The sequence below is a fragment of the Triticum urartu genome, chromosome 3A, assembly GCF_056163025.1.
Source record: "Triticum urartu cultivar PI428250 chromosome 3A, HENAU_Tu73, whole genome shotgun sequence".
Classification (NCBI taxonomy): domain Eukaryota; kingdom Viridiplantae; phylum Streptophyta; class Magnoliopsida; order Poales; family Poaceae; genus Triticum; species Triticum urartu.
Window position 1 is genome coordinate 298,634,879 of NC_141875.1, and position 72,089 is coordinate 298,706,967.

Below are 72,089 nucleotides of genomic sequence, written 5' to 3' on the forward strand. Positions count from 1 at the left end.
ATGGGCCGGCCCAGCTAAAGGCCCACGAGATTTCACCAACATTAATGGGCCGGCCCAGCTGTAGGCCCACAAGATTTTGAGGACCCTAGTAGGTCGGCCCATTAACTGGCTGCCATGTTTTGGGCCAAATGCCGGCCCATATTTGATCCGGACCATTAATGGCCTGCCACGCTCCGGGCCTAATAGTGGCCCATATGAGATCCGGCCCGTTAAAAGCCTACCATGTTCCGGGCCAAATTACGGCCTAGATCAGGTCCGGACCTTTAAGAGGCTTTGGGCTCAATTATGGCCCATATCAGATTCGGCCCGTCAACTGAACACTATGCTTTTGGGCCCACTTGCTAAAGGCCCACTTAGTAATTCGGCCTGATATTAGTTTTGGCCTGTTAAGGGCCTATTTAACATTTCGGCCCTATATTAATTTCGGCCTGTTAAAAGCCCGTCATATAGTTGGGCCTAACTACGGCCCAGTTTGCATCCGGCCTGCTCACAGCCGATATCTGATTGGGCCAAACAAGGACCGAGACAATTTTGGCATGTTAAAAGCCCGTGATTTGATCCGCACAATCATGGGCCGGGGTTCATTTCGGGCTGCTGCCGGCCTGTGAGTTATTCGACACGTTTCAGGCCCAACCTACATCGTGATTGCATGACGGCCCGATTATGTACCGTAATTTTATGGTTTGGCCGGTTTACTGTGAAGACAGGATATATGTACAGTAAAATAACTACAGCATTGTGAATAAGAAAAAACCTAGACTATGCAATAAAGAAATTACAGCATATTACATCCACTGGGCGTCAAAGTTCGCCACTATGATAATAAAGCACAAGCAGACAGCAGATTACATACACGGGGCATCAAAGATCGCCACCAGTGCAAATAAACACGTCGACAAAATAATATACAAAACCGACATCACTTCAATAGAGTTCAAGAAAGGTTAGCCCTTCTAGGGAGCTGCAGCGCAAGCAGCTGAGCAAGATGATGAGACTGCACTTGTTCAACACTTATATCTTCCTCACTCTGAAAGATAAACAAGCAGACAGATGGCAGGTTTTGCACATAAAAGTATCCGTGTTGACAATTCATCACATTTGTTATTGACGAATAAAGTGACATAGTTTAAAATTGCATTAACACAATATGGTATTGTTCAGGTCAAGACATGGCAGGAAATGACATTGTGAAGGAGTTGGCAGCTTCACGACACCACTGGATTACAGATCAAGAACTCATAAGTATCAATGGTTAGTGTGCTGTCAATTTATACCATTTCAGATTGGCAAATAAAGAAACGGTTTAAATAATAGTAGAATGATATGACATTGTTCATAGTTAAGACATTGCAGAATATGACATTGTGCTGTAGTGGGTAGGTTCACCACACCACTGGATTACGGATGAAGAACAGAAGCATACATGCAGTGTAAAAGAAGATCACTTGCTCTATATAGTTTAATTTACATGGTATGAAGAAGGAACTTGGTTGTATAACCGAAAGCTTAAATTGAGAAAGGACAAACTTTTGTTTATGAACTACATAATAAACTTTAAACAAGCAATTTGATGCAAACACCAAAAATAAACAGTTGTTGCAGTCATGCCTAACCAAATATATACAACAAAGTTTGAAGGCTTGAGATGGACAAACTTACATTATTGGTGAAGACAAGCTCTATAAAGGCCTTGTCCATGCTGATGGGGGGCAATTCAAGAGGTTTATCATAGAATCTTCTTCAAAAGCATTGCCTTTATTCTACATTTTGTTAAGAGTAAATATAGACGTGATAATATACGAAAAAATGGAGAATATTTAAGAGAAGATGAAGAGTGATGCTACATAACCAAGTAGCTATAAATGTAAGTGCAGCGATACAGACAAGAGGTACAACCAAGAGCAATGCACAGCAAACTTCTTCAGTACCAACCTTATGGTAAGAGTAAATATAGATCTGATGTGTCGAAAATGGAGTGCAAAGGAAAATAAGCTGCAGAGTGATGGTACATGAACAACTACATGTCATTATAAGTACACTGATAAAGGACAGCATGTACATACAAGAACAATGCGGAGCTAAAAAAACATTGGCATTGGATATATTCTACACTAATGTAACCATTCATACAGATCAGGTAATTTTGAGCAAACAATTGATAAGCAAGCTATCATGCATAATGCTGTCACATAATGAACCAGGTATGTATGCAAGTACAGTGATACAGGACAACAGGTACTAACAAGAGCAAAGCAGTAGGAAGCATATTTGCGATATCCTGTCGTTCTTGTCAAACCGGAATTCTTCTTCGAGCAGATTTCCTACAAAAAAGATCCGTAAGGCACATGCGGAAAAGTAGAAGTTCAAATTGTCATGTGATTTCATAGACAGTACCTCATCCTGGGAACGAGACCAGTGCATAACAAGGTTTTTCCATTCAATGTCTTCTAAGTTTAGCACAGGAGACTTCACCGGAAATTCGTTTATAGACTTGCCATCAAAGTGTGATTTCCTCAGGTAACACCGATACTGCTGCAATGCTTCCTTGAAAAGCACAAGCAAGCTTTGCTCGTCATGACTATCCAGATTGACCCTCGCCTAGTTACAACAATGTAATGTAAATCATTGATGTGTTCAATCAGCAGAAAACAGGAAAATAATAACCATGAATAATAGCACTTACACAAAGGTTGGATAGGAAGATGTGAAAATGGTGTTTGTCTTCACAATAATCTTCCCATGATAGGAATATATGCACGTAGTCCCTAAAAACATTGAAAGCATTGTCTTTTAAACTGGGAATAAATGGAATGGGGTTCCAATCTGTAGGAATTGGCCGTCTCTGCAGTTGGGATAGGTCTTCGGCCGGTGGACTTGCTGTACTTTTTGCTGGAGTGGGATTTTTCTGTGGTACGGCTGGTGCTATGGCAAATGAAATCAGTATACCTTTTGGTGGAATGTAGGTCCTGTGTGGTGGGGCTAGTGGTGTGGCCAGTGAAGTATGGGTACAGTCTGCTGGAGTCGGTCCTACGTTTTGTGTCACTGGTTGTACAACTAATAAAAGTGGGGTGCTGTTTGATTTCTCCGGCACCACCACGTTTTTCAAGGACTTTGCTGGTGCTCCTTCAGGTTCGGCAATCACCCTCTTCCTTTTTCATGTCTGATGCACAAGAACAACATTTGAGTGGAAAACATGGTATGATGACACATGGAATATGTATTGATAATGGATGGGCATGGCATCTCGACATATATGATGAGTAAACTAAGAAGATGGCGGTGCAACAATGTAGAAGAAATGCAAGACAACATATGCAAGATACCCGCAATCAATAAAACATTGCAAAATTAAAACAGGCACCTTGATGGGTGAACAGGACAGGTCATCTGCCTTTGACTCCTCGAAGTTAGAATAGTCATTAGGATCATATTCTGAACAAGAATCAACAGGTGGGGAGCGTATGTGTTTCATTGCATCCAGAATGACACTCAATGCCTTGGTGCCAATTTGTAAGTCATTGCAGTGTTTAACTTCAAGAGTGGACTGTTGCTAGTGCGACACAAAGCAGCTACACAGATCATAGTGTAGATATAACGGGAAAACCTTAAGCATCAGAGTAAAATCAGCAAAGTGGAACCTGCTGGAATATATGTGCTAGTATTGCCGGTACGTCTAGAAAGTCTTCGGATACCAGCTCTCTTCAATTGAAGGTGCGGTACTATTAATATCAGTGTAACTCTCAAAGGTGACACAGCTCCCCGCATTTCCTTGCTATTCTTATAGGATTCAAGTGGGCAGGCCACTACAAATCCTATTCCTATGTTTACAAGATCCTACGAATCAAAGAGGCTCAAAGTGTCCATCACAACCGACCGTATAGACCTCTACACTGCAAATGTCCCTGCTCATTTCAGTACAAGGAACATACTGTACTACTATCATACTCCCTCCGTTCCAAAATATAAGTCTTGGTAGAGATTTCCACTATGGATCACATACAGATGTATCCAGATACATTTTAGAGTGTAGATTCACTCATTTTGCTCCATATGTAGTCCATGGTGGAATCTATACAAAGACTTGTATTTAGGAACGGAGAGAGTACATGTTAAAGAAGAACGGAAGAGGAACATGGTAAAGAAGAAGAAGCAGATTTTGGATAATAAAATGTTGGTTGCGTAGTGCCCACACGTGATGAACCAGAGCGCATTAAGAATGCAACTCCCAACTGTCTCTCAACCATTTCAGGCGATTGGATGAAGATCCTACGTCTCCTAACCCTTCTTCTTCCTCGTCTCTGATTCTTCCCATACAGAACACCGCACGGGCCGCCAGCCGGACCACCGGCCCCCACCGCATGTGTTCCTCTGCCACCCCCACCCCCACCCCCGCCCCAACCCCACCCGCGTCGAATTTTCTTTGTTCGGTGAGGCCCCACAACCACCCGAGCCCCTTCAATCACACCGGCGAACTCCGGCGAGCTCTGAAAAATCGACTGACCCACTTTTGAAATTTAGTCTACTGTGATTTAACTAGTGTGGAATATAAAAGGGGAAAACCATAAGCATTGGGAGTATAGTGTTGAGCGTTCCATGGCGGATCTGAAGGTGCAAATTGGACAAAGGCAACTTCGCAACCAAGACAAGAAATCAGAGTAAAGCAGTGGCGATCTATTTTCTTGCTGCGATAAATAAGTTGAGCAGATACGAAAGAGTACCACCTCTGGTGCGGTGCCGTGTACACATCTGCTGAGAATTTGATGGTGCTGCGGTAGCGATGGCTGTCGGCAGCGTGGAAGCAGATCTAGGAGGGTAGATGGTGGCGGCGGGGCGCGGTGGACGAGACGGTCGTAGGAGCGGCGCCGGCAAGGTGGACGACGATGGGGATGAAGCGAGAGGACGGGATGCAAGGATCCCGGTCCGAAGCCATGGATGAGAGAGGTCGATCTCTTGTAATGGACGGCGGCATTGGGGTATCAGCTCCGGCATGGTGGAGGAGGACGGCGGTGGATGGGGTGGCGGACGGCGGCGGACGGAGGAGGGTGGGGTGGAGAGGGTGTTTTGGTGCCCACGGAGTACGAATGGGGAAAAGGGAGGGAGAGAGGAAGGGGGGAACCATGTATTCAGGGCGCGCTTGTCTCAAATGCGAGGAAATTTACAAACTTAGCCCCCGTTTCAAATTTCTACTACATCACAACAACATTAGTCGGTTGGGGATAGGACGGTAATCTCGCATACACTGAATATTTGCCGACAAGAGTTTGTTTTTGGCGCCCACCGTGTATGAATATGAATCGGTGAGGGAGTCGATTTCGGCCGAGGACACACTGTGTTTTCGCGCCCACCGTGTATGAATCCGGGTGAGAGGCGGATACGTCACATTTGGGTGAAATTACAAACCTACCCCTATCGAAACCTATAGAAATCCAGCATATAGGCTTTGCGTGGTAGGGATAGGCAGTAGTGATTTCCATCTCGCAGATTTTGGTTTTGGGCGGTTATTGCGACTTCCCCCGCTTCGTTCAAATTTTGCATAGTGCACGTTTACCGTGCCAACTCAATTTGAATCCTGTTTGTATTCTTTTTTTCGGGCGGGATCCATTTTCAATTGGAATTACATTCTATATACATCATTTTTTATATATATACTTTCAAAAGCACAACAAATAATTCTGCTCCTTTATATGTATAATATGATTTACAAATACAACGATCTCGAAATCTTGAGGTTGAATTCAAAAAAATTTAACCAAATTATGTTCTACTAAAATGTATGGTTCAGTAATATCTACATATTAAATAACATAAATGTGCGTGAATTCATATGAGTATGCATGTTTGATAGATCAATTTTGGTTCGAGTATGGATTACATGTATCATCATCTCGAATTCAAATATTTTAATCCCTTTTTTGTTCACTCCTTTCACGCCCATCTCTCTCGCATGCATGCTTCTTCAGGTAGCTATCACTCTCTTTTCTCCAGCTCACCCGCACGCTCACTTCATGTTTCTCCTATCCTCGCAAACATGGTCTCTCGACGTCTCCCTTGAGAAGTCTCACACTCTCCCTATCATTATACATTACACGGTTTTCATTATCTCTCACATCTCTACTGTTCTCTGGTATCACTCGGTACCTAAGCTTTCTTTTTCACCGCCACACACACAGTCTCCACTTGTATTTCACTTTTTCTTTCTCTCTACGGATTCTCTCACACACCCTATATGTCTCTAAATATGACTCATACCACTAATATTACTCTCTCTCTCTCTCTCTCGTGTAGACACAACATTGGTTGCGGTCTCCCTTTCGTCTCCATCCCAGACTGACATTATTCATTTGTATACCAATCAGACAACCCCGACAACCTTCTCCTCTCTCTCACACAGACACACACACAACTCCTGCTTCCACTCCCCTTCCCGACTATTGTCTCTCTCTCACACACACAAAACTCTCGCTTTCGCACCCCGACTCGTATTTCTCTCACAAACATTTATCGACTAGCTAGCCTCTAGATAGGTTTATACACCCGCACACTCGTGCTTCCACCATCGCATACATGTCTCTCTCCCGCTCCTTGTATCTATGTAGATTTTTCTTCCCTTCTTGAGACACGCCCTCTCGATCGTGCACACACACACTATTGCCTCATTTTAAGCTGATACCTATCGCACACACACTCCTTGTGTCTTTGTCACAGATGCACTCCGTCCTCCTCCACTCTCCCCCTCTCTCACACACACATGGGCTTTTTGCAACAACTAGCAAGATGCCCATGCGTTGCACGGAACATCAAGATGCATTTGTATGAGTAGTTTATCTTGTGGGGGAAAAGGATGAACGACGGAAGGCTTATTTGCAAATGTGGAGAGGGGTGTGGGTATCTTTTTACAAAATTGCCATAGTTTCCTTCCTATCCGTCAGATATAGATTGGACGGCCTATATTGCAGGATGGCAGGCACACAATCATCATCGATAATGCTTTTTATAAGAGTAGGGATAAAAAATAGAGTTGGTGATGATGGTGGGCCTGCCATCCTGCAATGTAGGTCATCCAATTTATATCTGACGGATAGGAAGGAAAATATGGCAATTTACCCACACTCTTCACCACATTTTCATATAAGGCCTTCCCTCGTTCATCCTTTTCTCCCACAAGATCTTGATGTTCCATGTAACGCACGGGCATCTTGCTAGTAAGAGTAGAAATTAGACATATACCACTTCTCGAATCTTGAAACCAACAACATTCCTCCCTTATCTCATCAAAACCGCCAAAGGAATATATTTTGACTGGAACATAACATATTTTTAGTGATATACGTATTTCAAAACTAGACTTTTTTTTCTATCAAATCGGTGAATATGTATTAATCTACGTTGATCGTGTGGCAACGCATTGGCACATTGCTAGTAGTTATTATAATTTTTTGGACACTAGACAAACGGTGGAGTCCATATACGAAGAGAAGAGGCGCACGCACGCAGTCGACCTCTCGCTGTCTCGCACAGATGAGTGTTATGTAAAGGCGACGTTAACAAATAAACCCTAAAACCCTAGGTGCACGATTGCTGCATTCACGGGTACCGGATACGTGGTGGAGCACCTTTGTAGGAATAGACAGCTGAGCACGCCTCCTCGCCGCGTAATTGCTCTGACACGGACGCGACCTCTCATAGCGCAGGCATTGAACCGGCGCGCCGGCCAAGAGGGTCGCACTCGCTGCAGGCCCGGCTGAGCACGCCTCCTCGCCGCGTGCAACCAGCTTAGGACTACCCCGCCTGCCTTCATTGAATCCGCGCGTGTGCCGGCAACACGTCCTTCCGCGAGCCGGCAGGCATTTTAGAACACAAAAAATGACTAAAATATAAATAATTTACGCATGGCCTTGACTTGTTGTGCTCGCACTGGTAGCAGCAACTAGTAGATGATTTTCTTTATTTATAACTCTCATCACATTTTTTTGGCTTTGAAGTGAATCATGGTTGTGGACATTATGTATGAATGTGCAGATATCTGTGAACATGAGTTTGATGTGGAAGTTGAACTTGGAATGTCGGGCTTGCGCGTGAACTATACCATGTCCAATGCTTCGTCTGTTATTGTTTGGAAAGTAATTGATGTTATTACATGACCCGAAAAAATTCATTTTGTGCCAGATCAGTAGATGCATGGACATCACAACAGGCATGCTGACTGGATAAACATTTGAACCTAGCTATTATAAAGGAAATTTTGTATTGACAAAAGTTTTAGATAGCAGGAGACGCCTAGCCTGCTCTACCTCTGCTAGCTTATTTCTGGCTTCTTCCATCTCTTCTTTGGCTTGGGTGAAGAGAGCATCTGATTGCTCTTGTCGCTTCTTCAGGAACTCAGCTACATTCTCAAGGGCTGCTGCATGCTTTCTTTCAGCCTTTACTAATGCCACGTGGACAGGAACAGCTGACGACTCCACCTGGCTTGTGTGTAATCCAGCATCATCTGGGAATTTGCACCTTGTGTCTAATCCATCATAATTAGGGAACTGGCACCTTGTGTATAATCCAGCATCATTTTGGAAACATGATCTCGAGGTTGACCATACTTCCCTCCTCGCAGGAACTGCATCCTGACATGAAGTTACTTCTTTTTTAGATCAATACTCAGAGCAACCCAGATCCATTTAGTAGAGGCCAGATAAACAGAACTCAGAGAAGTGAATTCAAAAGGAAAAAAAAATAAAACAGACTACAAGGTGAGAACACCCACTTCCTACATCAAGCTAAAAACGAAAGCATTAGGATGATTAAGACTCTTCTTATTACACATCGAAGAACACCACGCTTAAGAGAAACATAAACTACAACATATACACATCAAAGAACACGAGGCTACACGAAAGTAATTGAAAGGGTGTTACTTACCAAAGCTCATTTTACAGGTTCGGTCCAGCTCCTCTTTAACTTGCCACGCTCCTTGAAGATGTCCCGAATATCCCGTGTTTGGTCTTCATTGCTCCTCTGCATGTTCGCACTCGTGGTTTTAAAATCTCAACGTGGCAAGAAAAATATACTACTAGTAATACTCGCGCATCTTGTGGGCAACATTAAAGCACTCGTCTGCCATGTTAGAGCATCTCCAACAGAATCGCAACGCGCGACGCTTTAAAAATCACAACATGCTATCTCTACTCTCTTCTATATTGTTATATTTATTTTATATTTAATGTTTAATATTTATCTCTACTTCCTTTACTGTCTACTTTTTTTTCTCTATACTTTTTTCTTGCAATATAGGCTGTCTGATTTATATCTGACAGATAGGAAGGAAACAGATGGGAATTTTGCAAAAAGATACCCATACCCCTCTCCAGATTTGCAAATAAGGCCTTCCCTCATTCATCCTTTTCTCCCACAAGATAAACTACTCATACAAATGCATCTTGATGCGTGCAACACATGGGCATCTTGCTAGTTCTAAAAACCATTCCATCATTTTCCACACTACTGGTTGCAGATGAAAAACCTACCCAAGCACAACATGATACAGGAACGACGCACAATTACAAGCTGATATTCTGTTGGACAATGGAGGCTATAACCAATTACTTTTACGGGAACAATAGCACCCAGGAAATTTGAAGGGTAGGTATGAACAAAATTGGAACTGCACATGTACTGCTAAGTGATTCAATACACACATTACCAATCGAGGAGGAGAACGATGGTCGCGGCGGCCTCTGTGAGTCATGGTCGACAACGGCAGTCAGTTCATTGTCCACGACGGTGGTACTTTTGCGCTTGGCGTCGGCTTCTGGGAAGCAGATCCGAGACCATGGAAGACGATGCCAGGGAAGAGGCTCCGTGTACGACGACGACGGTGGACCGGCTCCAGTGTGGCGTACAAGGTCGTCGATGAGGCAGATGCGCTGTGGTGGACGAGTGCGCCGATGTAAAGGGGAGGAGCACGAAGGCTGCGGTGCCGTGGAGAAGTCTATTTTGCGGTGGGGATAGAAAATGGGGAGTATTCAGGTGTACTATGCTACCTTATGAGCACTGCGTTGGATTTCCTCGAAGAGGAGAGAATGATGCAGCAAAGTAGCGTAAGTATTTCCCTCAGTTTTTGAGAACCAAGGTATCAATCCAGTAGGAGGCCACACACAAGTCCCTCGTACCTACACAAAAACAATAGCTCAACGCAACCAACGCGCTTAGGGGTTGTCAATCCCTTCACGGTCACTTATGAAAGTGAGATCTGATAGAGATGATAAATAATATTTTTGGTATTTTTGGTATAGAGATGCATAGTAAAAAGCAAAAGCAAAGCAATAATAAACTGATGGAGATTGATATGATGAGAAAGAGACCCCGGGGCCATAGGTTTCACTAGTGGCTTCTCTCAAGAGCATAAGTATTCTACGGTGGCTGAACAAATTACTGTTGAGCAATTGACAGAATTGAGCATAGTTATGAGAATATCTAGGTATGATCATGTATATAGGCATCACGTCCGAGACAAGTAGACCAACTCCTGCCTGCATCTACTACTATTACTCCACTCATCGACCACTATCTAGCATGCATCTAGAGTATTAAGATAAAAACAAAGTAACGCCTTAAGCAAGATGACATGATGTAGAGGGATAGTTTCATGCAATATGATAAAAACCCATCTTGTTATCCTCGATGGAAATGATACAATACGTGCCTTGCTGCCCCTTTTGTCACTGGGAAAGGACACCGCAAGATCGAACCCAAAGCTAAGCATTTCTCCCATGGCAAGAACAACCAATCTAGTAGGCCAAACCAAACTGATAATTCAAAGAGACTTGCAAAGATAACGAATCATACATAAAAGAATTCAGAGAAGATTCAAATCTTATTCATAGATAGATTTGATCATAAACCCACAATTCATCGATCTCAACAAACACACCGCAAAAACAAGATTACATCAAATAGATCTCCACGAGAGAAGGGAACATTGTATTGAGATCCAAAAAGAGAGAAGAAGCCATCTAGCTACTAACTATGGACCTGTAGGTCTGAAGTAAACTACTCACACTTCATCGGAGAGGCTTGGATGATGATGTAGAAGCCCTCCGTGATTGATGCCCCCTCCGGCGGAGCTCTGGAATAGACCCCAAGATGGGATCCCGTGGATACAGAAAGTTGCGGCGGTGGAATTAGGTTTTTGGCTCCGTATCTGATTGTTTGGGGGTACATGGGTATATATAGGAGGAAGAAGTACGTCGGTGGAGCAACAGGGGGCCCACGAGGGTGGGGGCGCGCCTGGTAGGGTAGGGCGCGCCCCCCTACCTCGTGGCCTCCTGTTACATGCCTTGATGTAGGGTCCAAGTCTCTTGAGTTGTATTCGGTGAGAAAATCACGTTCCCGAAGGTTTCATTCCGTTTGGACTCCATTTGATATTCCTGTTCTTCGAAACCCTAAAACAGGCAAAAAACAACAATTCTGGGCTGGGCCTCCGGTTAATAGGTTAGTCCCAAAAATAATATAAAAGTGGATAATAAAGCCCAATATAGTCCAAAACAGTAGATAATATAGCATGGAGCAATCAAAAATTATAGATACGTTGGAGATGTATCAAGCATCCCCAAGCTTAATTCCTGCTAGTCCTCGAGTAGGTAAATGATAAAAACAGAATTTTTGATGCGGAGTGCTACTTGGCATAATTTCAATGTAAATCTTCTTAATTGTGGTATAAATATTCAGATTCAAAAGATTCAAGACAAAAGTTCATGTTGACATAAAAATAATAATACTTCAAGCATACTAACAAAGCAATTATGTCTTCTCAAAATAACATGGCCAAAGAAAGCTATCCCTACAAAATCATATAGTCTGGCTATGCTCTATCTTCACCACACAAAGTATTTAAATCATGCACAACCCCGATGACAACCCAAGCAATTGTTTCATACTTTTGACATTTTCAAAACTTTTTCGATTTTCACGCAATACATGAGCGTGAGCCATGGATATAGCACTATATGTGGAATAGAATGGTGGTTGTGGAGAAGACAAAAAGAGGGGAAGATAGTCTCACAACAACTAGGCGTATTAGCGGGCTATGGAGATGCCCATCAATAGATATCAATGTGAGTGAGTAGGGATTGCCATGCAACGGATGCACTAGAGCTATAAGTATATGAAAGCTCAACAAAAGAAACTAAGTGGGTGTGCATCCAACTCGCTTGCTCACGAAGACCTAGGGCATTTTGAGGAAGCCCATCATTGGAATATACAAGCCAAGTTCTATAATGAAAAATTCCCACTAGTATATGAAAGTGACAAAATGAGAGACTCTCTACAATGAAGATCAGGGTGCTACTTTGAAGCACAAGTGTGGTAAAAGGATAGTAACATTGTCCCTTCTCTATTTTCCTCTCATTTTTTTGTTTGGGCCTTCTCTTTTTATTATGGCCTCTTTTTTTTCATCCGGAGTCTCATCCCGACTTGTGGGGGAATCATAGTCTCCATCATCCTTTCCTCACTTGGGACAATGCTCTAAATGATGATCATCACACTTTTTTTCTCACAACTCAACAATTACAACTCAATACTTAGAACAAAATATGACTCTATATGAATGCCTCCGGCTGTGTACCGGGATATGCAATGAATCAAGAGTGACATGTATGAAAGAATTATGAACGGTGGCTTTGCCACAAATACGATGTCAACTACATGATCATGCTAGCAATATGACAATGATGGAGTGTGTCATAAGGAACGGAACGGTGGAAAGTTGCATGGCAATATATCTCGGAATGGCTATGGAAATGCCATGATAGGTAGGTAAGGTGGCTGTTTTGAGGAAGGTATTTGGTGGGTGTATGATACCGGCGAAAAGTGCGCAGTATTAGAGAGGCTAGCAATGGTGGAAGGAAGGAAAGTGCGTATAATCCATGGACTCAACATTAGTCATAAAGAACTCATATACTTATTGCAAAAATCTAGAAGTTATCAAAGCAAAGTATTACGCGCATGCTCCTAGGGGGATAGATTGGTAGGAAAAGACCATCGCTTGTCCCCGACCGCCACTCATAAGGAAGACAATCAATAAATAAATCATGCTCCGACTTCATCACATAACGGTTCACCATACGTGCATGCTACGGGAATCACAAACTTTAACACAAGCATTTCTTAAATTCACAACTACTCAACTAGCATGACTCTAATATCACCATCCTCATATCTCAAAACAATTATGAAGCATCAATTTTTTTCTTAGTATTCAACACACTCAAAAGAAAGTTTTATAAATCTTGAATACCAAGCATATTATTATTAAGCAAATTACCATGCTATTAAGACTCTCAAAATAATCTAACTGAAGCATGAGAGACTTGCAAAGATAACCAATCATACATAAAAGAATTAAGAGAAGATTCAAATATTATTCATAGATAGACTTGATCATAAACCCACAATTCATCAGTCTCAACAAACACACCGCAAAAAGAAGATTACATCGAATAGATCTCCACGAGAGAGGGGGAGAACATTGTATTGAGATCCAAAAAGTGAGAAGAAGGCATCTAGCTACTAACTATGGACATGTAGGTCTGAAGTAAACTACTCACACTTCATTGGAGAGGCTTGGATGATGATGTAGAAGCCCTCCGTGATCGATGCCCCCTCCGGCGAAGCTCCGGAACAACCCCCAAGATGGGATCTCGTGGATATAGAAAGTTGCGGCGGTGGAATTAGGTTTTTGGCTCCGTATCTGATAGTTTGGGGGTATGTGGGTATATATAGGAGGAAGAAGTACGTCGGTGGAGCAACAGGGGGGCCACGAGGGTGGGGGCGCGCCTGGTAGGGTAGGGCGCGCCCCCCTACCTCGTGGCCTCCTGTTACGTGCCTTGACGTAGGGTCCAAGTCTCCTGAGTTGTATTCGGTGAGAAAATCACGTTCCCGAAGGTTTCATTCCGTTTGGACTCCGTTTGATATTCCTTTTCTTCGAAACCCTAAAACAGGCAAAAAATAGCAATTCTGAGCTGGGCCTCCGGTTAATAGGTTAGTCCCAAAAATAATATAAAAGTGGATAATAAAGCACAATAGTCTCCAAAACAGTAGATAACATAGCGTGGAGCAATCAAAAATTATAGATACGTTGGAGACGTATCATACTACTCTGGGTGCCGGGGTGGGGTTGGCTGGGTAGGGTGAACCTGAAGTTACGAAAACAGCCCCCTACCAAGCGTCATCCGTAGGCCTGTTCCGAAGGCTATGATGGTAACTTACCACTGCTCGAATCAGGGTCGTGGGAGATTTTCCCGCCGACCTCAAAATTTTGTGACACTAGACTCCCCGTGTGGCATGTGGAGTGATTTGGCTAAGCAACTAGCGAGTAGTAGTAGTAAACTCTGCATATTTGGTTTGACCAAAGTCAAACTTCCTAAAGTTTGACCAGGTTTATAGAAAAATATAAACATTTACCATAACAAATATGTATGATGTGAAAGTACATTCAATAATGAATCTAATGGTATTTATTTGTTAATGTATATGTTAATATTTTTTATTATAAGCTTTCTGAGAGTTTACAAAACTTGACTTTGACCAATGCTAATACGCGGACTTAAATAAAAACGGAGGTAGTACACATTTGTTTTCTTAGTTTGTAGTGAACTAATCATTTGTTGAAATTGTGAAATAAATATATTATGCTATTGACTTCGAATGTAATGGTCTATACAATTCAATAGTTACAATCATTGTTGTCATAGCCCTAAAATAATGCTTGTAATTAGTGGCATTGCATCCATTCATCATGTCTAATTTCTGAAAGGTGAACTCAGGAAATTTGAAAGCCTCAAAATTTAATTAAAAGAAGGGTAAATAACCCTTGAAAAAGCATCCAATGTTCCCAAAATGCTCTTCATTGATGTTTGATATTTTTGGCAATGGTCTTGATCCAAACCAAAAATAATGAACATTTTTAAAGAATAATTTTGGGCACTGAAATTAAATCATATTGTATTTGAATTTGAATTTATATTCCTAATATATAGAATATATTTTCAAATGTATCAGAAATATTTGTGGTCACTTGGAAAAGCCCATATAAGCCACATAGGTATTTACAGAAAGTTTTGGCACTGATTTGAATTTGTTTTGAGTTTAAACAGTGGCAAAACAAAACAAAACAGAAAAACGGAATAGAAAAACAGAAACAAAAGAAAAATGAAAGGCCACCGGGCCTCTTACCCGCACCCACCTGGCGGCCCACTTACCTGGCCCAGCTCCTCCAGCCGGCCCAGCCCACCTGGCTATTGCCAGTCATCTTCAACCTCTGCCAGTAGGCAAAGGCGAAGGCGGGCACGACGCGCGCTGAGGCCGCCACCTCCTCCCTGCCTGCCTCACGCCCCCGAGGCTCTCTCCCAGCGCCACGGAGACGGCCACGGACCCCCCCTCTTTCTCTGGGTCTCTCTCCCTCTCGCTCCCTCACTGTCCCTCATGGCCGAAGCCGCCATGGCCACACCGCCGAGAACCACCGCGGCCAGCCACTCCCTCACTCCATCTCCGCGTCCCCGAGCTCCGCCACGACCCCGTGGAGCTACACACCCGACGCACGCGACCGCAGGAGCCCTGCAACATCGTCCCCGCCATCATCATCGCCGCCCCAGTCCGGTGATCGCCGTCGTTCGATTCATGCCGTCCAGGGCTTCCCCAGCCTCGACCTCGACTATGTTCGACCCCTCTGTGTGCCTCCGTCGTTTCCCCCTTGTTTCCCCTCTCCAACCCTTCCTCTAGTCGTGCTTTTCGCCGGGGCCGAGAGCTCACGCCCGTCGGCCATGTCACCGTCGCGTCTACAGATGGCGTAGATTGCGCCTGGGCGCGTCATGTCCACCGGAACAACGAACCCGTGCATGTCCGAACTCCGCCCGCCGCCCAAACACTCGCTGGCGTCATTCCCGGCCACCGCGCGCTCAACCACCTGCACCGTTGGACGCGACACTCCTCCAGCTGGCCGTAGGACCTAGCCATGCGCCCAGCCGACGCCTATGGCACCGTTCCGAGCGCCTCCGCCGCTCTGTTTGGTAGTCGGCGACTAACCCCGGCGGCCGCTGACGTGGACCCGTCATTAGCACTAATGACGGGGCTAACTAACCCACTAGTTCACTGACGTATGGGCCCCACGCACTAATTAACCCCGGGTTATTCCTGCTTAGATTTAAATTAATCACGATGGCCCCACATGTCAGCTTTGACTTTGGTCAAGTCAACGTTGACCGGTCCCACCTGTCATCCAGCCAAATCAGCTTGAGACACTGATGTATGGGTCCCACAGGTCAGGTTTGACCTGGCCGACCCAGTTGACCAGCTGACATCACAGTGATGCAGTGCTGACGCAATAACTCATATTCTGGATTTAACTTAATTCAGGAAATTCCAGAAAATGCCCAAAACTTCTAAAATTCATAGAAAATCAACCGTAGCTCCAAATCAAATAATTTATATATGAAAAATGATCAGAATAATCCAAAGAATCTGACTATGGCATTATCATGCATGTTTGAACAACTTATGCCTGCTGATCAGGTCAAACAAAAATAAGTGGCATTTAAATAATCACATATGGAGTTGAATTTGAATCTTTGGTTCAAACCAACTTCATTTAATCTGGTTTTAATTGCATTAGCTCAAATCACAGCATATTGACATGTCATGATCATGCATCATAATGTGCATTGCATTGATTGTATTCTTTCTGTGTTTGCCGGTGATTGTCCCCCCCCTCGGTAGACGTATGTTTTGATGACGTGTTCGATGACATCGACGAAGAGCTATATCATCTTCAGAAGTGTCCGGCAAGCAAAAGCCCCTTGCTCATTCCGATACAATCCCACTCTCTTGCTCTTGCTCTCTTTTACTGCATTAGGACAACAACGATTCATCTGTTACTTGCTGCGGTAGTTGAACCCCTTATCTTCTGCATGACCTGTCATTGCCACAGTAAATAAATGAAACCCACTACCATGAGTAGGAGTTATTTGAGCCCTGATGTGCCTACTCATTCATGCTTGTTTGTCATGCCTGCTATTGCATAGAATTGTGTCAGGCCATGTAGGAGTACATGGTGGGTTGTTTCATTGAAGCCGTCCTTAGGAACTGAGTTCTGTGTTTGTGATCCATGAAACAACTACTACCACACATTGGGCCCTGAAATATGACCCCACTCGACTTACTGACCCCTCTCGTCCTCTGTCCAGGAGTTGCAACTAGTTTCTGGTGTTTATAGGATATGTGTTGGCGGCCGTGCGTAGCGCTGACCCTAGGGGTGGGATATGATGCGGTAGATACACTGTGGCACGGTGTACCGGGCGCCCGTTTGGTGTCTCGGGAACCCTGCACACATCGTTTGGGGCTGTGAGCGAAACTCTGGCCGGATCACCTCGCGGATGGAACCCGAATAGGCGATAAACCTGGACTAGAGACTTGTGCGGTTAGTCAGGTCATGGTCTACACCACGTCGGCTTTCGCTTGAAGTCTGCCAAGCACATGTTGTGTGCAGACGCTAAGTGGTGGAAACATGTGTGACGAAGTACACCCCTGCAGGGTATAAAACTATTTGAATAGCCGCGTCCGCGGTAAAGGACTTCTGGGTTGCCTATAACAGTTCATAGACAAGTGAAAGTGGATACTCTAAAATGCGCAAGATAAGCGTGAGTGCTATGGATGGCGTTCTCGTAGGGAGACGGGAGCGGATCCATAGTGGTGTATTGATATGGTGAATATGTGGACTCATGTGCGCCACCTCAAAAGAGTTACTTGCAGTCGTAGTTTAAGATAGCCACTGAGTCAAAGCTGGCTTGCTGCAGTTAAACTCCACCACCACCCCTGTTGATACCGATGCATATGTAGCTAGTTCTGATGTAAGTCTTGCTGAGTACTTTTGTACTCACGTTTGCTTAATTTATGTTTTGCAGAGAGACTTCAGTCTCGCTAGTAGTTTCGCGTGGACTACGACGTTTAGCTTGATGCCTCAGCTACGATCTTGTGCCCTCGGCAAGATCTGGTAGATAGTCAGGCTTCTTAGCCTTTTTCATTTGTAGATGTCTGTACTCAGACATGTTAAGCTTCCGCATGTGCTTTAATTTGTTTGCTATAATTGTTGGGTCATGAGACCCATGTTTGTAATATCTCGCTCCTCGGAGCCTAATGAGTAAATATTTGAGTCGTAGAGTTATGTTGTGATGCCATGTTGTATTTACACATATCGGGCATATTGTGTCTATGATTGAAATGCTTGGTATGTGTGGGACCCGACAATCTAGTTGTTTATCCTTGGCAGCCTCTCTTATGGGGAAATGTAGTCTAGTGTTTCCATGAGCCATAGTAGTCCGCTACAGCCCGGTTCACCGGAGTCCTGCTAGCCCAGCACTACTGCTCAGGACACTTGACCGGCCGGCATGTGTTTCACTTGGTTCCTATGTCTGTCCCTTCGGGGAAATGTCACGCGGTGACATCCGGAGTCCTGCCTAGCCTGCTACAGCCCGGGTTCCCGGAGTCCTATTAGCCCAGTGCTACAGCCCGGATTCAAATGCTGCTGACCGACATGCTCGATGTGATTCATGTATGCCTGTCCCCATAGGTTGGTGCCGCTTTGGTTTGACGACTAGCCATGTCGACCCGGGTTCTCTGTCATATGGATGCTACCGACACTATCGTATACGTGAGCGAAAAGGCGCAAACGGTTCCGGGCCATGGTAAGGCGACACCCATGGGAATACCGTGCGTGAGGCCACAAAGTGATATGAGGTGTTACCGGCTTGATTGATGTAACTTGGAATCGGGGTCCTGACAGCTTTTGGTATCAGAGCCTGACTGCCTATAGGATTACCAAGCGAAACTGGTCGAAGTCGTGTCTAGAAATGCTTTAGCTATATACGGGAATTGATTGTGGAAGGGAACATAAGGCTCTTTTTATTCCTTTACCTCATGCCCTTCTCATCCGAGTCATCCTATCTTTCTTATGGGGTTAAGGAAACTAGGCTTTCTATTCTTTCTATCAGGTTCACGTGTTGCTAATCCGCAGACTCTTATAGTATTGATAGTTTCAAGCCTCAGTTCAGTTCCTACTACTTCCGTATGTCATAGCTGGCCTCAGAACTTTCATATTGTGATGTTGAGTGGTTATGCCACCATTTTGCAGGATGTATCAAATCATTTTGAGCATTTACAGCCGTTATGCTGTCCGAGTCATCCTAGGTTTCTAAATAGTCTGATGCACTTGCAAATCTTTCCTCCATGTTCCCGTTGTATTTTTGGGCGAGATTAAGCACACTAATCTGTGTGTTGAGGTACTCCATTGCCTTGACGTGTATGTTGGAGTTATTATTATGACCCTAGGTGTTTCAGGGAGTCACCTAGTGATCTAGCCATGTTTTGTATCCCCAGTGTGTGATTCTGGCCATTATTCTCGAAAGCATCCCGTGATGCCATGTAGTGGTAGGTATTCTATTCATGGGTTATTGAACCCGAGATTCACCCTACTTACCTCATGTTGATAGTGTTTGATAGTTCCTTTAGGATATTAGTAACCTTTGCGATAGTCCTCGAGGTCCGTGGTACAACGTTCTTCCAATAACATGAACCAATATGGCAGGAGTTCTCTTGAACCAAAATATCACAATCAGAGTACTCTTGAGGAGTTCTCCATTCTATATTGTGACTCTGCCAGTTCAACATTTCTGCATGGGTTATCCAGAAGAAATAACATGCTAATCCATGCATCCATAACTTATAAAATTATATGTTCCTTTGATTTGTCCCTCTTTAGTTGTATTGTGACCCTCGTCCATCAATTGTTGGTCCAGAGTAGTTGTGCATTGGTGTTATCGATGCCTATTATTCATGTGATTCGTCAAGCAATTCTATTTCGAAATGACTAGGAGAAACAAACTCCAGTACCTCATCCACATCTAGGATTGGGTCAAAGTAGTTGTATTCCGCAGATCAAAGTGCCAATCCAGCTTTTGTTCTGTTCTACCTTGGAGTGTTGCCTCCTTATATCAGAATTGTCATGAGAATTGCACCACCTCTTATGAACTATTGATGCAATGATATTTCTTTCCATCATTATTCATTCCTCGGTTCCATGTTGTTGCAACCGGAATACCCGACAAGTGAACCGTGATGTGTGAAATCAATACTCCTAGCAACTAGTTGCTTGGTAGTAAATGGACAATATTCTCATTCTTAGCGTGTTGGTTATTGAATCATCATTCTAAGATAGATTGTGCTACCTAGTCCTTATTTCCAGTGCACTCTTCGATCAATGAGTTAGGATTATTCAATCCCTTGCTTATTTGATCATATCATCTTGCTCTGAAAAGCAAGATTGTTCTCGAGCTTAATAACATATCGGTGGTTCGTGATGTTCCGAATATCTTCTCGGAAGTATTACCAGGTTGTCACCTGACCGATAGTTCATGATCAAGTTGGTTTTCCAATAAACCACTCTTTCTCCAAGAATCTATGTTGGATATCCCTGAGCTAGTTGGTTAAGCCAAACAACAACTTGGAGAGTTGGAAGAAAAGCTTGTCTGAATTAGTTCATTCCAAAGGGATATCCTTGTGTGTGTGTGTGTGTTGAAGAAAGATGATATCTTCATCGATTGGTCCTCGCGATCAGTTATTGGATCTATTGTCTTATCCAAACCTTGATTTGAGTATGGGCTATTATCAAATCAAATCAGAACCAACAATATTCGTAATGTTGTCTTACTCGTGGTTGACCCCTCGAGCATGCACCATTATATCTTTGGGACTGACCAGTGCTATCACCTTGATCACATAATGGTGGAATTCCAGTGATATGGAAATCTCGATGAGTTGTTGTTGAGCCCATCAGTAGCATCTTATCTCCTCCATGATTCATGTTGAACATTAAGCTAGTGTTGGAAACTTTTGTAAGCATTTCTTCATGCTAGCTCATGAAGCATACGCTTGGATGAAAGAAGTGACTTCCTTTGAATCACGTGCATTTGATGCAAGTTGCCGCCGTGGATTTGAGAAATTTTGTTTTGCTTCCTCTGGAATCATCCCAAATCAGTCATGCATATGTGCGAAGTATTATGTGGTTTGGAGACTTGCAACCTTCATTCTATATGTGTCCCTAGCACACCAAGCCACTGATTGATTTGTTCAAGGAGAAGAAGTTCCTTTTTAAGAGCTAACCCGGGATTAATCAAGGACTTCGTTATCCGCAATGATGGTTCCCCACCTGAACTCGGTAGTGTTTCATTGTAAGACTACTACATGGTCATGCTTGTTTAGGACAACATGTTCACATGTTTGTAGCAGAACCAGCTCATGTTTTGGAGTTTGCTACCGTACTCCATTTCCCGAGAATCTCGCATTGCCATCTCATCGAATTGTGTTGAAACTTTCTGTTGCGGACATGTTGAGTCTGAAGTATCCTGTTACTAACCAGATCTGAATCTCAGGCAGATATGATGGTTGGAACATTCCAACATTTGCATGTTGTTCCTAGCTTGCACCGTCTTTGTGCCATTTCACTATGGGCTGCCTCCTTAGTAATTATCATTCAGGATCATCTTCAAAAGTGGTCCTACCATGGGTCCCATCCATTTTCGATGATAAGCAAAATCATCCATTGCGTTGTCTTCAACAAGGTAGTCCACATCATCCATCCTAGTCCGAGTATACCATTTCTTCGAGCTCTTTCAAATGATCAATTGTAAATTGCCTTAAGCTGGTATGAAGAGTTTCAATGATCTATGGATCAAAAGTAATTCTTTTTCCACTTAAGGGAACAATCCAACGAGTCACCTTTCCCAAGGTGCCTAGTTACGGATCATGGCAATTATTTCCTCGCTATCTTGAAATCATGCACCATCATATTAAGCGTGGAATTATTTCCTACCAAATTAAACCTTCATTATTTGTTTCTTTCCTTCCCTCCCGATGTGTGTTTTGAGTGTCAACTCAAGAGGTGTTCTTACGTCTCACTCCGTGAGTCGATCTTGAGTTGCCCGATCTCAAGAAGATCGTTTCCAGTAAAGTTTCTTTCTGTCGTCATCGTGTTGGATGAAGTTCCCGAAGGAAAAGATGTCAAGATCAATATGATGTGATAAATCAACATCTCCGAGAAGGACAGCTAGATCATGAAGATTGTGTAGTTTTGTGTCCCCTCTGTCTCCTTACCTCACGTCTTGAATCTCGGGACGAGATTCTTGTTTAGTGGGGGTGAGTTGTCATAGCCCTAAAATAATGCTTGTAATTAGTGGCATTGCATCCATTCATCATGTCTAATTTCTGAAAGCTGAACTCAGGAAATTTGAAAGCCTCAAAATTAAATTAAAAGAAGGGAAAATAACCCTGGAAAATGCATCCAATGTTCCCAAAATGCTCTTCATTGATGTTTGATATTTTTGGCAATGGTCTTGATCCAAACCAAAAATATTAAACATTTTTAAAGAATAATTTTGGGCACTGAAATTAAATCATATTGTATTTGAATTTGAATTTATATTCCTAATATATAGAATATATTTTCAAATGTATCAAAAATATTTGTGTGCACTTGGGAAAGTCCATATAAGCCACATAGGTATTTACAGAAAGTTTTGGCACTGATTTGAATTTGTTTTGAGTTTAAACAGTGGCAAAACAAAACAAAACAGAAAAACAGAATAGAAAAACAAAAATAAAAGAAAAATGAAAGGCCACCAGGCCTCTTACCCGCACCCACCTGGCGGCCCACTTACCTGGCCCAGTCCTCCAGCTGGCCCAGCCCACCTGGCTAGTGCCAGTCGTCTTCAACCTCTGCCAGTAGGCAGAGGCGAAGGCGGGCACGGCGCGCGCTGAGGCCGCCACCTCCTCCCTGCCTGCCTCACGCCCCCGAGGCTATCTCCCTGCGCAACGAAGACGGCCACGGAACCCCCCTCATTCTTTGGGCTCTCTCCCTCTCGCTCCCTCGCTGTCCCTCATGGCCACACCGCCGAGAACCACCGCGGCCAGCCACTCCCTCGCTCCATCTCCACGTCCCCGAGCTCCGCCACGACCCCGTGGAGCTACACACCCGACGCACGCGACAGCAGGAGCCCTGCAACGTCGTCCCCGCCGTCATCATCGCCGCCTCTGTCCGGTGATCGCCGTCGTTCGATTCATGCCGTCCAGGGCTTCCCCGGCCTCGACCTCGACTCCGTTCGACCCCTCTGTGAGTCTCCGTCGTTTCCCACTTGTTTCCCCTCTCCTACCCTTCCTCTAGTCGTGCTTTTCGCCAGAGCCAAGAGCTCACGCCGGCCGGCCATGTCGTCATCGTATCTACAGACGGCATAGCTTGCGCCTGGGCGCGTCATCGTGCTCGGGTTGCTCCTAGGAGACGACCCCAACCACCAGCTGGTCCTGCCGTGCACCGGAACACCGAACCCGTGCGTGTCCGAACTCCGCCCTCCGCCCAAACGCTCGCTGGCGTCATTCCCGGCCACCACGCGCTCAACCACCTGCACCGTTGGACGCGACACTCCTCCAGCTGGCCATAGGTCCTAGCCATGCGCCCAGCCGACGCCTGTGGCGCCGTTCTGAGCGCCTCCGCCGCTCTGTTTGGTCGTCGGCGACTAACCCCGGCGGCCGCTGACGTGGACCCGTCATTAGCACTAATGACGGGGCTAACTAACCCACTACTTCACTGACGTATGGGCCCCACGCACTAATTAACCCCGGGTTATTCCTGCTTAGATTTAACTTAATCACGGTGGCCCCACGTGTCAGCTTTGACTTTGGTCAAGTCAACGTTGACCGGTCCCACCTGTCATCCAGCCAAATCAGCTTGAGACACTGACGTATGGGTCCCACAGGTCAGGTTTGACCTGGCCGACCCAGTTGACCAGCTGACATCACAGTGATGCAGTGCTGACGCAATAACTCATATTCTGGATTTAACTTAATTCAGGAAATTCCAGAAAATGCCCAAAACTTCTAAAATTCATAGAAAATCAACCGTAGCTCCAAATCAAATAATTTATATATGAAAAATGATCATAATAATCCAAAGAATCTGATTATGGCATTATCATGCATGTTTGAACAACTTATGCCTGCTGATCAGGTCAAATAAAATAAGTGGCATTTAAATAATAACATATGGAGTTGAATTTGAATCTTTGGTTCAAACCAACTTCATTTAATCTGGTTTTAGTTGCATTAGCTCAAATCACAGCATATTGACATGTCATGATCATGCATTATAATGTGCATTGCATTGATTGTATTCTTTCTGTGTCTGCCGGTGATTGTCCCCCCTCGGTAGACGTATGTTTTGATGACGTGTTCGATGACACCGATGAAGATCTATATCATCTTCAGAAGTGCCAGGCAAGCAAAAGCCCCTTGCTCATTCCGATACAATCCCACTCTCTCGCTCTTGCTCTCTTTTACTGCATTAGGACAACAACGATTCATCTGTTACTTGCTGCGGTAGTTGAACCCCTTATCTTCTGCATGACCTGTCATTGCCACAGTAAATAAATGAAACCCACTACCATGAGTAGGAGTTATTTGAGCCCTGATGTGCCTACTCATTCATGCTTGTTTGTCATGCCTGCTATTGCATAGAATTGTGTCAGGCCATGTAGGAGTACATGGTGGGTTGTTTCATTGAAGCCGTCCTTAGGAACTGAGTTCTGTGTTTGTGATCCATGAAACAACTACTACCACACATTGGGCCCTGAAATATGACCCCACTCGACTTACTGACCCCTCTCGTCCTCTGTCCAGGAGTTGCAACTAGTTTCTAGTGTTTATAGGATATGTGTTGGCGGCCGTGCGTAGCGCTGACCCTAGGGGTGGGCTATGATGCGGTAGATACACCGTGGCACGGTGTACCGGGCGCCCGTTTGGTGTCTCGGGAACCCTGCACACATCGTTTGGGGCTGTGAGCGAAACTCTGGCCGGATCACCTCGCGGATGGAACCCAAATAGGTGATAAACCTGGACTAGAGACTTGTGCGGTTAGTCAGGTCATGGTCTACAACCACGTCGGCTTTCGCTTGAATTCTGCCAAGCACATGTTGTGTGCAGACGCTAAGTGGTGGAAACATGTGTGATGAAGTACACCCCTGCAGGGTATAAAACTATTCGATTAGCCACGTCCGCGGTAAAGGACTTCTGGGTTGCCTATAACAGTTCATAGACAAGTGAAAGTGGATACTCTAAAATGCGCAAGATAAGCGTGAGTGCTATGGATGGCGTTCTCGTAGGGAGACGGGAGCGGATCCATAGTGGTGTATTGATATGGTGAATATGTGGACTCGTGTGCGCCACCTCAAAAGAGTTACTTGCAGTCGTAGTTTAAGATAGCCACCGAGTCAAAGCTGGCTTGCTACAGTTAAACTCCACCACCACCCCTGTTGATACCGATGCATATGTAGCTAGTTCTGATGTAAGTCTTGTTGAGTACTTTTGTACTCACGTTTGCTTAATTTATGTTTTGCAGAGAGACTTCAGTCTCGCTAGTAGTTTCGCGTGGACTTCGATGTTTAGCTTGATACCTCAGCTACGATCTTGTGCCCTCGGCAGGATCTGGTAGATAGTCAGGCTTCTGAGCCTTTTTCGCTTGTAGATGTCTGTACTCAGACATGTTAAGCTTCCGCATGTGCTTTGATTTGTTTGCTATAATTGTTGGGTCATGAGACCCATGTTTGTAATATCTCGCTCCTCGGAGCCTAATGAGTAAATATTTGAGGCGTAGTGTTATGCTGTGATGCCATGTTGTATTTACACATATCGGGCATATTGTGTGTATGATTGAAATGCTTGGTATGTCTGGGACCCGACAATCTAGTTGTTTATCCTTGGCAGCCTCTCTTATGGGGAAATGTAGTCTAGTGTTTCCATGAGCCATAGTAATCCGCTACAGCCCGGTTCACCGGAGTCCTGCTAGCCCAGCACTACTGCTCAGGACACTTGACTGGCCGGCATGTGTTTTACTTGGTTCATGTGTCTGTCCCTTTTGGGAAATGTCACGCGGTGACATCCGGAGTCCTGCCTAGCCTGCTACAGCCCGGGTTCCCGGAGTCCTGTTAGCCCAGTGCTACAGCCCGGATTCACACGCTACTGACCGACATGCTCGATGCGATTCATGTATGCATGTCCCCATAGGTTGGTGCCGCTTTGGGTTCACGACTAGCCATGTCGGCCCGGGTTCTCTGTCATATGGATGCTAGCGACACTATCATATACGTGAGCCAAAAGGCGCAAACGGTTTCGGGCCATGGTAAGGCGACACCCATGGGAATACCGTGCGTGAGGCCACAGAGTGATATGAGGTGTTACCGGCTAGATCGATGTGATTGGAATCGGGGTCCTGACAATTGTCGAATCCCAAGATGTATACAAGGTCTATAGTACTTCACAACATGCTCAAACTCACATAACCCAAGTCAAATGAGAATCTAAATGCTTTTCATAGTTATTACTTTGTAGGATGCAACAAAAACAACCATAACTCTACATCAGCCATTATAGAAGCAACATTTTGACATATCCCAATGTGTGAATGAAACGTGCGGAGAGAGCTTTTGAAGATGGAGCAGATAGGGCGGGAAAGATTGTATGTATGTGGACGAGAGAGTAGGAGACAAACCTAACAAGACAGGGAGAGAGAGAGAGATAGAGAGAGAAAGAGAGAGGAAGAAGTTAGGTCTGTGAGAAAGATGGATACATGTAATATACATGAGATGCGTGTGCATCTGGATTCTGTATACGTGGAAGGAGAAGATACAACATGTTTGATGAGAGAGCTGGAAAACATGGACGAGAGGGGAAGGATCTCATCGGTTGAGGGATTGACAATTTTGTGCGGGGGGAGAGGGATTGGTAATTTTGTGCAAGAGAGAGAGAGGGTGGGGGGAGGAGTCAGTCAGCCGTCGTCACATCACCCTGCTTCCAAATGACCCCGCGTTCTCTAGCGTGGTGTGGTCGCCGTCTACGATCTGCTCGATGCCCTCTTTGAAGATTGAGGTGTTGTGCATGTTGGGGTGCAAAGAAGCACAAGCGAGAGTGGTCGCCATATAACCTTGGATGGGGATGAATTGTGTGCTCGGGGGAGTGTGTGTGTGTGTGTTGTGCTGTGTGTGTGTGTGTCACATATTGAGAGAAAACAAACCTAAGGAGAGAAATGGGTATTCACAAAGTGATTGTGCGGGCCTTGAGGTGGGCAGGGGCCGGGTGAGGGTGTCAAAATGTGCGCGTTGATGCATGTGTTGCATGCGACCGTGCGAGGGACGAACGAATCGAGAGAGATGGTTGTTGTGTTACGGATGCTCCTCTCTCTGTCTCTCTCTTTCCTCTCTCTCTCTCTCACACACAGACACACACACACAAGTAAGGCCCTATTTGGTTCCAAATAAGTCACCAACTTATAAGTCGAAAAGTGCAAAAATTAAATTATTTTGCCAAATGGACCCAACTTATAAGTCACCACAACTTTTAAGTCATAAGTTGCTCCACCCCAACTTAAAAATTATAAGTCACCCATTTTTACGTGGGTCCCATCACCTTTACATTAAAAAACAAGATGGGAAGGTGTGGTCAGGTGACTTATAAGTCAGACGACAACCAAACAGGCGTGACTTATAAGTCACTGATTTTAAGTCACCTGACTTATAAGTTAGGTGACTTATTGGAACCAAACAGGCCCTAAACTAGAAGACCGTTCTCTCATGTATACACAATGTATCGGCATCTGTCTATGTCTCACTCATGCATGATCATTTGCACATTCACACCTCTCTATGTCTGTATCACATGCACACCGTCTCCACATTGCCCTTCCGCCACAAGACACATATGGACACATACACACGTTCTCTCTCAGTCACACACACAAAATCAGTATTAAAAAATACCTAGGGCGCACCTAAAACGTCCAAATCCAAATAAACACGAACTGGAGCTAAATTCAAATATATGGAAATATTGAAGCGTTAAGAACTTTCACAGGAAAAAAAGTTGAGTAATATTCGAGGATTGTTTTCACACACACAAAAAGGTTCGGTGGATGTCCTTTGAGCGTGACACGGTGACGCCCCGTTCGATCGACCGCGCGGCCGCGGTTCACGCGCTTGCACAGGATTCCGTATCATGGCTGTGGTACTAACTATTAAAAGCGCTGCCTAAGTCTAATGTTTGCGTGTACTAGTACGGTTTTCTTTTAAGTTTGACCAACCTTATATATATAAAACTAAAGTAAGCTCCCACACGCGCACTCATCAATATGCCGCCGCCGCCGTTGCGCATGCCGGCGCCCGCCTGCTCCGGCCAACAATTTCTCGCCCATCACCGCCGTGTCGCCTCCATCCCTATGCCATGAAGCCGAAGGCTTGCCAGCTCACATCGTCTGCAGTCCCTCCTTGCAATGCCACCGCGCTGCCAAGCTCGCGAGCAGCTGGTGGAGCCGCGTCTATGCATGCAACGTACGAAGAGGAGGACGAGCGCGTGCTCCAGCACTCTGGCGAGGAGGAACTACCGTGTCATTGTCGTCTCCGGCCGCGTGGAGGAGGCGCACATGGTGGCTGTCGCGGCGGAAGCCGGTCGCGCACGCGTCGAGCCCGCAAACCGGGTGAAGACGCGGAATCTACCTTCGAGACCTTGAATGCCATGTGGATCCTGCAATCTGAAGGAGCAATTTGGGTCAGTCGACTCATGTGAGCCGTTTGATGCAACATGGATGGCTAGAAGGGCTTCTTCCACCTCTTCTGTCGTCTTCTTCCTTCGCTCCGTCGAACTTCTTTCACAAATCGACTGACCCAAATTATACTACTAGTACGAACGTATTAAGTACAGTAGGAACACGAAGATACGAGCAGTAGTACCAACTGCAAGAAGAATAGTAGTAAGACATGGTACTAGTACTACTGTACGTACTAAAGAGTTCAAATAACGAGAAAGAATATAAACATAGTTCTTCTGGGGCCTCAACACAACACACCCTTGAAAATAAACTAAGCAACTAGTCCGCTTGACACTGCGGTAGAACCAGCATGAGCGACGGCACTGCCACCTACTCGGAGTCTGAGTCCACGTCCTCGACTTCGTCCTCGTCCCTCTTCCTCTTCCTCTTCGCCGACGCTTCTTTGCTTGAACCGGACACTGGACTCTGCTTTTTATCCAACCCTTGTAGATATTTAAACAAAGGTAGGCATCCATTGCTGCGTACATGATGTAATCTTCATCTAATGTCTTCGACTCCCATGCATGATGGAACTTGTGATGAGGTTTCTTCAGTTTAGCATACCAAGGATCAATCATGGCTAATGCCAGGGTCAGCATTGAAGGTTGAGAGGAGGACACAGGCTTGCCTTCTAGAGATCGAAGGGCTGGCCTACAACGAGACCTATCCGACGCAGGACATCCCTGTCGTTCTTGAAGCCTACAGTAACGAATTTCACTCTTGTGTCCTTGAGGAAGTTCTTAAAATCCTGGCACTCAACGTCGGCATGGCATATGTGGTAGACCAAGCAAACGTTATGTACGCAAACCTGGATCACGACGGGCTTCTTCCTCTCTTCGTCCTTTAGATCCTTCTCTCGTCCCAGGACTGTGGTGTACTCAACATCTAGCCCAGCGACCCACTCATGCGTTGAAATGTTGGACATGCGTAGGAAGCGAGCAGGCCATGCTGTCACCGTCTCGGATCCACGTGTGTAGATGACAATGAACTGATCGCCGGTGATGGCTCTAACCTGGTACTCAGCGGCGACCATGGAGATTTGGGAGGCCATGGATTTTGGAGGAGGGTTAGGAGAAGTTGAACTATTGTACCCCACAAAAAAACTGGGAGCGAACTGTTGTAAGGTAGAAGACGGGGACGAGTAGGGCATGCGAACGGCGTGGGGTTGCTGGCTTGCCCGGTGGATAAATGGCTGCAAGCCCCCAAAGAGTTCTCGAGAACTATGCGGGACCCACTAGATGTCATGTCTACTAGACCCATATCATAGGCCTGACGGTATAGCTTCTGCCTGTTCGCATGCCATGCCGGCGCGTGGATGTACCTTCACTTAATTCCGTCAAACTCGTGCCTCCCATGACCTTCGCCTCCCTCGCATGGTCGCGCCCTTTGACACTTCGACTGGCTATAAATGAGCAATTTTTTGTGCCTATTACGCATGCATGATACTCCCTATGGTCCTTTTTACTCCCGTCAACCGTTTGCAAAGTGTTTGACAAAATTTATACTTTTTTTGAACACCACCTTATATTAATTAACCAGCCACACCAGTACACTCATTCGATACAATATTCACCACACAGGGCGGTACGATATTTAAAAGAATACCATATAATCTATTGCCAAAGCTATACGTAGTGATTAAGTGTGCCACCTTATTGGCCGAACGGCTAATCTTTGACAATTGAAGATTGTTGATCAAGTTCGAGATGCTCAACGCTTTCATCTTCAGGTCACGCATAGCAGACCTGTCATAGTCCCCCGATGCAAGAGACGTACCACAAAAGCGCCTCTAAAATTACAGGATTATGAAGAGAAATACCTATGTAGAGACTGGCGATGCAAGCCCTAAGCTCCGCTTCCTCCACGCTTTGACAGGCATCAGTGAAATCCCATGACCAAATTTATACCAAAAATATCAATATCTACAATACTGATTAGAATGAATATAAGAACTACGTTTTATAATGAGTGTAAAAATATTGATTTGACATTGTGAATGTTGACACATTTTTCTATAAGTCTGGTGAAAGTAGAGGTACATTGACTTCAGAAAAAACTTAAATGCACAATGTAGACTAGTTCCTTCGTCCAGGTGCATGCCATGTCCTATCTTGTCATCACAACAAGGTTAGCTATTAGAGTACCACTACCTCCCTTCTAGTTTAAAGGGATCGATTCAAAATTTTCACCTACTCTTAGCAAGATAGTAGAGGCGGTGGAATAGTTTTTGAAGTCTGCAGAAAATACTCAATTAGTGCTGTCGTTCTTCACAAAAAATGTGTTTACCAATGCATGCATGAACACTAGTTACTCTAACCCCCTCTCTTCTTTAATTCTTTGCCACATCAGCATGTTTGCTATTCCCGTGTGCATGATACCAGCTAAGACACCACCATTATGGCCAGCCATAATCATCGCATGCAATAACTTAGTGCACCTTGAAATATGAACATGTGTGGGGCGTGTATGTTTTTAATGACTTGAGACTATACCTAGCCCGGCATGCAAGATGACTTATTATGCACCGTTCCCCATACCTGCAGGAAGCCCGTTCGTCTCCAAATATTTTCCTCTCCATGTGTGGAAACAATATGCCTGCCAAACTCTCCTTCTCCCTCTAGTGGTCCCACCACTCCACCCCGTGTGAAAAAATCTGCATGCATGACTCTCCTCCCCCACGCTCGTCCAATCCGTTGTGACCAGCAATATTTCCACCCCTTCTGCTAGTAGTAGAGCAGAGTCCTACTCTACTACTCTACTCAAGCAAGTTAGGGCATAGCACTGTAGGGAGTACCAGTACTGTGATCACTCAAGCAAGTTGTCTGGCATCGACATGACCCTACGCTGTTGGTATGTGTCTCGTAAGTCAAGCGGCGTGCTGTAGTCAACATCACCTATCCACTTCCCGCAGCACATATTCGCTTCTCCATCTTTGTCCGCACATAATCTCGTCCAATCTTCCATCCCCGCTAAGGCGCCTCCCCCCTTGTTCGAAACCCAAGCACTAACAATGGCAGAACTGAGCAGTGTCTGCCGAAAGAGTGGCTGGAATTCGCTCCCCACAGAGGTAATCAAGCTCATTGTTTCGCGTGTGGACAATCTCAGTACCATGCCGCTCGCCGCGTGCTCGTCGGGGTTGTACCGTTTACTCAAAGCCCTCAGGCCGGAGATTTTTAAGCCAGCTCCTTGCTTGCTGATGCCGCCTGATCTTCAGAAATGGTGTGTCACGCAGCATAACGATCGTAGGGTGGCGAGCATCAACCCCCTTGACTGCGATCTGATCCCCGTCAGCCTCAACTACATTAACGGTATGTACTGGGTCGGCATGAACACGTCTTGGATGGTGCTCGTCGACGGTCGCGACAGCTGGATGTTCGTGGAGGTCTACACCCGGCGATTGATCCCCCTGTTGACACCGATTTTGGCCAAAGTAAAATATGGCGCATAGATATTATTCAAATAAAATCATTTACATAAAATGAAAAAATACGGAGTTGCCGAATACGCGGATGAGAAATATCATAATGAATTTCCGCGGCGCCGCTCAATATAAAACAAAGGACCCGGAAATAAAAGAGAAGGAACAATATCGTCGTCTAAATTAGACGACATATGACTGTCATACACATATGCCATCATCAACGGCGAAATTCTGATATTGGCACAAATTCGAAGTTTCATAGACCACGCTAATATTGCCAAAATATTATATCACATTATCCCATTATCGCTAAAATAAAATATTGGCACCATACTTCCGTAAAATAATGTGATGTGCAGCGATGTTTAAAAAGAGGGACATCGTATAATGAGCAAGGCCAAGTGCACTTACGTGAAAAGGACACATACATGCACCTACCTACATGCATGCATGCATGGGATTAATAAAGTAATTACCCAGGCCATGGCCCATCCGCAGCGTCCTCCCCTATGCCTTAGGCATGCATGCATTAAGCATTGATTAAACCAAAGGCCCATACGTGAGTCCAAGGGAGTGCATGCACGGAAGAAGAAAGGCCATACCTGCATGCAATTAGAGACTAGTCATGTAATTAGATTCGATGGGGCCAGGCCCAGCTGTGCTCCTGACGTCTCAATTAAACGAGACCAAGTCTCCATTATACGTACCGGCCACCGACACCCCGCGCTCCCACGATCTGCACGATTACGACGTGCCCGAGTGGAAGCTTGGCGCGCACGGTAATCTCCCAAGGCACATCGATGCATCCACCGCTCCCCTATAAATACATGGTTGGCCAGCATAGAGAGGGCTGCTCACCGGATCCATCGATCGCTTATCCATTCCATCGCTGCTAGCTCATCATTCATCCATCCATCAATCACTCACGCACATACTGCTAGCTTCGTCGTCGTCGGCCGTCCGCTCACCGTCGTCACCGCCGGCCGCTCGTCTCATCGCCGTCGGCTACTCGTCGTCCACGTCGCCGCCGCCGCCGTCGTCGCCGGCTGCTCGTCTTCCATGTCGCGGCCGCCACCGTTGTCGCCGGCTGCTCGTCGTCATCGTCGCCGGTCACGCCGCCCATCGGCGGCCATCTGCCCGTCGTCCGCTCGCTGTTGTCGTCGTCGCTCGCTCGTCATCCACACCGCTCATCGTCCACGCCAGCAGCTGCTCGTCCGCATCACTTCCTCACATCGTACGGGAGAAGAACTGAGGCAAGGTGAGAATACGTGGCTACCTCCTTGCTCCTTTCTTGATGCATTCCTTTTACACCATATGTCTCAGAGTATTATTGGTGTTCTACGTCGCTCCATATAGCACACCTAGTTTGGTCTCATGGGATCCAGCATCCCTTGTTGATACAAATCATGGTTAAGTCAAGTTCATCTTGTTTTGGTCTCATGGGATCATGCATCTCATGTTGATACAATTTAAGAACAAAAATTCCTTCTTGTTTTGGTCTCATGGTGATCTTGCATCCTATGTTGATATAGTTCAAGATTAAAATATATTCATCGATGATGTTTTATTTTCACCACATATCTTATATATATTCGGTTCTACCCACAAAATTCTTCTTGTTTTGGTCTCATGGTGATCTTGATCCCATGATGATACAAATCAAGATAATGCATGAGATGCCTAGTGGTCATATGTCACTCCTCAATCCTATAATGATGCAAACTAAGTGCACACGATGCAACTAAAATTCTTCTTGTTTTGGTCTCATGGTGATCTTGCATCTCCATGTTGATACAAATCAAGACCAAAAATTATGCTGATCTTGTTTTGGTCTCATGGCGATCTTGCATCCCATGTTGATACAATTCAAGGATAGAAATATGTCCATCTTGATTTGGTCTCATGGTGATGTTGCATCTCCATGTGGATACAAGTCAAGACCAAAATTTATGCTCATCTTGTTTTGGTCTCATGGCGATCTTGCATCCCATGTTGATACAATTCAAGGATAGAAATATGTCCATCTTGATTTGGTCTCATGGTGATCTTGCATCTCCATGTGGATACAAGTCAAGACCAAAAATAAAAATAAACCCCATATTGATTTGGTTTCATAAAGCCCTATGTTGTTGGAAATGCAGGCATATTTCTTCCATATAAGTTATAGCCTGTCCAGATCGCTAAATGCAGTCATCGTTGCATCATGTGGTGCTAGTTATGTAATCATGAAGCAAAGACCAAAAAAATGATAATATTTGCATGCCATCTGCCTAGTTAACTTCATCATGTCCATGTGAAACATAAATCAATATATACTTCTGTTTGGTTACACTACGAGCATATAGTTTGTGCTATGTTGGTGATAATACAAGCAAGAAAAAATCAACATACTTCACTTGGTTATGCTACGCATGGGCACAATGTTGCTACATGATGTTAGTACTAATACAAGTGAAGTGAAACTTCATGAAAATATTCCCATGCACCGCAAATCCGAAGTCATATAAATATTTGACTAGATTCGCTTAGTCGCATGCCCATATATGATATGTTTGAGACTAGCAAAGCTAGTATTTAAGCATAACCCATATGTCATAAGAAAATCCCTCATACAGATTAAAATTAAATCATGTGTTCCTTTCATATAGGTGAATGCATCCACAAAACTAAAAGATAATTAGGGTCATAGCTCATGTCACTTGCACTAAACATAACATAGTGCGATTGAATATGTGATCAACAAATTTCATATAGCCCTCACATATGATGGCTCGGTCCAACGCTATATGCGTTGCTATAAAGTAAACCAAATAATCCACCATTTCAGGCATGCATGCCTAAATCACATGCATGTCAAAATTAACTCATGAAAAGAGTTATGCCCCATATTGCACATACGCGCGTTAGCCCAGCTAGTTAACCATTAAATAGATTTTCATATGATTAAAAAGGACAACCACTACATATTTGCGATGGTTAATGAGCTAGGCATGAACGTGCTATATGAATGAACATTGTCAAATCATGAATGTTATGTGACGCATATGTACGATGGTTAATGAGCTAGGCATGAACATGCTATATGAATGAACATTGTCAAATCATGAATGTTATGTGACGCATATGTTAGCATAGACGAAGTTCAAGGCTCTTCGAGTACGCCGACGTCGAAGACCGCGAGGAGGACTATTTATTTCTACATTTTCTAGTCTTATTTTATTTCTACATTTTGTAGTACTCACGTGTTGCAATTATATGTAATAGGATAGTTGGAATTCTTAATCAGGGGTTTTCTCTATGGAGATGTAATTAACAGATCTTTTATGTAAATGTAAGAGTTCTGGAAATAAAGTACCTGCAATGTTTGATCCTATTTTTATTATATGCATTTACTCATTTAAATTATTCACTCTGTATCAATGACGTGGACGCGTGTTCTCACGCCCCGCCATTTTCCCGTCATCAGATTCTGGCACGCCCGGTGGGACATATTTCTCCCCTCATCTTTGAATTCCAACATAGGATTGCAACATATAAATTCCCATAGTACATAAAGCATAAAACATTATGTACCCATATACAAAAAAAGAAAGTCAAAGAAAACTAATATATGGTTTTCTTTAATTTGAAGGTATGGAGGGCCAAGTGCAGCAGTTTGTGACCTTTCGCTTCGGTGACCTTTGGCTTGATGTGCCAATTGGTCCTATTGTGACCTCACTAAGTGAAAGTTGGAAGACTACTGCTGCATCTCCAGTTGTACCAGATCAAGAAGAGGTCACTTCTCCACCAATGGAGGGGTTCACACCTGTTTTGTCAAAGTCTGCAAAGAGGAAAATGAGGGGTGCTAGAAAGAGGGTTGCTCAGAGTTCTGCAAGAGTGGTTACTCATGCTCCAGTGTCAGTAATGAAAGGAAAGATTGTTGAAGCAAGACCATCCGTTCGCCAGCAGTCCAAGGACAAGGGAAAGAAAGTGGTGTTTGAGAAATCCGAGTTTCCGCCACTTGTTTACAAGGGAAAAGAGAAGATGGTGGAGACACCCAACTCCAAACTACCTGGGAAAAGAGGCGGCGTTGCGATCATATTGCCGTCAGCGTCATCTTCAACAGGAAGGCCCACCAACGCTCGGAATATACTTCGAGCCGATGCTCCTGAGTTTGTCCCCTCACTGGCCCATAAACCTAGTGAGGAACGCTCGGGAATTATGCAAAAACGTTCCCTAGAATGGAAGGGAGTGTGCCTTACATCTGGTGACCTCAAAACAGACCACGTAGATCCAACATCTGCACCATCAGTTCCTCTGTTGGAAGAAGCACCCATCTTATGAGAGTCCTTTGAAGGTTCGTTTGATCCAGTGCGACATGAACGGCGACAGAGAAATGTCCGCCGATCTTGGATTGATCTTCCAGCTGCCGTAGATCAAGATGCGGCGAGCCGACACCGTTCTCATGTGAGCAAGTCTGTCAAGGGGAGATGGAAAAACACTCGTCCTAAGATCCAAGTTCAGAATCCAGATGACTCATATGTTGTTAAATGCATATGTCAAGCAATAAGGTCACAGCTTCCCGGTGCATCCACATCACAAAACGATGAGGGTGGCGCCATCATGCGACTGGCGGAGGCCCTGGCCCAACGACCCGAGTACCAAGAATTCATTCAGTAACATCCTGAACATCAAGAGTATGTGAACCAAGCTGCTCGTGTCCATTCAAGAAGGACGGCGTACAAAGAAAGAGAAAGGGCAGTACGGGCCAGGTCTGGGTCAAGCAGAGTCCAAGGGGCAGAACACGCTCCATCAGATAAGGATAGTCGGGCTAAAGTGAACAAGTGGCTATCAAATCCATCAAATGAGGTGGCCACGAGCTTGTCTCCATGGTCCTCTCGTAAGCAGACCAAGAATAAATCATTCGAAGTGTTCCAAGCAATGCCAATTGGTGTCAGGGCGGCGTTGGACAAGACCAGCGAAACATCCTCCACATCAACACATTTCAAGAGGAAGAAGGCACGCAAAACCGTCGTAGAAGGTCCTCGTCGTAAGACACGAAGCCAAAAAGGTTCAGATTATGAAGAGCTTGGGTCTAACTGTGGTGGGTCTTATAATCCCCTATCGGACAGTACCCCTTGTCCTTCTGGAAATGAGATAGAACTCCACCATGGTACAGAGCATACAGAACAAGTCCTAGCCGCGAATGAAACTCGTCCGGTTGAAGAGCAATTGGCCAACCTTACGGCAGCACTCCAGCAAAAGGAAGGCGAGCTCGCAGCCCTTCGAATTCAGATGAGCAATAACCAGAATAAAGGAAATGAAGGGGATGGTGGCGCAAGTGCTAGCAGCCAACATGGAGGAGCAGGGCTTAACCTTGAGGCGATCCAAAGAATGATCGCTGAAGGGGTAAAGTCACAGTTGATGCAAACTCAGTACTCGATGAGGCCAGGGTATGTTAAGCCGTACCCACCTGATGTGGATTTAGTTCCTTTCCCGACAAATTACAGGCAATCGTAGTTTAGTAAGTTCAACGGGAGTGGATCTCCCCATGAGCACATAGCACACTTCCTTGCTGCTTGTCAGGATACAGCTAACAACGGAGCACTTCTCCTTAGGCAGTTTGTACAGACATTGTCTGGGCCTGCCTTCACCTGGTACAGCAAGCTACCTCCAAGCTCTATAAAAACATGGGAAGAAATGCAAAACTCATTCCTCGAGCGGTTTTATAGCACGCAAAGGACGGTGGGCATAACTGAGTTGACCCAAACTGAACAAGGGTTCAACGAGAGGGCGGCTGATTTCATAAATAGATGGAGAAACCTAAGTCTTCATTGCCCACAGCCAATCACTGAGCTAGAAGCAGTGCGTATGTGCATGAACAATCTCCGTTCGGAAGTGGCTGTCCAGTTACAAGGAGTGAGACCCCTCACATTTGAAGAGTTAGCTTCAAAATCCACGGATATAGAAAATTTTATGCAGCTTGTCGCTCGTCGAACAAAAACGACGTTCAACAAGCCTATAGACAAAGGTGGTCAGCATGAAAAGTTGCCGATGAAACCCAAGTCTGCACAAGCCATGGAGACAACGGCGGTAAAACCTCAGTTTCAGCTCGGAAGAGCACCTATAGGGAATCAAGGGCAGCGAGATGCACAGGTTGGTAGGAGGCCAACTCTTAGCGAACGGCAAAACAGGGAGTATTCTTTTCCTGTAGAAGAAATTGATGACCTTTTCACTGGTTTAAAGGAGTTGAGTCTAATAGAACTTCCCAGGCCCAAAAGGCCAGAAGAACCTTCAAAATTTAATGACCCAAATTTCTGTCACTACCATCGCATTTTGGGCCATACACTCAAAGATTGCTTTGTTGTGAAGAATATCATCCAGAAAATGATCGATGAGGGGACCATTGATGTGGATCTCCTCAAAAGCATGACAAAGGGAAAGAAAAAGGCTTCAGCAAATGTCGCGACCCTCCAAGATGAAGCGGTGAGTTGTGCATCTTCAAATATGAGGGGTACTTATGATGATGCAATACTGGTTTCTGAATATGGTTGTTCTCCTATGATAATTCCAGGCCTTGCCAAATCGCAAGATCAGCATAAAGGAGAGGCTCACATTCCCTGCAGTAATGGTGCAGCCCAAGATTGGGGGCAACGGCGGTCAAAACGCCGTGTACTACCCCCAGTGATGGAAGTAGTCCCTCCTCTGCGCTTCGCACCAAAGATATATCCGCACACCACGAAGCGCATGAGAGTACCAAGTGAAGAATTCAATGTCCTCACTATTGGTGTGTTTGAGGATGACGGCGAGTCCCTGTGCTTCCCTGAAGAAGAACCGTTATAAGTCGATCAGGTTCATCTTAGATCAGGTCGTCAATTAGCAGACCCTCATCCTCCACCTAGAAAGGAACCAAAAAGTAAAGATGCAGTTCCGAATGATTCGACGGACCCTGCATGTAGGGTGCCAGTCAAGTATGATCTAAACGCACATTTGAAGAAAATACCAGCTATGCTTTCTGTGTATGATGCTTTGTGTCTTTCATCTGATATGCGTAAAGCTCTTGTCACGGCACTCACGTTTCCTGAAGACTACAGAGTAGAAGTATCTCAAACCGAGGTAGAAGAATCTGAAGTCCTAAATATGACGTTCACAGATGAGGATATGTTGTTAGGCCCCAAGAAGCACAACAGACCTCTTCTCATGTTCGGCGAAATTGATGTATTGCCAATAAATCGCATAATGATAGATGGTGGGTCGGCTATAAATCTATTACCATTGCGTACACTCAAAAAGATTGGATATTCCAAGGGAGATTTGAGCAAGTCTAACATGGTTATACATGGATTTAACCAATCAGGACAAGAAGCTATGGGTACCATTTCGTTGGTTTTAAAATTGGATACACTATCCACATATGTGAAGTTTCACATGATTGATGCGGCTACATCATATAATGCATTGCTTGGACGCCCATGGTTACACGAGAATCAAGTTGTGCCATCCACTTTACATCAGTGTATCAAATATATAGATCGGACAGGTGATATAGTCAGAATATTTGCTGATAAGAAGCCATTCACTATAGCCGAATCTTTCTATGCTGATGCAAAGTTCTACTTCGAGCCCGTTGATAAGGTGCAGAAGCCAAAATCCTGGAAAATACCCGAGCCAAATGTGGTAGAAAAGGGGGTCGTAGAATCCTCGTCAAAGAAAAAAATCTATCAGTATATACCAAGCAACCAAAGGAAGAAGGGTGACCCAATATTTCGTGTCATAGACAAATCCCATGACATGAAAGGTACTAATTTCCCTACGCCTTTACCTCCTTTGGTACAATATAGAATAAAACAATCCCAAAAAGAGTCGCGTCGTTCAAACGTTGGTGAAAGTGAAAAGAAAAATACAACACAAATATCTGCGTTTAACAAAGATGATGAATCTTTACCCATTTCTTTGTATGATAACAGGGTCTTATACATGATGCAGCAAATGGGCTATGACATCGCCACTGGCCCGTCCTTATGTGATGGCCGGGGATAACTAGCACCATTCGAAAAGGTGTTATCTCAAGAACAACTCGAAGCTCTGCACGAAGACCATGTTTTAAAAGAAATGAAGCATGGGTTAGGATATGAGGTTTGTATGGCTTCAGCTGAGTATACGGACATGACAGAAGCATCTCCACAAATGGAGGATGGCAACCAATGTACCGTGGATGACTTGGAAGAAATAAATATTGGTACGACTGATGATCCTCGCCCAATTTTTATTAGCAAACATTTGTCCAAAGAAAATAAACTAAAATATCATGAGTTTCTGCGTGCAAATAGAGACGTGTTCGCTTGGACTTATGAAGAAATGCCTGGATTGGACCCAAACATAGCTGTCCATTGCCTTGTTGTGCGAGATGACGCCACACCAGTGAAGCAAGCTCAAAGAAAGTACCGGCCTGAAATACTTCTGCAAATAGAAGCCGAGGTCGACAAACTCATAGCCGCAGGGTTTATTAGAGAAGTCAAATATCCCACATGGGTCTCTAGTATTGTACCAGTTAAAAAGAAGAATGGTTAAACACACATATGTGTAGATTTCAGGGATATGAATAAAGCATGTCCCAAAGATGATTTCCCAATACCCATCTCTGAAATACTAGTCGATGCTACTATGGGCCATGAAATATTTTCTTTCATGGATGGTTGTTCCGGCTAAAATCAAATTAAAATGGCACTTGAAGATGAAGAGTTAACAGCATTCCGCACACCTAAAGGCATATATTGTTATAAAGTAATGCCTTTCGGATTAAAAAATGCTGGGGCGACATATCAACGAGCAATGACAATCATCTTAGACAGGTTGTTATATGTGATCGTTGAATGCTATATAGATGACATAGTTGTGAAATCAAAGCACGAACAAGACCACCTGAAACACCTTGAAATGGTTTTTGAGCGTCTCAGGCAACATAATCTTAAAATGAACCCCATGAAGTGCGCGTTCGGAGTTTCCTCTGGAAAATTTCTCGGTTTTGTGGTTACAAAAAATGATATTCAGATCGATCCAAGTAAAATAAAGGCGATTGTTAAGATGCCACCACCCACTAACTTACATGAACTGAAGAGTTTCCAAGGCCACCTAGCATATATTAGGAGGTTTATCTCAAATTTATCTGGGAGATGCAAACCTTTCTCGCGACTTATGAAGAAAGGAGTCCCTTTTGAATGGGATCAAGCATGCCAAAACGCATTCCTAGAAATTAAAAAATATTTGATAAATCCTCCTGTTTTAGGCGCACCGATTAAAGACCAATCATTAATTCTCTATACTGCTGCAATGCCTACTTCACTAGGTACACTCCTGGCGCAAAATAATGATGTAGGAAAGGAAACGTCCTTGTATTATCTTAGCCGCACCTTGGTAGGGGCCGAGTGCAACTATCCAGACATGGAAAAAATATGTCTCGCACTGGTGTTCGCTGCACAAAAATTGCGACACTACATGTTAGAACACACTGTACATTTAGTCTCAAGAGCAGACCCACTCAGATATATCTTAAGTAAAATGGTACTCTCAGGGAGACTAGCTAAATGGGCGATGCTTTTGTCACAATTTGACATCACGTATATACCGCAAAAGGCCGTAAAAGGCCAAGCTTTGGCTAATTTCCTTGCGGCACATCCGATCCCAGATGATTTTCCTATAGATGATGACTTGCCAGATGAGGACGTATTCGCCACGACGGTTACGAAATCAACGTGGCAAATGTACTTCGATGGCGCTTGCTGACAATCTGGGTCAGGCGCCGGAGTCGTTTTCATTACGCCTAACGGAGGGGTGATCCCATACTCATTTACCCTAACTTCGGCGGTGTCAAATAATTCGGCCGAATACGAAGCTCTTATCATAAATAGCAATAAACATGGGGCTCGATACGCTCTCTGTTTATGGGGACTCACAATTAGTGATTAATCAACTGATGGGGACCTACATGGTAAAGAAACAAAAATTGTTGCCATATTTCGAAAGGGCAAAAGAGCTCCTAGCTATGTTCAAAGATCTAAATATTCAACACGTAGTTAGGAACCAAAATGAAAAGGCCGATGCCTTAGCTGGTTTAGCTGCTGGTATGTCATTAAACTCAGATGAAACAATGGACGTACATGTAGAGGAGCGAAGAATACTGCCAATATTTGCTGAAGAAGAAGAAGCGATAGTATCTTCTGCAATGACAGCTGATGTATGTGAAATCGAGGTAGGGGATTGGCGAGCTCCGTTCCTCGAACATCTACTTCATGGATACCTACCTCTTGATGCTAGCGAAAGATCTAGAATTCGCAAAAGGTCAACTCATTACACATGCATCAACGACATACTCTATAGGCGTTCCCATGATGGCATATTATTGCGCTGCCTTGCCGGAAATGAAGTTATGGAGGCCTTAAACGAGGTGCATGCTGGAATATGTGGCTCGCACCAATCAGGGCCTAAATTGCACTACCAATTAAGGCGTCTAGGTTACTACTGGCCCACAATGTTTGAAGACGCCATTAAATTTGCAAAGAAATGCCATGAATGCCAAGTGCATGCTGACTTTATACATCAGCCGCACGAACCACTCCATGCGACAAATATGTCTTGGCCTTTTGAAATGTGGGGAATGGATATAGTTGGGACAATTCATCCACCATCGTCCAAAGGTCACAAATTTATTTTGGCAGCAACAGACTATTTTTTCAAGTGGGCTGAACTTACACCACTAAAGGAAGACAAAGCGGAGAATGTAGAACATTTTATAAGAACACAACTCATTTATTGCTTTGGTGTTCCTTCTCGGATTATGTCTGATAATGGAACTCCGTTTAAAAACAAACAAGTGGAGAGATTATGCTCAAAGTTTAAGATAGACCACCATTACTCCACAGCATATAATCCTGCCGCCAATGGACAAGCAGAAGCCTTCAACAAAACTCTTTGCAAGTTACTAAAGAAAGTTGTATCAAAAAATAAACGTGACTGGCATGAAAAGCTTCTCGAAGCCTTGTGGGCTTATAGAACCACAGCATGCACGCCGATAGGAATGACACCTTATTCCCTAGTATTTGGAGGAGAAGCCGTTCTACCTCTGGAGGTACAGATCACGTCGTTGAGGGTCGCTACACATGAAAGTTTGTCGGAAGAAAAATCAGTACAATTACGTCTCGATGAATTAGAAAGACTAGAAGGTAGACGACTTCAAGCTTTGCAAAATCTTGAGGCATACCAAACTAGGATGTCCCGAGCATTCGACAAACGAGTCAAAAGAAGGTCGTTCAAACAAGGAGATCTAGTACTTGCGGTCATCCGTCCTATGAATATCACGCGACGGATGAAAGGAAAATTTGAACCAAAATGGGAAGGTCCCTTCGTCATAAAAGAGGTTTATTCTAGCGGCGCATATAGAATCGTATCACCAGGTGGGGAATACTCGCCGGCACCGGTAAATGGGAAATTCCTTAAGCGTTACTATGCATAAGAAAAAAAAGAATATACTCCATACCCTCACGAGTCTAAACTGGGACACAAAAAAAATACTCCAATGACTTACGAGTATAAACTGTGATGCAAATAAAACAAATCATCGAGGGCGCTCCATACCCTCATGAGCATAAACCGGGGCACACCAAAATCACTCCAATAAACTTACGAGTCTAAACTGTGGCAGATTTTTTTTTATATAGACTCCAACAACTTACGAGTATAAACTATGATGTAAAAAAAAATTATTCTAGACTTCATAAGCTTAAACCGCCGTACAAAAAAATGGTACGCACATGCATTTATATAAAAAAATTGGATAAAATAAATAAGGCTTCAGGCCATACACAACGATAGTGTAAATAAATAAGGATGCTTCAACGTCAAGGCTGGCGTACTAGCACATCATGCATAAAATTTGGAGTTCCCATGTGAATAAAGAAAGTACTGATACATCTGAATTGAAACTGAAGACTGAAATTAAATGGTTCGAAGCGGAATGATGGTTTGAAATGGCAAAAAAAAAAACTAAACAAAGTCGACGCCCTCTCAAGGAGCTCGCCAGTTCTGCAGGTTGTTCAACAACTGACTCGCTTCGGTCTTTAAATCTGTTGTCTTTTGTTTAAATTTAGCAAGCCTTGTACGTTTGCCAGCATTGGTATCCTGTAGACTCTTCAGCAACTTCTTCTGTTCAGATTGATGGGCATCATGTGCTTGCCGGCGCTGTTCCATTTCCAATTTGAGCTTGTGCAAAGTAGCAGTAACCTCTTCAAGCTGGGCCTTCAGTTCTGCTTCCCGTGCCTCCATTTCAGTGCACTTCTTTTCCACGGCAGATAAGTCCCCAATTATGTCCTTGGAAACTTCATGGCCATACTTAATCTTAAGTTCTATTTCAGCAACAACATGTTCATCTCGCTCGGATTCTTTCGTGAATTCGGTCTGGCCACCCTCCAACTTCTTGGAAAGGTCAATAAGCCCGACCAACATGGCCTGCACCTTAGCTACCTCAGGCACTCGCGTGGGCAGCGTCTGAGAAACACTCTCAAGCATGATGCGTCGCTCAGGATCACCAAGGGTAGAGTCGTTCAGTCCTTCAAGGACTCGTTTCACTACGAAATCTGTAGCATCCATAAACGTGTCCTTGATGAAACTGCAGTCCATCTGTGCGCCTTTCCCTGATACAACCATCACCTCAGGGTCTTGTGAGTGGCGAATTTCTTGGTCACAACCTAAAAAAAAGGAGGAGTCGTGAGAATTTGATGATAATGATGGTTCATAGACACGGCCAATTAAATAGATATTTATGGATAAATAAACTACCAAGTAAAGTTGATAAGAAATCAAGAGCACTAGGGGTATGGGGCACAACTTCAGTCGCACCCGGGCTGGAAGGTGGACGACTTGTGCCACACTCGCCAATGGTATAATCCTCGACGGATAAATCGAAAAAGTCACCAAGGCCATGGTCCTTTTCTCCCGTGAGAACATGGCCAAAATCTTCATCATTAACAAAGCTACTAAGTTCAACATCTATTGACGGACCGTCCAAGCTTATTGGTTCAGAAAAATCATTTTCTTGGGAAAAATCAAGTTTGCGCTTGAAGGGGAGCCTCTCTTCCTCGTCAGCATGAGTGGCCGATAAATTTCTACGCTTCTGTCCGCCGATGGCCAGGGCAGTTTCCAGAATTTCATCACTACCCACTAGCAATGAATGAGCAGAGGAAGAACCAACTGCAACAACAGACTTTGGTACGCCACTTTGCTGCAGCCATATATATAAAAGGATGATATTATTAGTACTGATTAGTACGACAAAGAAATGAACAAGTTGCACGCAGACCATTAACTCACCTCTTTAGATTTCATGGGTTGAGTAGCAACAACATCCTTAACCTTTCGCTTCTTCTATTAAAAGGAGATATAAAAAAATGAGACAAAGAAAGGAGCAAACGAACTATGGTAGTACCAAATATATATAGACATATATATCTTACCTTTTTAGAGTTGATTAAAGGTTCATCATTTGAGAGAAAGCCACACAGAATGGGACGCCAGTGGTCCAAAATTCTCTTTCCATTCAATTTGATGGCTGCAATATGTTCCTCCTTACCCCTGGCGGAGACTTCCTTTATAACAACAAAATCATTCTCTGAAAGCTTGCGAGGAACTATGTACTCCTCCCCGCGTTTCAGAAAATTACGTTTCCGCGGATTATAATTCGGACCATTCGAGATGCCTGGACGAAGAGTATTGAATATGTTGTTAAATGGTTTCATAAATCCCACCCACCAGTTGTTCCAGGCCACAGAAGAAAATGCCTCATGCGCATCGTTAAGAAGGTACTGGAACTCCCCTTGGTCCGAGCGTAACAAATGCGACCAATACGCATATGCAACTCCAATATCCGCCTTTGTGTACACGCTGACCAACGGAGCATAGGGCACTTGTTGTCTCAAAGTAAGTTGTCGTGCAACTCGATCAAGATGATATGGCTCCGCTATGCAAAGATCATCAACATCAGTAGCACGCCTCCATGGAAGCATACCCCGATGTGAAGAAATGGTGAAGGACCTTTGCAACTGATCCACCCCGACTAAGTTCTTTGGAGCATAAGGATTCCAAAAAATATTGGCTCGGTCATCAAGGAAAATGCGTGCCTTAGCAGGACTGAAAGTTATGGGAACCCGAAACATAGTTTTAACCATGGTTGGATGCATCGGCAGTTGCTTCACATCTAGAAGATGTTTCCCTTTCACTTTGTTCTTAAATGGTTTTCTCAAATAAAGACCCATCCACCCCGTGATATAATGCACTGGCCAAATTCTTTTCTCATAGGAGGGAGCAACGGGGTGCATACTGATCCTTCGAAGAGAATAATACAATGAACAAAGTGCTGAGGGGGCCAAAGAGATCTTGCGACCCGAGACAATCCAAGAGGCCATAAGAAGGACACCGGGACGAATATAAGGCCCCCCACCAACAACCACGTAAGAGCAAAGCCAGTGGGCTATAAAAGCGCAGTGCACATGTGTTGTTCCCGAAGGGAGGTGAAATATGAAGTGCGTTCGCGTTTGTTATGGAAATGGTCACACCAAACTTGAAAAGTCACACTCCCATTTTCGCGGCTGAGCCGGTAGAATTCTTCTAAAAGACCAGATAAGAAATTTGGGAACATAAGCTTTGAAGGTTCTAGGTCATCTATAGAAGGAACATATTTCTCGTATGGATCTCCAACTGAAGGAAGACCCGACATTAGAAGCATGTCAAGCAGAGTCACGGTGCATTCACCAGATGAAAAAAGAAAAGTATTTGTTTCTGGATCCCATCTTTCCAGTAGTGACCTCAGTAACGAATCTGAAACTTCATATTCACCGAGGGAGCAATAAATGGCCCCATATATATAATCGGTGTTCTCCGCTTCGCCTTTCAAACAAAACTAGTAGTTATTCAATATAGAGATGCCCCACTCAACATAGCCTTTGGATTGCGGAACATACTCGGCTGTGTGACCATCCCAACCTAAACCTTTTGCTACCATCCTGGTCCCTAGGGTGTAGGCTTCATGATCGGGTTTAGGATAAGGTGCTAATGGATGAAAAGAATAGTCACTAAGAGTAGACCCCACATTCCAACCACGAGGATGGCGCGTCAAATCCGCATGTGCGAGCACCTGCTGTCTGATCACTGGGTTGACCTCTTCACTAGTATTAGGCTCATATAGATGCCGCTCAGCTAACTGACAAATCGACAGTTCATTGGAAGGAACAGACCCCTCACCATGCACCATCTATATGTAAAAGGCAGAAAATGAATACGATGGCATGTATATGTGTAAAAGAAAACGCCTGGTTAAATAAGAAAAGAAGAAGGGAAAGTCACGGTGGGTTACCTAGCTTTATTAGCAACTATCTCCAGCCAACAATTTAAACACTTTCCCTGTAAAACAAAAAAAAGGAACACTCAAGTAAATAAAAGACATCAGGCCCAAGCATATGATGTAAATGTTATGATGTGCTTGTTGCAAAAAAAAAAGAGAGAGAACATATTTTCGACATAATATATATGTGACGCTTATAATCGTCTCCACGGTCGTCTGACAGACTAAGCCCACATATGGACTTACCGGGACGCCAACCAAAAAGAAAAAGAGACATATTATTTTTGCATCATATATATGTGGTGGTTGAATCTTCCACGGCCGTACGACGGACCAAACCCACATAGGGAATTGCCGGGACGCCGACCGTGAAAATATATATATATATATATATATATATATATATATATATATATATATATATATATATATCGTTGGCATAATATATATACATGGCATCTGTAATCATCTCCGCGGTTGTACGACGGACCAAGCCCACATAGGGGCTCGCCGGAACGCCAACCGGAGAGAAATCATATTTTCGACACACATGCTAGGCTTTTTGTTCTCGACGGTCGTACGACGGACTAAGCCAACGTAGGGACTTGCCGGGATGCCAACCGTAGGAAAAATATATTTTCAACATAATATATATATATATATATATATATGTGGCGCTAATAATTGCCTCCACGGTCGTACGACGGACCAAGCCCACATAGGGACTTGCCGGTTCGCCAACCGTGGGAAATATAAATTTTCGATATAATATATATGTGGCACTTATAATCATCTCCATGGTCGTACGACGGACCAAGCCCACATAGGGACTCGTCGGGACGCCCACCATGAGAAAAACATATTGCTGGCATAATAAATATACATGGCACTTGTGATCATCTCCGCAGTTGTACGACGGACCAAGCCGATATACGGATTTGCCGGAACGCCAACCGGGAAGAAATTATATTATAAACATATAAGCTATACTTACTAATCTCAACGGTTGTACGACAGGCCATTCTCATATAAGAACTTGTCGAGCGAAATTCGTGAGGAAATTATTGGCATAGGTTACATAAAAGAAAATTGATTAAAGATGGAAGGGACCTATACTACACCCATGAGTCTTCACGGCTGTACGACGGACCAAGTTCAAACAAACTTGCCGGCACGCCAACCGTGAAACTAAGAGGTTGCTTGATCACGCATACATTCAGAAGAGACACCATCCTCATATATAAACAAAAAAAATCATATGTTGTACGCTGAGCGTTGCGCGCATGACTACCGTATATATCCTACTTTCAAATAAAACAGGAAGGAGACAGGCCTCGGAGTGTTACCTGGCCGGAAAAAAGATGTGTGATCTGTTCCACTAGATTGTAATCATCTCACCTAAAAAAAGGGAGAGATGAGAAGTCAGATTAGGATACATTAACCATCTACTCCTAAGAGTAGCAATCACGTACTCACCAACATCTAAGGCAGGAATCAATCTGCATCTTCGTGGGAGTCGCTAGCTTCTGTACCTCAGAAAAGAAAAGCAAATCGGAGTTCAGCTGGATGATGGAGACGCAAGGGCAAATGCCATCACGGCCTTAATCGCGATACGTACATCAAGTTTGCCAGAGAGCAGAGTCTGATCAAGATCGGCAAAGCGCCGTAGTTACAAGTGAACCGAAGCCCAGAGGATATGAAAATAGAAGAAAATACGCTTGGGTTGTTACTAAACGAACGGCAAGAGAGATGCTCGCCAGAACGTGGATGGGATATTGGCAGATAACTTGTTTTTAAATTGCAGGTCTCTATCCTTGAGAATCTCAACTAATTTCCAACCTGAGCCAATAACCCTTCAGGATTAAGTCCTTATCCAATTAAAGGATCATAACAGACTTTTAAAATAATGCATGTACAATGCACCTGGGCGAACATGAAGCCGGCCACTTTAAAAGTATGCGTACACTACCAGGATTAAGCAAAATCTTTGAGGCACGTAAAAAAGATACATATATTTTCGAGATCTGAATCCGAATAAAAAAATATATTCGTATTCAGACCTCTAGGGGCATCTGTTGACACCGATTTCGGCCAAAGTAAAATATGGCGCATAGATATTATTCAAATAAAATCATTTACATAAAATGAAAAAATACGGAGTTGCCGAATACGCAGATGAGAAATATCATGATGAATTTCCGCGGCGCCGCTCAATATAAAACAAAGGACCCGGAAATAAAAGAGAAGAAACAATATCGTCATCTAAATTAGACGACATATGACTGTCATACACATATGCCATCATCAACGGCGAAATTTTGATATTGGCACAAATTCAAAGTTTCATAGACCACGCTAATATTGTTAAAATATCATATCACATTATCCCATTATCGCTAAAAGAAAATATTGGCATCATACTTCCGTAAAATAATGTGATGTGCAGCGATGTTTAAAAAAAAGGACATCGTATAATGAGTAAGGCCAAGTGCACTTACGTGAAAAGGACACATACATGCACCTACCTACATGCATGCATGCATGGGATTAATAAAGTAATTACCCAGCCAATGGCCCATCCGCAGCGTCCTCCCCTATGCCTTAGGCATGCATGTATTAAGCATTGATTAAACCAAAGGCCCATACGTGAGTCCAAGGGAGTGCATGCACGGAAGAAGAAAGGCCATACCTGCATGCAATTAGAGCCTAGTCATGTAATTAGATTCGATGGGGCCAGGCCCAGCTGTGCTCCTGACGTCTCAATTAAACGAGACCAAGTCTCCATTATACGTACCGGCCAGCGACACCCCGCGGTCCCACGATCTGCACGATTACGACGTGCCCGAGTGGAAGCTTGGCGCGCATGGTAATCTCCCAAGGCACATCGATGCATCCACCGCTCCCCTATAAATACATGGTTGGCCAGCATAGAGAGGGCTGCTCACCGGATCCATCGATCGCTTATCCATTCCATCGCTACTAGCTCATCATTCATCCATCCATCCATCACTCACGCACATACTGCTAGCTTCGTTGTTGTCGGCCGTCCGCTTACCGTCGTCGCCGCCGGCCGCTCGTCTCATCGCCGTCGGCTGCTCGTCGTCCACGTCGCCGCCGCCGTCGTCGTCGCCGGCTGCTCGTCTTCCATGTCGCGGCCGCCGCCGTTGTCGCCGGCTGCTCGTCGTCATCGTCGCCGGTCACGCCGCCCATCGGCAGCCATCTGCCCGTCGTCCGCTCGCTGTCGTCGTCGTCGCTCGCTCGTCATCCACACCGCTCATCGTCCACGCCAGCAGCTGCTCGTCCGCATCACTTCCTCACATCGTACGGGAGAAAAACTAAGGCAAGGTGAGAATACATGGCTACCTCCTTGCTCCTTTCTTGATGCATTCCTCTTGCATCATATGTCTCAGAGTATTATTGGTGTTCTACGTCGCTCCATATAGCACACCTAGTTTGGTCTCATGGGATCCAGCATCCCTTGTTGATACAAATCATGGTTAAGTCAAGTTCATCTTGTTTTGGTCTCATGGGATCATGCATCTCATGTTGATACAATTCAAGAACAAAAATTCCTTCTTGTTTTGGTCTCATGGTGATCTTGCATCCTATGTTGATATAGTTCAAGATTAAAATATATTCATCGATGATGTTTTATTTTCACCACATATCTCATATATATTCGGTTCTACCCACAAAATTCTTCTTGTTTTGGTCTCATGGTGATCTTGATCCCATGATGATACAAATCAAGATAATGCATGAGATGCCTAGTGGTCATATATCACTCCTCAATCCTATAATGATGCAAACTAAGTGCACACGATGCAACTAAAATTCTTCTTGTTCTGGTCTCATGGTGATCTTGCATCTCCATGTTGATACAAATCAAGACCAAAAATTATGCTGATCTTGTTTTGGTCTCATGGCGATCTTGCATCCCATGTTGATACAATTCAAGGATAGAAATATGTCCATCTTGATTTGGTCTCATGGTGATGTTGCATCTCCATGTGGATACAAGTCAAGACCAAAATTTATGCTCATCTTGTTTTGGTCTCATGGCGATCTTGCATCCCATGTTGATACAATTCAAGGATAGAAATATGTCCATCTTAATTTGGTCTCATGGTGATCTTGCATCTCCATGTGGATACAAGTCAAGACCAAAAATAAAAATAAACCCCATATTGATTTGGTTTCATAAAGCCCTATGTTGTTGGAAATGCAGGCATATTTCTTCCATATAAGTTATAGCCTGTCCGGATCACTAAATGCAGTCGTCGTTGCATCATGTGGTGCTAGTTATGTAATCATGAAGCAAAGCCCAAAAAATGATAATATTTGCATGCCATCTGCCTAGTTAACTTCATCATGTCCATGCGAAACATAAATCAATATATACTTTTGTTTGGTTACACTACGAGCATACAGTTTGTGCTATGTTGGTGATAATACAAGCAAGAAAAAATCAACATACTTCACTTGGTTATGCTACGCATGGGCACAATGTTGCTACATGATGTTAGTACTAATACAAGTGAAGTGAAACTTCATGAAAATATTCCCATGCACCGCAAATCGAAGTCATATAAATATTTGACTAGATTCGCTTAGTCGCATGCCCATATATGATATGTTTGAGACTAGCAAAGCTAGTATTTAAGCATAACCCATATGTCATAAGAAAATCCCTCATACAGATTAAAATTAAATCATGTGTTCCTTTCATATAGGTGAATGCATCCACAAAACTAAAAGATAATTAGGGTCATAGCTCATGTCACTTGCACTAAACATAACATAGTGCGATTGAATATGTGATCAACAAATTTCATATAGCCCTCGCATATAATGGCTCGGTGCAACGCTATATACGTTGCTATAAACTAAACCAAATAATCCACCATTTCAGGCATGCATGCCTAAATCACATGCATGTCAAAATTAACTCATGAAAAGAGTTATGCCCCATATTGCACATACGCGCGTTAGCCCGGCTAGTTAACCATTAAATAGATTTTCATATGATTAAAAAGGACAACCACTACATATTTGCGATGGTTAATGAGCTAGGCATGAACGTGCTATATGAATGAACATTGTCAAATCATGAATGTTATGTGACGCATATGTTAGCATAGACGAAGTTCAAGGCTCTCCGAGTACGCCGACGTCGAAGACCGCGAGGAGGACTATTTATTTCTACATTTTCTAGTCTTCTTTTATTTCTACATTTTGTAGTACTCACGTGTTGCAATTATATGTAATAGGATAGTTGGAATTCTTAATCAGGGGTTTTCTCTACGGAGATGTAATTAACAGATCTTTTATGTAAATGTAAGAGTTCTGGAAATAAAGTACCTGCAATGTTTCATCCTATTTTTATTATATGCATTTACTCATTTAAATTATTCAGTCTGTATCAATGACGTGGACGCGTGTTCTCACGCCCCACCATTTTCCCGTCATCACCCCCTTCCTTCGATTAACACTGCACTGCTTTGGCACCGCGGCCCAGAATACTCGGAATCTGAGAGTAGCCAACATGATACCAAGTTTGATTTGCTCAAGGTTGTAATATGCCAAGTGCCCACAAGATCTGCCAATTATAAAGACTTCAGGCTAATTGCGTTCTTCAACCGCGGTCTCGCCTATCTGACAGGTCACTGTGGTAAGTGGATAAATTTGCACGTCCATCGCAGGATCATACATCATCCATGGTTCTCTGATGCGATTGAACACAAGGGCTTCATTTACGCTGTCGACTCCTTCTATGGCTGGACGTATTGCTGGCCTACTCCAGTCATCGCTACAAACGGCTGTTACAGCAGTATGTTGCTTTCCTATGATATCATGATGGCTTGCTTATATTACTGGCAACATTTGCTGAAAAAATATTTATGCTCATAACATGTTGTTCTTAAGATTGACTAAATCAAGAGCCCTTTTTTATTTGACTCCAAGTTGATATGATGTTGTAGGCCGCCTGGTGTCCCTACCCTTCCTAATCCCAGAACATTTCAAAGAAAAGTGGCATGGCAGTTGCAGGTGGTTCCTGGCTCGATCAGATGACGACGAAATATTGATGATCGTTCGCACGTACCGGCCGTGTTGTCTGGCGGAATACAATCACAATCACTGCAAGGTCTTTGAGCAGGATCCCAACTTCTCTGGGCCTTTAGGAATTTTTGATTGGAGGCTGGTAGGTAGCCTTGGTACACGCTCTCTATTTGTCAGACTAAATTATCTGATTAACCAGGAGATAACCGACGGCAAGGATCATGATGGCAGTGCGGTTCCGTTCATCAGGCAAAACTATGTGTACACAGCGTACCATGCGTCTCTGCATGCACCATACCCTGATATGTGCCGCCACGCTCTGCAGCCCAAAGTAGGAGAGAGGGTCGCAAGTATCAGACTTCGACCTGCTGGCTGGAGTTTCCCTCGTCGGGCACCCATCTGGTTTAAGCCGTCAGCCAATCTCCACAGCTTAATACATAGTAACGTCTAACTGAGCTAGTTAGTTAGATGCGTACACTTGGTGTAGTAGGATCTTTATTTAGTTTGATGCATACACTTGTTCTTTTTTGGTACCCCTTTTGTAATGATGGCTGATGTTTGGTTTGAAAGAGAGAGATGTGTCTCCACTCTTCTGGCCTGCTTACTGCTTCTATTGCACCCCCAGCCCTGGTTGCTGTTGCAGCTGTTTTCAATGTATAATCAGTAGTATATTTCGTCTGTTGGTTGAATAAATGTGTTGTTAGAACGACAAACACAATGTTTTGGAAGTCGTTGCACGGTTCAATCCTTTAGTGCCACGTACCGTACGTAGCGCATACTATTTTTCATATGGAACACATTTTCCACTTGTTGATAACATGCAGCCCACTGATGAAGGCCCAATAGAGAAGCCCATAATTAACTGGAAGGGAGGCTCTTAGATGAATCAGGCCCAGGTACATGCTCATGGTCCCCTAAACATAAATAAGTAAATAAATAAATAAAGCTAAATGCTCATGCACCAGTTCTTTGGGAAAATAGGTAGCCCAGTATTTCTTTTTGAAGAATACCCAAGCTAGGTCTATTTGTTTTCTCCGAATTACTGGGATGCAAATCTTTCAAGACGGGGAGGGATGCATTCCAGCCTGGCTTAAGAGTATGGTCAATGTCTGTTAAAAGTAATATCAAAAGGGGTTGAAAATTATAGAAAATGGGATATAAGTTTCTTTTTTTGTTTTTGTTCTTCACTGATATCTTATACGCATTTCATTGGATTTAACATGACATAGTACTAATTTATTTTTAAATTTGTTTTAAGAATATTTTGTCCCCCAGCAAAAATTTGCGAATTTTCAAAATTTCCCACATATTTAGTTAATTTTTTGACCCTGGTACTGACCAGAAAATGGCCAGCAATTCTAAAAATGGAAAATGGGCTGCAATAAATTCCATATGAATTAGAAAATGAGTAAAAATTATAAAAATAATAGCAAATGGGCTGTACACGCCGCAGATTTCGAGGCTGACTTGTTTACGCAAGGCTTTGTCAGTGAACACACGATTCTAGCAGCAGTGACTGTTGGATGTCCATCCAACGGCCGACGTGCTTCTTCATTCTCTGATCTTCCTGCTCCAGCTGCCTAAACTAACGCCGGCGGGACTGCCTGCTCCCTCCTCTTGTGGCCCGCTGTGATGCCGCACAGGCTTCCCCGGCCCACCCTACTCCCTCCGCTGGTCTGGCCGCACGCAATCAACTGCCTCCTTATTACGCGAAAAAATGATTCCTCCCATTGACATCTGGGGCGCACCGGTTGGGAGGCTAACCTGTGGCCTACTAAGTTGACGCGTACGCAGGGCTTGTCAACTTAGTCAACAAACGATTCTAGTAGCAGTAACCGTTGGATTTGAATCGAACGGTCCTGCTGCTTCTTCAATAGCTACTCTTCTTGCACCAGCCGCCCAAACCAGCGCCGGGGAGACCACCTGCTCCTGCCTCCAGTGGCCGGCTGTGCTGCCGTTGAGGCCTCATCGCCCCCTACTACTCCCACCGCTAGCCAGGCCCTGCGGCGACGGCAGCCTCACACCGGAGCCGAATCAGTGAACCCTCGTACTCCTCTCTGCGTGGGCATCCACTATCACATCTTCCCCGGCTCCGCATCTTCCCCTTCCTAGGCCTCGCCGTCGTCCACCGCCTTGGTGCCCTCGGTGCGGCGTGGTCAATGTGGTCAACGACATTCCATCAGAAGAGTACTGTACGTGGAGAGGCTGACAGCTGGGTCCACGGCCACAGCCTAGTTTTTGTGTGATTTGCCAAGTAAGTCGCTTTGTCAGGCCTGTTGGGCTGCAAATCTTTCAAGACGAGGAGAGCTTTCATTCGGCTGGCCAAGAAAATGGCCCATCAGTAATGAGAAATGGGATGTACAAACACATCAAACCGCAATTAGTGTCAAATATCTTTTTTTCATTTTGATATTTTAAATTACATTAATTTTATGCCTAGAGAATTTGTTGGATTTTATATTGATATACATTTATTTTTAAAATCAGTTTGAATGTGAGTCGAAATTTCGGGATTAAAAACAGTTCGGACCGCACCGAAATATGGAAAATTTCATATAATTTTTTAACCGTGGCCACAATATGGGCTGTAATGCTAACAAAAAGAATATGGGCTCCAAAAAAACCTTAATAATTAGCAAATGGGCTGTAAGTTATTAGAAATAATGGCAGATGGGTTGTATGCTGTTTTCCACAGATTTGAGGCTTTCCTAAAAAAAGGTTGACGCACAAGAAGTGACTGTTGGATCGCCATCCAACGACCGTCGTGCTTCTTCAATCTCTGCTCTTCCTGCTCCAGCCGCTCAAACAAGCGCCGGCAGGACTGCCTGCTCCCTCCTCCCCGCGGCCGGCTCTGCTGCTGCGTAGGCCTCACCACCCCACCGTACTCCCATCGCTGGCCTAGCCATTCCTCTACTCACCCACACCTGCTGTTATTCTCCGGCGACGGCAAACGAACCAATAAACCCTCGTACAGTCTTACCCCCCTCCGTGTGGGAAACAACTGCCAAGTCTTCCCTGCCTCCGTGTCGTTCCCTTCCTAGGCCTCACCGTCACCCACCGCCCTGGTGCTCTCGGCGCGGCCTGGTCAACATGGTCAGCGACCAACATTCATCTGAAGTGGACTGTACGTGGAGAGGCCGACAGCTGGGTCCACGGCCGCACGCAAGGAAATGCCTCCTTATTACGCGCAAAATAATAATTCCTCCACCTGACATCGGGGACCCACCGAAAGGGCCTCTGTATTTCGCGAAAAAAACGTTACAGCCGCTGACAGCTCGGACCCACCAGCTATATCTTCGCACGCAAGGAAGTGCCTCCTTATTACGCACAAAAAAATGAATACTCCCCCTGTTAGCTGGGACCCAGTATAGTGGCAAGCTGACTTGTGGCCTACTAAGTTGACGGGGATGGAGGGCTTTGTCAACTTAATCAATATGCACGATTCTAGCTCCAGTGACCGTACCATGTCCATCCAACGGCCATAGTGTTTCTTCAACCTCTAGTCTTCTTGCTCCAGCCGCCCAAACCAGTGCTGGTCGTGCCTCGTGCTCCTACCTCCCATGGCCGGCTGCGATGCGGCAGAGGCCTTACCGCCCCCTACTACTCCCACCGCTGGCCAGGCCATCCCTCTACTCACCCACACCCCCTGTTATTCTGCGGCAACGGCAGCCTCACACCGCAGCGAACTAGTAAACCCTCGTACTCCTCTACGCGTGGGCATCCACTGCCGCGTCTTCCCCGGCTCCGCGTCGTCCCCTTCCTAGGCCTCGCCATCGTCCACCGCCCTGGTGCTCTCGGCGCGGCGTGGTCAACATGGTCAAGGAACGACTTCCATCGGACGTGGACTGTACGTGGAGAGGCTGACAGCTGGGTCCACGACCGCAGCAAGGAAGTGCCTCCTTATTACATGCAAAATAATTATTCCTCCACATGATAGCGGGGACCCACCGGACGGGCCATCGTATTTCACGAAAAAACGTTTCCCCCCTGACTGCTAGGACCCACCAGCTACACCTTCGCACGCAAGGAAGTGCGTCCAGGCAAAAAAAAACAAAACGATTTGCCCCCTAACTGCTGGGACCCACCACCTACATCTTCGCACGCAAGGAAGTATCTGATAGTCGGGACCCACCTGGTCCAAGCATACGTAGCGTTGTCATTCTAGTCACGAACGTGTACGTACATACTGGTCGATGTAGAGGCATGCACGTGTCGTAGTAGAGGCGCGCACGTGTGTAGTAGAGGCGCGCACGTAGCATGTACACGTACGTACAGAGGCCATGGTGCAAGAAAGAAAATACGGCCATGTATGTGTACATACGGGCGGGGTCTCAAACGCCTACTCACGCATACGTATGGCCAGGGCTCATGTACATGGCTGGGTCGGAACGGAGAAACAGCGTCATCGCCGTGTTCATGGGGAGGCAATGGAATGCGTCGTGTTCATGGGGAGGCAATGGAATGCTCGTGTTTATCGGGAGGCAACGGAATGCATCGTGTTCATCGGGAGGCAACGGAACGTGTGGGAGCCAACCGGCTGGGTCGGAACGGAATGCATGGTCGTGTTCATCGGGAGGGCTTGGACGGAACAGGCGATGGAAACAAGGCCTGGCGTACCGCAGAACGGAGGAAATGGACCTCCTACGGTCGAAACGGGGGTCTTGTTGATCAGGAGGGGTGTGGCGTACCGCAAAACGGAGGAAACGAACCTCCTACGGTTGAAACGGGGGTCCTGTTGATCGGGAGGGGTGTGGCGTACCGCAAAACGGATGAAACGGACCTCCTACGGTCGAAACGGGGGTCCTGTTCATCGGGAGGGGTGTGGCGTACCGCAAAACGGGACTCCACGGGATGCTGTTCATCTCCACCGTCGACCTCCTCCAGCCTCCACGGGCTACCATCGACCTCCTCCAGCCTCCACGGGCTCCTGTTCATCCAGCCTCCACCGCGCGCTACTCCACCGGCTACTGTTCAACCACCCATCCACCGTCTACTGTTCATCCAGCCCTCCACACCACGGGGTCCTGTTCAACCACCCCTCCACGAGCACCCCTCCACCGTCTACTGTTCATCCAGCCCTCCACCACACCTGGGGTCCTGTTCATCCAGAGGCAATGCCACCGCTCACTGTTCATCCAACCCCCCCCCCCCCCCCCCCCCCCGCCCCCGCGCGCAATGCTCACTGTTCATCCAATCGATCGGCTTCAGTTAGCAGCAGCAGCGAAGGAATTGCTCGATCGGGTTTAGTTAACAGCCATCGATCGATCGCTCGGGTTCAGTAACGCTTAGCCTGCAGTGCAATCGCTCGGGTTCAGTTAGAGCCCAACGCCTCGCCCAGGTTCAATTAGAGCCAACGCCTCGCACACACGCGCGTATGTGTACAAGAGAAACGCGCATCGCTCGGCCCCCGACCTCCCACCGTAACCGGGAACTCCCCGAAATTTTCCTCGCCCTCGCTTCTACCACGGTTTTTTCCGTCATGGACGGCCCAAAGAATGTCATGCAGCTGCGTCTCCGGCCCGCCCAGGACGAAAAGCCCATTTTTTGTCATGATTTTTTGTCATAGAAGTAGGAGCCCACCACATCTATGATGATACCGGGTTTTGTCACAATTATCGTCATAGAAGTGGCATATGTATGACAGAAAAAATTCGTTCGGCCCAAAATGTCACGGATGTGTCTTTTTTTTTGTAGTGATAGCATCTTACAACATTAAGATTGTCATACTCGATCATCTTGGATCATATCATAGCAACACCTTGCATAGAGCATATTTGGGATAGAAGTCGTTGCATTTTTGCTAAGTAGGTTGTGCACAAGTTCTTGTATCCGCCTATTGTGCAATCGTGCTAGCGTCTCTCTAGTCTTGTGCAACAAGAGCATTTTTGTGGATTCCACATTTTGGCTCACCCTTGGTTGCATAACCCCACTTATCTTTTTGCGTGTGTGTTTCCGTGTACCTTATATGCTTGGTCTACTTGTGACATTGCATCTTGCGAATCTTTTCCAACATTATTGAAGCTCACTTACAATTGCATCAAATTTTGTGCCACCATCCTAACCAAGCTCCACCAAAATCTTTTACTTGTGTAGGTGTGAGAAACCGACAAGAGCTAGTACCAATTGTGCTATTTCCTTGTCCTACATTGGAGTGATCCTCGATCCACTTTCAACTTCGGTCAAGGTACATTTGGTACTCGTTCTTCTCTTTCTACCACTCACATTTGTCTTGGAATGATGGATAGGCCAAGTACTTCTACCAACCCACTCTTCATGGAGCAAGATGACGACATGAACTCCTTCGTCACCAAGAGTCACCTCTTTGGTGCACAACGTGCTTTGCATCAAGAGCAACAAGCTATGAGTGAACGCATCGACAACCTTGCCGCCGACTTGCGACTTTCCGAGCAACGTACAAGGGACTACTTCGACCACAAGCTCGACGATCACAAGAAAGAGAATGGCGCAAGGATGGATGAAATTCGTGCTTTGTTTCTCAACCGCTCATCTTCCACTTCAAGAAGGAGCCGTTCAAGCCGCCACTCCAACTTCACCCTCTCCGGCTCAAGTACACCGACATCGAACACTCTTCGCTGAGCTGCGCGCACCGACCATCAAGCAAGCCTCAATCCCCTACGCGACACCGACTCTCAAGAGTGACGACAACGTCAAACTCAAGAGGCCTTTGCGTTAGCACGAGAACGGCAACGACAACGCCAACATGAAGAGGAAGAGCGAGCGCATCTACACCAAAATGCTAAAGATGCCGAGGCACAACGTCAACAACAACAACTCTGTGACGCTCAAGCACTTGCGGTGCAACAAGCTCTACGCGATTCGACCGAAGCCGACAAGCCCGTGAACAAGAGGAAGCACTTCACGAAGAAATTCAAGAACGAAGATTTCAAGCTCGCGTGCATCGTCAATTTCCTCCTCGAGCTCGACAAGCTCCTCCACAAGCTCTCCAAGAACAACAAGTCAATCTAGAGCATGAAAACATTGGGGATCCTCCATGATAAGAACAACATGACGATGACAACCCTCCGCGCCAAGAGCACCACGAGTTGAACAATCATCAACAACATGGCGTCATCATCCCCGACCCCAACACAATGAAGAGCAGCGCTATGGCAAGCTCAACTTCACCATGCCCAAGTTCAACGAAAGCAATGATCCCGAAGAGTACCTTTCATGGGCATTGAAGGTTGGCAAGATCTTCCGCTTGCACAATTATGAAGAAGAGAAGAAGATCGCGATGACATCCCTTGAGTTCCAAGATTATGTCCTCATTTGGTGGGAACAAATCATAGAGCACCGAGAGGCAAGAGGTGAACCACCCATCACTACTTGGGCGCAAATGAAGGATGTCATGAGAGCATGCTTCATACCTACCTATTACAACCGCGACCTCTTCAAGAAACTCCAACAACTCAAGCAAGGAACAAAGAACGTTGAAGAATACTACAAGGAGATGGAGATTGCAATGATAAGAGCCAATGTCACGGAAGATGATGAGCAAACAATGGCACGTTTCTTGAATGGACTCTATCATCCCATCAAGAAGATCGCCGACTTCCAACCATACTCAAATCTCATCGAGCTAGTGCACCAAGCTACCAAAGTCGAACGCCAAGTGCAAGATGATTTCAAGTATGCCAAGTTCTCATCCAAGTCCTACGGCTTCTCCAACAACCAAGCTTCAATGACTCCAACACCGACTACAAAGCCTTCTACTACCAACATCGACAAGTCGACTTCCAAGAAAGCTTCGTCAACTACAAGCCATCCTCCTACGAGCAACTTCAAGCCGAGAGCTTCATCATCATCAACCCCAACCGATGAGACCGTCAAGACAAGTTCCTTCAAGTGTTTCACTTGCAGAGGCCGAGGCCACAAGTCCTACGAGTGCACCAACAAGCGAAGCATGGTCTTCAACGACAATGGCACTTATGACTCCATGAGTGAAGGCAAAATGGAAGCCCTTGAGCAAGTCGCCATGCAACGCCAAGTGAAAAATGAAGAAGAACAAGTCTTTTGTGATGAAGACTCAAGTCCCGCACTTGTTGTCTCCAAAGTCTTGACTCTCCAACATCACCAAGAAGAAGACCAACGATGCCACATATTCCACACCAAGGCCGGCATCAATGGACGATCGGTCAAGGTCATCATCGATGGCGGGAGTTGTCATAATCTCGCAAGTGAAGAACTTTGCTCCAAGCTCCAATTTCCCAAGACGAGGCATCCACATCCATACAAAGTGCAATGGCTTAGTGACTCCGGCACCATCCAAGTCGAGCACCGAGTACAAGTCTCCTTCAAAATCGGTGCCTACGAAGACATCTTGGAGTGCAACGTCATTCCAATGACCGTTTGTCATCTTCTCCTTGGACGGCCATGGCAATACGATAGAGGAGTCGTCCATAGCGGCCGAACGAACCACTACATCTTCAAGATGAAGGGCAAGGAGTACGTCCTCCGTCCAATGTCGCCAAGTCAAGTGATCGCCGACAAGCAAGCTACCCATCGTGGAGATCATAGTGAGAGAGCGAGCCACCAAAAAGACAGTGAGCGCCACAAGCCCAAATCGAGTGCCTCCACGATGAGTGAAACAAGAACCTAGTTCTATTTGCCACCAAACGTGAGATAAGAGAAGTGTGTGAGAACCCATCTAGTGTCCTACACTATGTCCTCGTGTGCAAGGACAATGCACCACAAACTAACACTTCTCACACTCTTCCTCTAGTGTTGTCTTCTCTTTTGCAGGAATTTCAAGATGTTTTCCTCGATGAGCTACCTCCGGGTCTACCTCCTCTATGAGGCATTGAGCACCGAATCGACCTCATCCCCGGAGCACCTCTTCCGAACAAAGCTCCCTACTATGTCAACCCCGAAGAAACCAAAACATCTCATCGACCATGGACATGTGCGTGAAAGTTTGAGCCCTTGTGCCGTCCCGGTCATTCTTGTGCCAAAACGTGATGGTAGCTTTCGCATGTGCTCCGATTGTAGACCTATCAATGCTATCACCGTTCACTATAGGTACCCCATTCCACGCCTAGATGATATGCTTGATGAGCTTAGCGGTGCCACTATATTTACCAAAATTGATCTTAAAAGTGGTTACTATCAAATCCGCATACAAGCGGGTGATGAATGGAAAACCGCCTTCAAAACCAAATTTGGTTTGTATGAGTGGTTAGTCATGCCTACGGGTCTTTCGGAAGCACCGGACACTTTTATGCGCCTTATGAATCATGTATTTCGCCCTTACATTGGTATATTTGTTGTGGTTTACTTCGATGACATTCTTGTGTTTAGCAAATCTATCAAAGAACATGTCACCCATGTCTGCACCGTTTTGCAAACTCTTAGAAAAGAGCGCCTCTATGCTAATATGGAGAAATGCCTTTTTGGTGTTGATAAGCTCGTTTTATTGGGTTTTGTTGTTTCTTCTAAGGGTGTTCATGTTGATGAGTCCAAGATCAATGCTATTAATACTTGGTCGCAACCAACCAACTTGCATCAAGTGCGTAGTTTGCTTGGCCTTGTGGGTTTCTATCATCGCTTTGTGAAGGATTTTAGCACCATTGCTTCACCTTTGCATGCTTTAAGCAAGAACAATGCACCTTTTGTTTGGGGACCATCCCAAGATACCACATTCAATGAGCTTAAGAATTTTCTTACTCATGCTCCCGTGCTTGCTTTACCCAACTTCGACAAGCCTTTTGAGATTCCTTGTGATGCTAGTGGTAATGGCATAGGAGGTGTGTTAACGCAAGAGAAGCGCCCCATAGCTTACTGTAACGCCCTCGATGCGGCTATATCTCCTACTTGTCGAAGCACGACATAGAGGCATAACCGCATTGAATGCAATGTCGCAAGTAAGGCAATCTTCACAACATCCCATGTAAATAGATAATAAAAGGGGAAGGTACATAGTTGGCTTACACTCGCCACGTTAAACAAAGTACATAACTAGCATTACATCATCCAATCACTCATGGCCCGACTACGGTGCCAAAATAAAAGATCAACCCAACATGCGACACGGTCCCGATCGCCCCAACTGGGCACCACTACTGATCATCAGGGAAAGACACATAGTAACGGCGTGAGTCCTCGTCGAACTCCCACTTGAGCTCAAGCGCGTCATCTGGAACGGAGTCATCAGGCCCTGCATCTGGTTTGGAAGTAATCTGTGAGCCACAGGGACTCAGCAATCTCGCACCCTCGCGATCAAGACTATTTAAGCTTATAGGTAAGGCAAGGTAATGTGTGGAGCTGCAGCCAGCGACTAGCATATATGGTGGCTAACCTGATCGCAAAAGAGAGCGAGAAGAGAAGGCAAAGCGCGAACGAAGAACTAGAGAACATCCTGCGACAAGCATTACTCCAACACCGTGTTCACTTCCCGGGCCCCGCCGAGAAGAGACCATCACGGTTACTCACACCGTTGATTCATTTTAATTAAGTTAAGTTTCAAGTTATCTACAACCGGATATTAACAAATTCCCATCTGCCCATAACCGCGAGCACGGCTTTGGAAAGTTCAAATCCTTGCAGGGGAGTCCCAACTTATCCCATGACAAGCTCTCATGGTCAACGAAGGATATACCTTCTCCTGAGACATTCCGATCAGACTCGGCATCCCGGTTCTACAAGACAACTCCGACAATGGTAAAATAAGTCCAGCAACACCACCCGCTATGCCGACAAATCCCGATAGGAGCTGCACATATCTCGTTCTCAGGGCACACCTGATAATCTAAGCGTACGGGAGCCAACTTAACCCAAGTTGCCAAGGGACGGCCCCGCACGGTGCTCTAGGTTGGACTAACGCGTAGAGAAGCACTGGCCCGGGGGTTTAAAATAAAGATGACCCTTGAGTCCGCAAAACCCAAGGGAAAAAGGCTAGGTGGCAAATGGTAAAACCAAGGTTGGGCATTGCTGGAGGAGTTTTATTCAAGGTGGACTGTCAAGGGGTTCCCATTATCACCCAACCGCGTAAGGAACGCAAAATCCGGGAACATAACACTGATATGACGGAAACTAGGGCAACAATAGTGGAACAAAACACTAGGCGAGAGGCCGAGCCTTCCACCCTTTACCAAGTATATAGATGCATTAAGATAACAAGATAATATAATGATACCCCAACAAGTAAACAATGTTCCAACAAGGAACGGTCTCCAATCTTCACCTGCAACTAGCAACGCTATAAGAGGGGTTGAGCAAAGCGGTAACATAGCCAATCAACGGGTTGCTAGGACATGGTGGGTTAGAGGTTCGACATGACAATTTGGGAGGCATGATAAGAAAGTGGTAGGCATCGTAGCATAGGCATAGCAAAAGAGCGAGCATCTAGCAAAGCAAAGATAGAAGTGATTTCGAGGGTATGATCATCTTGCCTGCAAAGTTGTCAGAGTTGACAGGATCCTCGAAAGCAAACTCAACAGGCTCCTCGTTAGAGAACTCGTCTCCTGGCTCTACCCAAACAAGACAAACCAGCAAAAGGAATACAATCAACCACGTGCAAATGCTCGAGCAACATGATGCAAACATGGTATGCTATGCGGGATGCGATATGGGATGCATATGCAAGATTTGAGAAGGAATGAATGAACCTGGCCTCAACTTGGAAATCCAAGTGTTCCACTGGAAAGGTGAGGTGATTTCGGTTGAAATTGATATAAAGAACATCGGAATCGGAGACACGGTTTGGAAATGGCAAGCAATTCAAATATGGCACCGGTCTGCGATATACAGCAAGTAACCATCTAAATGCAACAAGATAATTATGCTACAACACTCAAACATGGCAACAAAATACATGTAAGGGATCCATTCATGATGCTTGACAAAAAACGAACACTGAGCTACGGCCATTTCATCCATTAACAGGTTCAAACAAGCATGGCAAAAGTGCAATTGGTAAACAGATTTCAGACTTAGTGAAATTAACACTTCTCTGGAATTTCAGATCAGGTAGCACACTTTGGAGCAAGAAATCTATATGCTACAGGAACTTAACATGGCAAAGTAAGGCATGGAATGGAGCTACTCAAAGAGGTTAACAAAAGTCCCTGAGTGACCTTGAGCTAAAAGGGATCAGAAAATACAATTGCAAGCATGTGAACATGGCAAAAACATAATCAGATCTCAGACTTAGTGAAAAAACTGGAGCATGCAAATCAGATATCAAGTAGGCATGTTTACGAGCTCGATGCACTCGCTACAGAGCAAGGCATGACAAACTAAGCATACACCCATAAAGAATACACATTATATAAGCTAGACATGGCAAGAACAACAACATAGCATGCACGGATCAACAACAACTTCCTCGGCAAAATTGCTAACAAGTAGACAATCTGCCCAGATTCACGAAATAGCAAAAGTAGAGCTCGATTGACTCAAGCTAGGATGCTCCATAATTGCAAACAAAGACATGGATGGATAGAGCACTACAAGATTAACCAAACATCCTTACTGATCATCCTCAAAAGAGGCACGGATCACTAGGAAACAACATGAACATATGGCATATTGATAAAAACAGATCAAGGACTCGGAATTTCTAAGTCCCCGAAATCAGCATTAACGAATGCACCACTTTGCAAGCTTGTGCTATTCACCACACAGCTCACAAGACTACATGGATAGCACCTCTGTAAAGATGGCAAAGCATATAACAAAACACATGTATAGCTCAGGGGCATATCATGCACACATTAATCATGGCAAAAATGACAAATAGCTATTTGGTGCAGCAGATCTGACAATTAACTCAAATAGCTCTCTTCCAACAGCATTTCGGGCATCAATATGAACTCAAATGAAAATGATGCAATGAGATGAAATGATGTGCTCTCTGAGACGAACATTTTGATATGCTACACGCCCAAAACGGATCTACGGATAAGGAGATAAAGCATGACAAATATGGCAAAATAATCTAGGATTTAGGGAAAAAATAAGTCAACCCTAGGGTTTACTGTTCACCCGATCCAGATCCACTGTTCACCGTCGAGATCCGAGGTCTCCGGTGAGGGCCTCCTACTCCGGCGAGGAAGGGACGTCCCTCCGGCGCGGGGGAGCCGGATCCGGCGAGAGGGAGGACGGGGGCGGCGACGGCGGTCGTCGGGCGCGGCCCCGGCGCGGCTTGGCGGCGGCGGACGGCGGAGGAGAAGCTCGCCGGAGCGAGGCGGCGGCAGGCCGGCGAAGGATGGCGGCGGCGGTCCGGCGCCGGCGCTGGAAGAGGAGAAGCGGCGCGGGGCGCTCGGGCGACGGCTGGGCCGCGGGGGCCCTCCCCGGGCCGAGCGGGCCGGCGGCGGGAGCGGTGCAACGACGACACGTGGTGCACTGTCACTGGCCGGGCGCGGCGGCGCGAAGCATCCGGCCAGGGACGGACATGTCCGGCGCGGCGCGATGCGATTTTTTAGGGTTTCGGGGAGAGGAACCGTGAATTTCGGCGGAGGACCTATTTATAGGCATAGAGGGAGCTAGGAGAGTCCAAATGAGGTGAGGTTTTCGGCCACGCGATCGTGATCGAACGCTCTAGATGATGGAGAGGGTTTTGGTGGGTTTTGGGCCAAAATGGAAGGGTGTTGGGCTGCAACACACACGAGGCCTTCTCGGTCCCTCGGTTAACCGTTGGAGCATCAAATGAAGTCCAAATGGTATGAAACTTGACAGGCGGTCTACCGGTAGTAAACCAAGGCCGCTTGACAAGTCTCAGTCCATTCCGGAAATGTTTAACCCCCACACATGAAAGGAAGGTAGAAATGACCACCGGAGGAGATAGAAGCGCCGGAATGCAAAACGGACAACGGGGAAAATACTCGGATGCATGAGACGAACACGTATGCAAATGCAATGCACATGATGACATGATATGAGATGCATGACAACGACAACACACACGGAGACAAAAACCCGAACCCGAGAAAATAAAATAACTTAGCGCCGGAAACGGCAATAGTTGGAGTACATATTAGGTAAATCACATCCGGGGTGTTACAACACTCCACCACTACGAAAGGATCTCGTCCCGAGATCTAGGACTAGAAGAACGCCGGGTACTCAGAACGGAGGTGATCCTCGCGTTCCCAGGTGGCTTCACGGTCGGAATGGTGTGACCACTTGACTTTGAGGAATCTGATTGACTTATTGCGAGTCTTGCGTTCAGTCTCTTCAAGAATAGCAACGGGGTGCTCACGATAAGAGAGATCTTCTTGGAGATCAATGTCTTCGAAGTTGACGGTGCGGTCAGGAGTCTTGAAGCACTTGCGGAGCTGAGAGACATGGAACACGTCGTGCACATTTGCAAAGTTTGAAGGAAGCTCGAGGTTATAGGCGAGATCGCCTCTCTTGCTGACGATCTTGAAAGGTCCCACGTATCTAGGGGAAAGCTTCCCTTTGATACCGAAGCGACGAGTACCTTTCATTGGAGAGACGCGGAGGTAAACATGATCTCCGATCTTGAAAGCCAAATCACGGTGCTTACTATCATAGTAGCTCTTCTAGCGCGATTGCGCTGCTTTGAGGTTATCACGAATGACTTTGCACATCTCCTCTGCCTCTGTGATTAAGTCATTTCCCAGAAGTTGACGTCCACCGGTTTCAGACCAGTTGAGTGGAGTACGGCACTTCCTGCCATACAGAATTTCGAATGGGGCCTTGCCCTAACTTGCTTGAAAACTGTTGTTGTAGGAGAATTCAGCATAGGGAAGACAATCTTCCCACTTCATGCCGAAGGAGATCACACAAGCCCTGAGCATATGTTCAAGAATCTGATTGACACGCTCGACTTGACCGCTAGTTTGAGGATGGAAAGCTTTGCTGAAGCGGATGTTGGTGCCCATGGCCTTCTGAAAAGAATCCCAAAACTTGGAGGTAAAGATGCTGCCACGGTCTGAAGAGATCACTTGTGGAATACCGTGCAGAGAGACAATTCGAGAGGTACACAGCTCCGCCAATTGAGCTACAGTGATTGACTCTTTGATAGGCAGAAAGTGAGCCACTTTAGTGAGTTTGTCAATGACAACGAATATAGCATCATTGCCACGCTTGGACTTTGGAAACCCAGTCACGAAGTCCATCTCAATGTGGTCAAACTTCCATTCTGGAATGGCAAGAGGTTGGAGGAGACCAGCTGGCCTTTGGTGTTCTGCCTTCACTCTTCTGCAGACATCACACTCATTCATGAACTGAGCAATCTCGTGCTTCATTCGAGTCCACCAATAAGCCTGCTTGAGGTCCTGATACATCTTCGTGCTCCCAGGGTGGATGGAGAGGAGTGAATTGTGAGCCTCGTTCATGATAACCTTACGAAGATCACCTTTGGGCACAATAATACGATCCTCGAAGAAGAGAGTATCCTTGTCATCAAGGCGGTAGCACTTGTACTTGGGTTGACTCTTGGCAATCCCAATCTTCACCTTCTTCACCATAGCATCAAGAAGTTGAGCCTCACGAATCTGGTCTTCCAAGGTAGGAGAGACTTGAAGGTTGGCGAGGAAACCTTGAGGAACAACTTGCAGATTGAGTTTGCGGAAAGCTTCACAAAGCTCGGGTTGATAAGGCTTGAGAATCAGACTGTTGCAATAAGCCTTCCTGCTCAATGCGTCAGCAATCACATTGGCCTTGCCTGGAGTATACTCGATACTTGGATTATATTCTTGAATCATTTCGACCCATCGAGTCTGCCTGAGGTTGAGATTAGGCTGAGTGAAGATGTACTTGAGACTCTTGTGGTCAGTGAAGATGTCCACTTTTCTTCCCAATAAGAGATGTCTCCAAGTCAAAAGAGCATGCACAACTGCCGCCAACTCGAGGTCATGAGTGGGGTAGTTTTCTCGTTGGGCTTCAACTGGAGAGAGGTATAAGCCACAACTTTCTTCTCTTGCATCAACACTGCACCAAGACCTTGAAGAGAGGCATCGCAGAAGACCTCGAAAGGTTGGATTCATCGGGAGGAGTCAGAACTGGAGCAGTGACCAATTTCTCTTTCAAAGTGTTGAAAGCGATGTCACATTCCGAAGACCAAACGTACTTGACGTGCTTCTGGAGAAGGTCTGAAAGAGGCTTCGCGATCTTTGAAAAGTTCTCAATGAACCTTCGGCAGTAGCTTGCGAGACCGAGGAAGCTACGGAGTTGCTTCATGTTCTGAGGTGGTTCCCAATTCACAATTGCAGACACCTTCTCAGGATTCACCGCAATGCCCTTGGCAGAGATGATATGCCCAAGATAAAGAACCTCATCGAGCCAAAACTCGCACTTTGAGAACTTGGCGTAGAACTGGTGTTCCCTGAGCTTATCGAGCACCAAACGCAAGTGCTTGGCGTGATCTTCCTTGTTCTTCGAAAAGACCATAATGTCGTCGAGATTGACCAAAACGAAGTCATTTGTGTAGGCATTGAAGATGAAGTTCATCATGCGAGAGAAAGTCGGAGGAGCGTTGACGAGACCAAAAGACATGACAGTGTATTCATATGAACCATAGCTTGTCCTGAAAGCCATCTTGGGAATATCTTGCTCACGGATTCAAATCTGGTGATAACCCATATGGAGATCAAGCTTGGAGAATACTTGGGCACCTTTGAGTTGTTCGAATAGCTCATTGATGTTGGGAAGTGGGTACTTGTTCTTGATAGTCTTCTTGTTCAATGGACGATAGTCAACACAAAGTCGGTCCGTTCCATCCTTCTTCTTCACGAAAAGAACACCACAACCCCACGGAGAAGAACTAGGTCAGATGAGACCCATTCGCTCTTGAATATCGAGTTGCTTCTTCAGCTCCTTCAACTCTTCAGGTCCGAGCTTGTAGGGACGCTTGCAAACCGGTTCCGTGCCAGGCTCAAGATCGATGACGAATTCGACTGGCCGGTGCAGAGGCATTCCTGGAAGCTCTTCTTGAAAGACGTCTTGATATTCGCAAACGACTGGAATTTGCGAGATGGCATCCAGTTCACCCTTCTCATTGAGAGAAAACAAACGGATTGTATTGTCATTAGCGGCAAAGACAATTACATCCTCAGACGAATGAGTCAATTGAATCTGCGTGGCAGCACAATCAAGCTGAGCCTTGTGCTTAGAAAGCCAATCCATTCCGAGAATAAGATCAATATCCGAGTTACCAAGGACCATTGGAGAAGCCAGAAACTTGGAATCACCCATCATGATAGAAACATCCGGGACTATTGAAGTAGCCCTCATAGACTTAGCCGGAGAAACCACTCCCATAGGTTTACCCAACATTTGCGAAACGAAGTCATGCTTGGAAACAAATGATCTTGACATGAAACAATGCGATGCACCAGTGTCAAAAAGAACTTTTGCGGGAAAAGAGTTAACTAGAAAGTTACCCATGATGACATCTGACGAGTCCTCTGCCTGAGCTACATTTAGCAAGTTGACCTTGGCGTGCTTGGGGTTATGCTTGACCACAAGTGTACTTGCCGATCTCACATGAGGAGGAGGAGGGAGACGCCTCTGATTGAAGCATTTGTTGGCATAGTGACCCTTCTGTTGGCACTTGTTGCACGTGACCTCTGAAAGCGGACGGTGATACAGAGCACTCGATCTTGGAGCTTGAGACGAAGTCTTGTTCTGAAAGCCAGGGTTGGGTGGGTGGGAAGATCCACTACCACCTTTGCTCTTCTGATACGGCTGACGGAACGGAGGAGGAGGAAGCCAATACTTCCGCTGCTTGGCCACTTGAGTAGAGGAAGAAGGAGTAGCATCTCTGACTCGCTTCATGGAAGCATCACACTTCAGTTGAGCAGCCTCTTGCTTCAATGCCATGTTGTAGAACTCATCGTACCTCAAGGGCTCAAAGACAACAAGAGCTAGCTGGATTTCTTCTCTAAGACCACCCCTGAACTGGTATATCATGCTCTTCTCATCAGGGACGTACTGCTTAGCAAAGCGGGCGAGCTTCTGAAACAACTTGTTGTAGTCATAAACAAACAAAGAGCCTTGCCTCAGGTTGCGGAATTCCTCATGCTTGCTTTCAACCATGCTCTGAGGAATATGATGAGCTTTGAAGTCTTGACGGAATTCATCCCAGGTAATCACACGGCCTCCTCTGGAATCTCTGTACTGCTGGAACCATTCTGCAGCTTGGTCTTTGAGTTAGAAGGAAGCAAACTTGACAAAGTCCTCAGGCCTGACGTTACTGCACTCGAAATGCTTGCATAAGTCCACAAGCCAATCGTCAGCATCAGTTGCCTCAACACAATTGCTGAAGGTCTTTGGCTGGTTAGCAAGGAACTGGTTGAGTGTAGCAAAGTGATTCTGATTGTTGCCCTGGTTGCCTTGGTTGCCTTGGTTCACTTGATTGCGCTCTTGAAGAATTTGCATGATCAACTGCGTGTTTGCATTGGTTGCGGCCATCATAGCTTGCCATGCCTCCGGAGGAGGTGGTGGCGGCGGCGGATCAGGATTCAGAGTCGTGCGCGTTGGAGGAGCCATCCTGAAGAGGTTGATATCCATTAGCACACTGATAGACAAATATTGAAGCT

At 45.3% G+C, this 72,089-nt stretch overlaps 3 protein-coding genes and 1 pseudogene across 3 annotated transcripts; 2 read left to right on the plus strand and 2 right to left on the minus strand.

The window, feature by feature from the left end:
- The first annotated feature begins 37,802 nt into the window (after positions 1 to 37,802).
- LOC147979501 (uncharacterized) lies at positions 37,803 to 38,805 on the plus strand. Its single transcript, XM_087516755.1, has 2 exons — positions 37,803 to 38,603; positions 38,692 to 38,805. Exons 1-2 carry the CDS (start codon positions 37,818 to 37,820, stop codon positions 38,803 to 38,805), a joined length of 900 nt encoding a protein of 299 aa, XP_087372881.1. The 5' UTR covers positions 37,803 to 37,817.
- A 3,738-nt stretch (positions 38,806 to 42,543) lies between these two features.
- Positions 42,544 to 44,131, plus strand: LOC147979502 (uncharacterized). The gene is made up of 4 exons (XM_087515245.1): positions 42,544 to 42,659; positions 42,777 to 43,019; positions 43,161 to 43,368; positions 44,102 to 44,131. The coding sequence occupies exons 1-4, from the start codon at positions 42,544 to 42,546 to the stop codon at positions 44,129 to 44,131; spliced, it is 597 nt and encodes a 198-aa protein (XP_087371371.1).
- Positions 44,132 to 44,177: 46 nt separating this feature from the next.
- Positions 44,178 to 45,494, minus strand: LOC147979503 (uncharacterized). The gene is made up of 3 exons (XM_087515246.1): positions 45,480 to 45,494; positions 44,949 to 45,390; positions 44,178 to 44,857 (listed from the first exon to the last, which is right to left on the minus strand). Exons 1-3 carry the CDS (start codon positions 45,492 to 45,494, stop codon positions 44,178 to 44,180), a joined length of 1,137 nt encoding a protein of 378 aa, XP_087371372.1.
- A 22-nt stretch (positions 45,495 to 45,516) lies between these two features.
- On the minus strand, positions 45,517 to 47,415 carry LOC147979504 (uncharacterized; annotated as a pseudogene).
- Between the last annotated feature and the right edge of the window lie 24,674 nt (positions 47,416 to 72,089).

Coding starts and splice junctions, on each gene's coding strand:
- LOC147979502 (XM_087515245.1), top strand. CDS start 42,544: ATGGAGGCCTTAAACGAGGTGCATGCTGGAATATGTGGCTCGCACCAA. Junction 42,660..42,776: donor CCCACAATGTTTGAAGACGC/CATTAAATTTGC, acceptor GTGGGGAATGGA/TATAGTTGGGACAATTCATC. Junction 43,020..43,160: donor TGCTCAAAGTTTAAGATAGA/CCACCATTACTC, acceptor AGCCTTGTGGGC/TTATAGAACCACAGCATGCA.
- LOC147979503 (XM_087515246.1), bottom strand. Junction 44,858..44,948: donor TTTCTTATCAACTTTACTTG/GTAGTTTATTTA, acceptor CCTTTTTTTTAG/GTTGTGACCAAGAAATTCGC.
- LOC147979501 (XM_087516755.1), top strand. CDS start 37,818: ATGCAAAACTCATTCCTCGAGCGGTTTTATAGCACGCAAAGGACGGTG. Junction 38,604..38,691: donor CGACCCTCCAAGATGAAGCG/GTGAGTTGTGCA, acceptor TGATAATTCCAG/GCCTTGCCAAATCGCAAGAT.